Source organism: Lissotriton helveticus, chromosome 2_1 (assembly GCF_964261635.1).
Source record: "Lissotriton helveticus chromosome 2_1, aLisHel1.1, whole genome shotgun sequence".
Classification (NCBI taxonomy): domain Eukaryota; kingdom Metazoa; phylum Chordata; class Amphibia; order Caudata; family Salamandridae; genus Lissotriton; species Lissotriton helveticus.
Genome location: NC_136059.1, coordinates 532,891,913 through 532,964,001, shown reverse-complemented (window position 1 = coordinate 532,964,001; position 72,089 = coordinate 532,891,913).

The following is a 72,089-nucleotide window of genomic DNA, read 5'->3' as shown; positions in this document are numbered from 1 at the left end:
GGATCTAGCCCTGATCTCTTGACTGGGTGAGAGTACTCTGCTTAATTCAGAGACTCTGTCCATCACCACCCCTTGTTGTAAATAGTGTATGCTAAAGGCATATTCGTTCTAAAAGTTTTCGTTATTTTAATTTGCGGCCTAATAGTACATGCAGGATTTTTTTTGCGGACTGATGGTATGCGGGATTTTGTCATATATTCGCTAATCATACTTTCTATGGCAAAATGAACCCCCTCATTTTGTTCCTTATTAAATTAAATGTTTTAAGAGTTTCCACTTTATTCCAATCAAGATGGCTTCAGGTGTGCCATACCTTTGTAATAAGTAGGACTGTTAGCACTCTAGTTGTTCTTTAGAACACTCTGGGACATTCTGTCATTGGGCTATAGTTGGGCTACATCTGGCTGATATTTGGGCTACATTTGTTTTTTTTGTCTCTGGTGGCCATCTTTGGGCTACATTGGGCTACATTGGGCTACATTGGGCTACATTGGGCTACATTTGGGCTACATTTGGGCTCCAACATATATATAGCCCAATGTAGCCCAATATATATTTTTCAAAGTTAATTTTCGTAAAAACCACTGGAGCCTATATCTTGAGACATAGCAAAGGCACATCGGGCTACCAGTCCCTACAATTTTGCCAAGTTTGGTGTAAATCCATTCAGCCGTTCGGGCTAAAAGTGAGGCCAACCGCCCTATGGAAAATTGCATGGGAAAAACACGTTTTGGGACCCCCCTTTTTTCTCGGCCCCCCCTTGACGAAACCCCCCCAAAGTTTCAGGGGCTGCTCAGAAACAAAATGTTCCATTTTCCTGAAAATTTCAGCCAATTCTGTCCTCAAACGCCAAAGTTATTCGACATAGAATTTTCAAAAATCCCATAGGAAAAAAATCCTAACTATATATACCTACTGGCTATCGCCAGTAGGTAATATATATATATATATATATATGGTCTGATAAGGGCGGTAATGTGGTGGTGTGGCCGGTCGAAATGTACCTTAAGGAAGGCATGAGACAGCTTGGGGATGAGGAAAGTTACTCTAAGAGTACCAAAAGCTGCTATGAGAAAAGCAACCACACTTACCAGGTACAAATGTCAAGTTGGAAACAAGAAGGTCTTCTGTCAGAAGAAGAATATACATTTCTAAAATGTGACCACCCCAAACTTGCGGTATTATATTTGCTACCCAAATTACATAAGAACTATGAGAATCCCCCGGGACGCCCTATCGTGTCCTCTATGGGCAGCACATATGAAAATACCTCTAAATATATAGACCACTTCCTGCGCCCATGTGTTCAGAAATTGCCTTCGTATCTGCAGGATACACGAGATTTTTTGCGAGTCATTGAACCCATTCAATGGGAAAATGATATGTGGCTAATGACGCTAGACGTCAATAGTCTTTACACATGTATACCACATGAATTGGGAATAAAGGCCAATCAACACTTCTTGGCACAACGCGAGGTCCAATATCTACTCCATACCCAGATGCTAGTTAGCATGATGTGAACTTGCCTCTCCAATAATTATTTTCTGTTCAATCACGTCGTCTTTTGCCAGGCCCGGGGGACCGCGATGGGAACCTGCTTCGCCCCTAGTTACGTGGGGTTATTCCTGGGCTGGTGGGAGGAGCAGGTGGCCAGTAACATCTTGGCCTTCACCCAAAATGTGGTCCTCTGGGCCAGGTACATAGACGACGTGTTCTGTGTATGGAAAGGAAGTAGAGAGGATGCAATGACATTTGTTACTAACCTGAATGCGAATGACTGCAACTTATAATGCACATGTACCATGGATAAACAATCAGTGGAATTTTTAGATGTACAGGTCAATGTCGAGGAAGGGAGACTTAGGAGCAAGTTGTACCGCAAGCCCACAGCAGGCAACAGCCTGCTGCATGCGGCAAGTTGTCATCCCAAGAATCTAATTTGTAGCATACCTTTCGGTGAACTTCTGCGTGCCAAAAGAAATTGTGGCACAAACACAGATTTTGAAAGAGAAATGGTGAATATGAGAGAGAGATTTGAGGAGAGGGGGTACTCGAGGAAAGTGACAGAACAAGCTTGTGTCAAAGTGAGAAGTATCGCTAGGGAAGATCTCCTAAATCCACAATCCTTAACTAAGAAGGAAGATGAGTCGGTCAGGTTTATCACAGCATATTCAGACCAATCTTGGCAGGTGAGAAGAAGTCTCAAGAAATATTGACATGTGCTAAATCTGGACCCAGTATTAAAAGAAGTGGTAGGCAACCAACCTAAAATCACCTTTAAAAAATGCACGGCTCTGAAAGATCTCTTATGCAAGAACACTTTAAAAGTGAAAAACGATTCCAAAACGATAAAGGGTTTCTTCACTTGCCGGGCATGTAAAGCCTGCAAGAATAGAGTCAATAGGAAGGAACTAACCTTATCCAACACCCAGAAACCATTCATGATACAGAAACACGACGTGTAAATCAGACTATAGTGTATACGCATTACGGTGCCCTTGTCCACTTGTGTATATTGGAAGCACTATTCACCAGGTCAAGAAACGAGTTCTGGAGCACACTAGAGCAATTGTGAATGAGGATAAGAATTATCCAATAGCCAAATATTTTAAAGACTTTCACCAGAAGAATGTGAATCTATTACAATTCTGTGCCCTGGATAGAATCCCGTTATCTGAGAGGGGAGGAAACAGAGTAAGAGACTTACGTCAGCTAGAATCCAGACTTATAATTAAGTATGACACCGTCCAACCTCTGGGATTGAATAAGGATGAGGAGATGTTGTTACATTTAGGCTAATCTGTTGAACGCACTGTACTATAAGATTGTTTAAGAATTCTGTAATTAATTGGAAGCTTCTAACTGGTTTTTAACTTGCACATATATTATAGTGATTTCACTTTTTTATTTTTGTAGGAGGCAAATAGTCTGCATACAACATGGACAAGAAACGACATCTGCCATAAAGAACTATAGAACAGAGTGGTGCAATAGGTTGTGCACTAAGTAATCAAGTATCAGCAATGAATTTTGTATTCCTTGGCATAAATTTACTTTGTTTGAATTATTCGGGCTATGACATAAGCAAACATGTGTTGGAGTTTTTTGCAGAGTACAAGCCCACTAGGGCGGAATTGTTAATAGTCCTGTAGGAGGGCCAAACACATGGTACACTGTGTGTCCAAGAAACAGCAAGCCCACTTGGGCCAAATTATTTAATCACATGAAACATAAATTGATCATATATGTACAGAAAATATGACAATGAATCATGTAAATACTTTGCGAAATGTTAATCTTGAATTATTATGTGATGTAACTTGATCAAATCAAACCTTTAACACGACTCGCCAATGGTTAACATATGTGATACTTATAATTTTGTGACATTCCAAGATGGCAGCCACGTTTACAAATTTTCACGTTGTTTTGGACTAGTAGTCCTACTTCACTTTGTATGGTTTGAACACTTTAAGTATACCGTTAAACAAAACTGCTTTACCCGTGAGCAAGGTGCGGCTGCACCGAAACGCGTCGGGGGTTGTGACAATTTTGTTGCAAATAAAATCATCACGCACTACGAAGTTGGGCTCGAGTTTGCTCCTTTTTGGATTGAAAGGTTTGCGTCTGGACAATATACAGAGGATCGCCTCCTCACTCGAGTCCGTCACCATTAAGTGGCTGGGAGATCGGCAAAACTTATTTTTTAATATATACATATCTATATATATATATACATAACTCTATGCCTGAAAGGGTTTTGTTTTGACTTATACTGGGTGCTCCCTTGTGTCTGGACAAAGCTATACCTCTCTGAAGAGCTCTAATTAGAGCGAAACACTGTGTCAGGGGTTGCTTTTTCTCATTTTAGGTTGGCTTGAGTTGGTATTTTACCAATTCAAAGCTGTAATACTGTGCCTGGAGTGATAAATGGCGTTTGTCATTTTACAGCTCGGCAAGGACAGCACTGTGCTAGTCCCATGCTTAAAGACTTTGCTGTAGAAATGGCAAAAGACTTTGTCCTTTTCTATCTCGGCGTGCATGGCACTGTGCTAATCCTATGCTTAAAGACTTTGATAGAAAACCAGATATTTGAGGTCAGCAGATCTAGAGTGTCGCTGGTGTTGAGAGTACTCTAACAGGAGCTGCTTTCCACCTAAACTTGATAACTACCCAGAGTTTGCTCCTTCTTTTCTGTATATATATATAGATATATATATATATATATATATATATATTCATATATATATATATCAAAGAAAAACAATCCTGTTCCAACGAAGAAGAGGCACGTACTCGAGGTATGCATGGATAAGGCTTCTTTATTGTTGATCAGGTCTCCCCGGACCCCGCATAAAAAGAGAGATGCGTTTCGCCTGCGCAGTAGGCTTTATCAATCTAATAGGCGCCATTAAGTTTCAAGATTATATAGCCCTCCTCCCTCCATCAGGCATGAATGATCATAGAAAGTGGACTGTGTGGTTGGAAATGCAGCTAGTAAAACATTCTTGTCCTAACACTTAAACAAAATGCAAAGTGCAAGAGATTACTTGAAGAATATAAATAACTGCATTCTGCGCGATGATCAAGTAAATGCCAACAATTAAACTTAATCAAATTCATGATATACATACAGAAAATATATAAGTATGCCACGTCTGCCTGAAACATAAACAAGTCATAGTGACATGCCGAGGTGCTTACATAGTAATAAAATAATGACGCCAATGCTCTCAAAACATGCTGCCTTCCAGACAGTGAAAACAACTGCAAAAGTTAAAACTGCTTTAAATGCAGGTATTGCTGCCAGTATTGATGATACTTATTTGCTCACCCATCATTTCCTAGTACCTGGCCAGAACAGAAACTCCCCGGTTAAATTCATGATAATATAACACTTAGCAAAACTTCATTAAGCTGTGTTTTTCAAATGCGTGCAAGATGAAACACAAATATATATATATATATATATATATATATATATATATATATATATATATATATATATATATATATATATATATCCCCCCACTCCATAAATTCCGGTTGCGGGGTATCGGGCAGTCACGGGCGGTCCGAGTTCGAATACTGGCAATTCTATAAATACTTTCTACCAATTCCCCGTCTGAGTCAGGAACCCCTCGGACACTCTGATTGCTGCAAATACTTTTTCTCAAGTGAAAACGACGCGTTTCAGTTATTACACCTTGATCACGATTGTAAATGCATGTAAACACCATGTTTAAATACACCTCAAAGAATGTGATTAAACAATGGACTCACCACCCACGTGAAATACGAGCAACTGTCGCGGCCTTTTGTAAATGTGCAATTAATCACTGTTCATTCTGCACATAAACCAACATACCTATATTTAGTTGATTTAACTACAAATTAAGCATTTAAATACTTAATATATTGCACACTACGATTAGATGCATGATTAATACCAATACAATACCTCAAGTAATACTTTGATTCTGCACATCGTAAATACATAGGCATGTGCGTTGCAAGGATTACAATCAAATCTCTCTTCGATCAACATCGTCATATTTGTTAAATTAACTTTTCACACCCACCCGCGCATAATATATAGCGTGCCGATTGGACGGGAATTCATTACGTGTATTATGTGGTCTTTGAACAATAAAGATAACTCATTCAAAAAGACCAGTGCACTCACAATTAAGCCCAAGTGCACAAAAAATGTTCACGATATCTCCCATATGCCGCTCGTAGCCGTTCTTGGGAATTGCTGAGACCCTTTGATTGTGCGAACATTGCTGTGCCGGGAGCATCGTTTTGGCTGCCTTTTTATCAACCTGCTGTCCTGGGCTTAAGGAGAGAGTGACTACGTCCCCCCACTGCCTGATTTACGGACCAGGGACATAACAGTCTTTATCACCGGGAGGCTGCGGGACTGCGAGGACCAGCAGGCAGTGCGCGACATTGGGCGCAGCTGGTCCTCTTCTCGCCTCTCACCGCCCCCCTGCAGTACTAATACGGCTCGCGGCCCCCGCTCTGTGGGAGACGCTCGTAGCTGTTCTTGGGAATTGCTGAGACCCCTTGATTGTGCGAACATTGCTGTGCCGGGAGCATCGTTTTGGCCGCCTTTTTATCAACCTGCTGTCCTGGGCTTAAGGAGAGAGTGACTACGTCCCCCACTGCCTGATTTACGGACCAGGGACATAACAGTCTTTATCACCGGGAGGCTGCGGGACTGCGAGGACCAGCAGGCAGTGCGTGACATTGGGCACAGCTGGTCCTCTTCCCGCCTATCACCGTCCCCTTGCAGTACTAATACGTCTCGCGGCCCCCGCTCCGCGGAGGCCGCTCATAGCCGTTCTTGGGAATTGCTGAGACCCTTTGATTGTGCGAACATTGCTGTGCCGGGAGCATCGTTTTGGCCGCCTTTTTATCAACCTGCTGTCCTGGGCTTAAGGAGAGAGTGACTAAGCATGGGCGGATTTTGCGGATCCACGATTCGCGGATTTGCGTATTCACGGATCGTGGATCCGCAAAATCTGTGGATTTTGCGGATTTGCGTACCCGCGGATTTGGGGCGGGGCTTCCATGCGAGTGCACATGCCTCTTGTGTGTATAAAAGGTCAGAGACCGATCAGAGCAGCAGATGAAAGATGCAAAGGCCTCTGGGTAGATGTATAGTGCTTTTACTACACTACAGCTGCCTAAAGTGCCAGAGAGTTGTCTACAGCGGCCAGGTGTGTGTTACTATGCAATTGCGCCGAAGGGCGCAGGGGTCCCTTGAGTGAGCTGCCCATCATAGTGGGTAAATGGCAGGAAGACGGTGCACACCGCGAGTGTGTGGGCGGGGCCAAACGGACGGCGCTTCCATGCGAGTGCACATGCCTCTTGTGTGTATAAAAGGTCAGAGACCGATCAGAGCAGCAGATGAAAGATGCAAAGGCCTCTGGGTAGATGTATAGTGCTTTTACTACACTACAGCTGCCTAAAGTGCCAGAGAGTTGTCTACAGCGACCAGGTGTGTGTTACTATGCAATTGCGCCGAAGGGCGCAGGGGTCCCTTGAGTGAGCTGCCCATCATAGTGGGTAAATGGCGGGAAGAAGGTGCACACCGCGAGTGTGTGGGCGGGGCCAAACGGACGGCGCTTCCATGCGAGTGCACATGCCTCTTGTGTGTATAAAAGGTCAGGGACCGATCAGAGCAGCAGATAAAGATACAGAAGCTCCTGGCCACAGGAACAGCACGAGGATTGCGCTCGTGAAAGTCAAGAATGCAAAGGCCTCTGCCCAGCATCACACCTAATTTTCGATGGTATATTTAGGAAGAAGGCACATCTGCCCAGCCTTGACAACGCTCACGATTGGTTTTGGGCAGATGAATGAGTCACTGAATTTAAGCTTCAACTAGGGCACATGCTTAATCGGTATTATTCCATTCCTGGCCTGTTGTAACTAATTTACGATGGCGCCGGCAAGCTGCCAGCGCCATCCTAAAATAGTTACTAAATTAGCTTCAACAGGAAGCTCTAATAGATTAAATAAAGCAGGCGCTCGATGACCTGCTTTATCTTATCTATTAGAGCTTCCTGTTGAAGCTAATTTAGTAACTATCTTAGGATGGCGCTGGCAGCTTGCCGGCGCCATCGTAAATTTGTTACAACAGGCCAGGAATGGTTGAACTTTTGCCCCCGGAATCCGCCGCTCGCGGATTGCGAATTTTCGGTAAATTCGCGAGAGTTTGCGGATCGCGGATTTGCCGAAAATTCGCAAAATCCGCGAGCGTAGCGGATTTTGCGCTCATGCTTAAGAGTGACTACGTCCCCCCCACTACCTAATTTACGGACCAGGGACATAACAGTCTTTATTACGGGAGGCTCCGGGACTGCGAGGACCAGCAGGCAGTGCGCGACATTGGGCGCAGCTGGTCCTCTTCCCGCCTATCACCGTCCCCCTCCCTCTACTTATCCACGCCCTTTCCCGCGTCTCGAGGGACGCGCACGGGCAGCGCCGGGCGAAGCCCTTTGGAAGGGCGGGCCCGTCAACGCCCTTCATAGACTGGACTAGGCTGGGCTGGGCCACCCCCCTTGTATCTTCAAGCAAGGCCATCTAAGACAGTAAGAGGCTAAGTGACTGTAACGTTAGATTTGGAAGATCGTTTTCGTATTGAGGGATGATAGTGTGACAAAAAGGGTGGGATTAATGTCATTTACCTAATAGGGCATTTACCAACTGTTCCACACTCGACTAAACATCATAAAATGACCTCTAAACCTGGTAAAGGGAGGAAAACACAGGTAGGAGGGAGTGTGAGAGGGACCTTGGATGCTTTTTTAACCAAGGCAGTCTCTAACTTAGAGCATGAAATTTCAATAGCTGAGAGTCGCTTGTCATTAGAGTTTCAACAACAAAACAAGCGCTCTTCTCTGGGCCCTATATTACTGACAACCTCTTCCCTGTCACATAGCACACAGCGCATAGGGAATGCTTCCGTAAGTGACATCAGCATTCCCCTTTTACTCCAGGACAATTCTCAACCACCAGCTCTAGTGTTAACTAAGAGCCCAGACCACGCTGTAGTGGACTTGGATACTTTCATTGATTTCTCCTTAGAGGAGCCCTCTCTGTTGAAGCTGCCTAATCCAACCCCTGTGAGCATACCGAGTAAAGACCCACAAAAAGCAACAGGGAAAGGTGTATCCCAGAAAAGGAAGAGAGGGTGTAACTCCCATCGAGGTAGGAAAACTAATGCGCCCAGAACTGGATTAAGTCCCCCCACCGACCCAACTTCGCCAGAATACCAGGAAGTTTCACTCCCATCCGAGCTACCCTCTGAGAGCATTAAGAACAGGCCCAAAATTCATATTACAGAAATGGATCTACAACAGTGCAGAGTTGGGAGTATAGAACTTCTAGTTAGATCTTTACTACTTCCATTACTAGAGAGGGTAAAAAGGTTGGGGGATAAAGTGAACTCCCTAGTGGAAGAAACGACATTGAACACCAAACTTTTAAAAAGTCTAGCAGCCCATAAAGAGATCATTATAGGGGGCGGGCTGACATTTACCAGTAACCCCACTGCGGGGGACTCTCGATCCTGTATGCAAAATCTTAACAAGGTGATCGAGAAAATAGTTCCAAATCCGAAGAAGCAGGGGGATACCTTCCCTTGCCCCAAAAACCCTGGTAAGATGATTGAGAACACAGTCGTAAGGGCTAAGGAGAAGAAGGTTAGCGGGACGGCTAGTTGTACAGCTAAAACATATACCCCTACCACTAAGGCTACAAAACCTGACAAGGCCTGTTCTCCAGACATTGCAATAAAAAGAACAGGAATGCATATTGACCTGCCACCAGAGGCTACTCCATACGTCATAGTGCTCACGGGGGTCCCAGAACTCACAGAAGGGAAATGGGAGGGCTATACAGAGTTAAAAAACAAAGTAATTTTTTGGCTTAGGCAAAACAGGCCACTCCCTCCTAACATTGACGGGGAAATAGCGCATGTTTGACAACTTGCGTGGGTGGGACCGAGACCCAAAGATATCAATGGGGATGTAATCATAATTAATTTTAGAGATCGTAGAGGTATATCCTCCCGAGCGCTGACTTATTTTTATCCTGAGCCGCTGTTGCCCCCCTGTGGCCCCCACGTTTTTCCTACCAAACCTAAACAGTCAACCCATATCCCTTACTTAAAAAATACAAATTTTTATAGACCCGCTTATTCTGTCCTTGGGCACGGAGAAGGGCCCACCACACTTTGGGATGAAGGGACATTGCATGCCCCATACACCCCATATTGGCCAATTCCTCTGGCTAATAGGTATAATGTCTTCTCCGGTCTGGATGATTTAGATTGACATTCGAGAATCATTGAGGCGGAGAACTCACATAAGCCGATCATTTGGCCGTTGAAATGCTCAAATCAGTCGAGGAGGACAGAGATGTTAGGGACAGGGAGGGTCTTAGTGGACTTAAATGCTGTCTCCGCCAGAGAGGTTCCCACGGACAAACAGATACACAGGGTGTCTCCAGTGGTTGATATACTAACAATCTCAGACACTGTTTTGGAACCAAAGGCCCCTATGGCCCCCTCCTCCTTCAATCTTGGGGGTTCAAGAGGACCAGCCCATAAAGGTTAAATGCTTAAAACAGACGTATTATACGGGTACTCTTCTCTCTTGGAATGTTGCTGGGTTGGCAAGCAAATTATCCCAAAAACACTGGCTAAATGTGGTCACTGACCATAGCATTTTCTGCTTACAAGAAACATGGTCCTATGAGGAAAGACATATAATTGGTTTTCAAACCTTTCATACCCCAGCGGTGGTTAGTGCACAGGGCCGAAATAGAGGGGGCCTGTGCACATATGTGTCCACAACTGCAGACATCAAAGTGCACACGTTTTTGTGCACTGAATTTTACCACGTATTGATGTTAAGCTGGGGTCATCTTAAGTAATAACATACCATCCCATATGATAGTGACTATGATCAATAAGCTCTTGTCAAGCCTAATCACCTTAAATGATCAGACAGAAGGAGAAAAGGTTATGATGTGGGTGGGGGATTTTAATTGCACCATCTGTCCTTACCGCTCGTCGGGCATGTGTGGCTTAGCTGAGCATAGGGAGGATTGCCCCACTCACTTTAACCATACGATCCTGGGAAGCTCTCTTAACAACATCCTTTTTCAGTTTGATTTGTCTTTTGTTAATGAGGTATGTAGCCCGAGCGTACTCTTTTACCCAACATTTAACGGAAGAGGGAGCAACTCCACAATTGACTTCACATTAATCTCCGCTGCCCATCCAGGGATGGTAGTAGCCTGGGAAACAGGTCAGTCTTTGCATAGTAACCATTATCCTATATCCTTCACTATAATTATCAAAGGACATACAGGTAGGGCAGGGGTCAATACTTTATATACACCAAAGATTAGATTGGCTTAAAAAAATGGTTACACTATTAAATGGGACAAGGTGGAGCCTTTGGGTTTCATGAAAAAATTAGTTAAGGCTTCTTCTGAGGACATGTCTATTTGTCTCACACATGACGAGGTCCCAGAAATGGTAACGGCCTCCTTCATAAAAATACAAGCTGTCATAAAAACTTTATTGACAAGAGAATATCGGGCGGAGACATCAAAGGTTCATAGGTGGTTTGATAGTAAATGCACCAAGGCACTATTAACCCTCAAAAGGGTCTTACAGGCAACACCGAGAAATTCTGTTTTAATTCGCCAGGCAAGGAAGTTATATAAAGACACAATTAAGGCGAGAAAAGCATCTTTAAAGAAAGAGGCATGGGCGGCCTTAAAAGAAGCATCCCACAAAAGAGATAACACGGCCTTTTGGAAGGTGATAAATGCATCTTATTTACAGAATAAAGAGACGGACCTGAGAGACATTGCAATATCTGGAGAATACTGGGTGACCCACTTTAAATATCTCTATGATAGGGCTTCTCCCTGTGATAGTGGGAATACCCCTAGTGATAGGACTGTCGGCCCTCCTGATAGTAATCAATTTTGTTCCTTCCCACTAGATATAACCTTCAGCTGCCAGGAGGTCATCAAAGCAATAAAAGACAGTTCATCAGGAAAGGCCCCGGGGCCGGATGGTGTCCCGATCGATGTTTATAAGACCGAGTTAGATCTCTGGGCACCTTTGATAACAAATGTTTTAAATAAGGCTAATCTACATGGTTTCATACCTTCCTGGACTGACGCTGTTGTCATACCTATTTTTAAAAAAGGTGATAGGCACGACCCCACCTGCTACCGCCCAATTTCCCTGATGGACGCATCGATGAAGGTGGCAGGCCGCATTATTTTAAATAGGATACAAACTTGGGCGGAGGAGAACCAAATTATCTCAAATCCCCAGTACGGGTTCAGATCAGGTAAAGGGACGGTGGAGCAATGCTTAAATCTGACACTATTTATCTCCAAATACACTCAGGCAAAGAGCGGAAATCTTTTCATCACCTTTATCGATTTAAGCTCCGCTTTTGACTGCGTAAATCATGAGCTACTATGGGAAACAGTGAGTGAAATGGGAGTTGATAGCCAAATTATCTTATTTATCAAAGAATTATATAGGGGCGCAGGGGCAAGGGTGAGGTTTGGCCGGATGGGGGAGTGTACAGAGAAATTCCCTATAAGGAGGGGGGTCAGACAGGGGTGCATTTTAGCACCCCTGTTCTTTACCCTATACATCAACTCAATAGGACATTATCTCAGGGACTCACAGCACGATTACCCAGTAATTGGCGGGACACCCACTCCAATATTATTATACGCAGACGATGCAGCACTAATGTCGCGAACTAGGTTAGGACTACAGAGGACTGTGGATAAATTTAATAGTTTCATGAGCGACAGAGGCTTAAGAGTCAATATATCAAAAACCTACACAATGTCCTGTGGGAAAGGGACAAAGAAGGTGCCCTGTCCAATCTATCTTGATGACAAGAGAATTGCAACCACGGACAGGTTCTCCTACCTAGGCGTGTTTTTTTGATAGGAGGGGTAGATGGCATACAGCAGTAAACGCTAGGCAACTAGCGTTTACGCATACCATAGGAGCATTAAGAAATTTTTCGTCCAAACTAGGGGGTAAACCGGTAAAATAACTAATTTATATTTATAAAGCCAAGTGCATATCAACAGCTATTTATGGTGCAGGAGTGTGGGGGATAGAAAATGCTCAGGTGATACAAAGCTGTGAAAACCAGCTTATTTGCCACCTATTGGGTGTCTCTAAAACTTCTTCTACATACATGACACATATAGAAGCAGGTCTCCCACATATTTCAGATACTATAAGGATGCGCACCATACTTCTTTGGCACAAGGTTTGGGTCACATATGAGACCTCTCTGAATAGAGATCTAATAAAGGATTGCCTTTCTCTTGACGGACTAGCCAATATTAAATGGTTGTCCTATGTCAGATCTATGTTTAATGAGATAGGACATTCAAGAATTTGTTGTTAACCCAACTAGGTTGGAGAGGGTTTCGAGAGGTTCGCTGAAAAAAATGGCCCTTGACCATTTAGTCGGTGTGAGGTGGAATTCTGAGAAAGGGAAACACACTGTTCTTAGATATCAGCAAATTACCTCTCATGAGGGGCTACAAAAGTATCTTATTTCTGTGTCAAACCCCTATGAACGTATGCTGCTGACTCGCTTTAGGCTAGGAACCTTTTTGCGCTTGGTCACCTTTCCCCTTTGTAATAATTGGTCCATGGATAATCTTGTATGCCCCTGTGATGATACTTCGTATCAATCCAACATACATTGTGTTCTTTTTTGTAAATTTTACCAGGCACCACAAAGGGCATTCTTGTTACCCATCCTAAAAGGATGGGGGATTCGAACTTGTTTATTAGCCTTCACTAAGCTGCAACAACTAGAAGAAGAAAATTTTATTTTTGCAGTTACCAGTTTTTTAAAACTTGTGATAAAATTTCGGAACACAATGTGATGGTTGTAACAATTATAAATCTATAGATTGCTTTTAACATTCAAATTGTTTTTAGGAACTCTGTAGATCAAAAGCGATTATTTTATATTACAAATCTAATGAATCTAAATACTTAACTGTGATCTGTTTGATATTAACTATATTTTGAACTGGCTTTTTTTCGATTGTTTAAGCTGTAAAATGTGCTTCTTTTATATCTGTGCTTTTATGATTTTGATACTTGAAATCGAATAAAGCTTGTTTGATTTGATTTGATTTACTAAACCACTTTACATCTACTCCAAAAAAGGACCCTTTCCACACTAAAATCAATTTAGTCAAATGTAATCATAATGTGTTCAGTCATTTTGCCCCTACATCTGTTTGAAAAAGTCTATGGAAAGAGCATTCGTAGAAAATTCTGTTTTTGGACGCCCCCTTTTTTTCTTAGTACCCCCTTAATTAATAACCATGAAACGACATCATTAGCCAATGTAGAAAAAGGAATGTGTTTGTAAAGTTTCGTGGAGATTCATCAAACGGTGGCAAAGGTATTATCAATCAAAAGTCTATGGAAAGAGAATTGGTAGAAAATTTTGTTTTTGGACCCCCCCCCCCTTTTTTTCTTAGTACCCCCTTAATTAATAACCATGAAACGACATCATTAGCCAATGTAGAAAAAGGAATGTGTTTGTAAAGTTTCGTGGAGATTCATCAAACGGTGGCAAAGGTATTATCAATCAAAAATGTAAGGAATTCCTATCTCTGGGAATCCTAACTATAACTATACAGGGGCTACAACCACTCTATTACATATATATCTCAGTGTCGGTGGCCACTGGGTAGCTATAGTTAGGACCATGTTTCCATAGCACATGTATTTTTAGTTTGCTAACAATTTTAGCGCTGTTTAACGAATCTTCAAAGTTTTGAAGTGATCTTTCAAGTGAGGGCTAAGAAAAATGGGAGATAGAGGACCCAAACATATTTTCCTGATACAAATTTCCATAGGAAATCGAATAGCAATACAGCAGTAATGGCTGAACAAAATTACACCTAATTTGGCAGAAAGCTAGATCTTGATCCAGAAATTTTGCCTTTTGTGATTTGTTGGCAATCCATTCAGTAGTTTTTGAGCAATTAAGGTTCAAAATGTTGGTATATTTCATGCTGCAGAGGGTACATGTAAGAGGTAGTGGAGGGATACCCTCAGCCCCTTGACCTGGTGAAGGGGGTCACACAGATACCCCCCTCCTCCTGGGACAAAAACTGTTTTTTAGGGACTTGTGGATCTGCTGATCCACGGATCCATCAGAAAAATAAGGTCAGGCTCCCACCCTTTTCTATTTTTATTGCCCCCAGGTGGGCCAGGGCTGGGGGGCTCATTTTGATTTATCTCAGGAGACGGGCACACAGCCCTCCTCCGAGCCAATACATAGCCCCTGTCACCCCATCCCCTGTGTTATGTGTTATAAGGGGAGAGGGCATGCAGCCCCCTCCCCAAGCCATTACATAGCTCAGGGACCCTCCTCCCGGCCCTAAACAAATAAAAAGTGCCTGGATGTCCAGTCCCACCTGGGACACCCAGAGCTATAAGAGGGCTTGAGGCCAGGAGGAGAAATGCTGGGCCCCTTCTGCCCCTCTGGCTTCCCTGCCTGCACTCAACCTGCCTGGAGGGGACAGCTTTCCTTTTTACTACCTCCGGGTGGAAGCAAGCCTACGTTTCTTACCCAGGTGAGTGCTTACAGAGAGTTGGATTTCTGTTCCTTGCCAGTACTCTCTAGACAGGAAACCACACAGTTTCCCAGAGAATGGAGTCCCCAGGACACTGCTGCCATTGGGTCCAGAGAATGGGGTCCCTGTATGCAATTATATGACTTGGGAAGGGGGCCCCAGAGCCCCCTCCCCAAATGAAAAATACTTCATCTCCATGGTATGGGTTTCCAGGGGCCTTGAAAAGGTTCGGGCTGCATGCTGTGTCCCTATTAAAAATATATTGACCTCGGTGAGGAGGTCTATGGGGCCTTCAAAGGCTCAGGGAGGGGGCTGCGCCCTCCTCCCCTCTAAAAAGATACGGGCCCCGAGTATGGGGTCCTGAAGGCCTTCATAAAACTTAGAAAGGAGAGCCCCAATGCCTATCTCCCCTTTCTAAAAATGCATTGTACCCCTGGAAATGTGATCCACGGGTCATTATATGGCTTGGGAAGTGGGTTGCATGCCCCCACTCCCCAAATAAAAATAAATAAATCAGGAACATGAATTGAGCGTAGTAGCCACTCATTTTATATTCACTGCTCCAGCTGGGAAGTGCCCCATAATGACCTGAAAGAGTTATTTAAAAAAATGTTTGATGCTCGTGTTGCTCCTAGAAGGGACCGGGCCATCACCAACCTTCTTTTTTTTAAATGTAGAGCACTGCAGGGAGCATAGAAATAAATTGCAGTAAGTCTCCTGGGGCATTGAATCCATGATTCTAGGAGGGCTTGCCATTATTATTAAAGCACTCTGAGTTGCAGCTGAATGCTCTTCTGCTACAGTGCAGGGGCCCCTTGTGGTTGGGTCCATGCTTGCACTTTAAGGCCTGGAAAATGTGAAAAAGGAAATAAAAACATGTAATTGTTTTTGTTTTTAATGATTTATTGAAAAAAATGTGTATCAATCACATATATTTATAAAATATACACTTGATTAAAGTTATTGGTGACTTTATGACAATGCCAATAGGTCTGCTTTATATATGTTGATGTGATTATCTCCTGATACATCCAATAGGCCTGCCATTTATAGGTTGTGTTCTCTTTGGCAAAGACAGTAGATTTGCTTTAATTAACATGACACCCCTTTATATTGTTACTTACATTAAAAACAAGCATTTGCAATGCAATAGGTCTCGCATTTTATCTTGTTGAGTTAGAGCTATTGGCGAGGTGGGCGAGGCTAAAGCCCTTTTAGCCCAATGGTTATTGTGCACCTAGATATAGCACTTAATACTGCACTCCTGACACATCTAAGGAATGTAAGTAATACCTGTTACTATTACTAACTTTAATACTGCTCAATTTAACTAACTCGAAGGACTGAAGGCATAGATGGCTTGTCTAATTCTAACGCATGACTTAGTAACCACTGAAGATGGCAGTGGCAAGCAAAAATATCTATATATATTTCAGGATGGTGAAGCAGGTTATGACTAATATGATTAACTGAGCTACAGGAACATATCCATCATCCTCTAAGTGTGTGTTGTCTGGCAAAGTCTCAAGCCTGAATAGAATATTAGGATGCTTCATTACAAATAATTGTTGGAAAAACATACTTTGTCAGAGGCCCATCCATAAGAGGCAGGTAGATTCTTGACAAAAACTGGCACGGCCAAGCCACAAATGAAGTTGTATCAATTAAGCTAAGATGAACTGTTTGAACATTACGATAAGGCATGATAAGCTGAGGGCAGCAGTTCTGAATGCAGCCATAGCCCTATATGCTCCCCATACGGTAACCAGTGGTTAAGATAGGACTTTCATTTTTCAAAGGATCTGCTACACACCCGGTTTCTTCTCATTAATTGAAATGCTTCATATTTTTCACTTTCAGCATGCATACACTCCTGGTGCACTCCGATCCTTTTAGTGCACGGTTAAGACAATGTCAAAAAGGGGATTGTGACTCGTGGCTTACATGTCACAAAAGGAGTTGCACAGATTTATGTAAATTTGCGTTGAATTTTTATCACATACTCACGAGTAAACCCATTTCATTTCAATAATTTATTCATTTTCGTCTGTCACGTCACAGAAAACAAAATTCCATATTGTCACGCTTGGAAATTGCTCTCGGATTACCCATCCGGGCCTATTCATAGGCACATAAAGAAAACTTCATCAGTCCATTACATATCTTCACCCAATGCATTTCGGTCTAGTGTGCGACCTTCATCAGGGGTATCTACATTTATTAAGAATGCATATGTCAGCCCCACATTTTTTACAAATAACTGTGAATAAACACAAAAATATTTTTGCTCAAACCCCAAAAACATAATACATCCTTCTTAAACAAATGTTTACTCCCCACTGTGCAACTGTTAACCTTCTGTGCACTTTCCCCAAACGTTACCCCTACATTCATAACACCATCCTCATGGTTTAAACAGAATCAGTTCCAATAACACTATCGATGTAATAGCCCATCCTCCTCGCATTCCGCCAATCGGTTATACCGTGTATCTTACTCTTCCCAACTCCCCAAGTTATACCTGTAGTCCATTTGTCATGATTCCAAGCGATAACCTGTCCATACAGTACGCCATGTTGAAACCCGCCTTTTTTTCGAAACTCCCTGTTTATCACCTGTGTGTACTACCCCCACGTGACTCTCTCGCTCCACCCTCAAAGGAACTAACCAATGACCTTAAAAAAATCCCCAAAATGTTCCTCATCAACCCTCTTTGCCATAAAGCAATATTGTGTGCTCCAAAAGAAACTCCCCACAATAATAAACATCCATTACAAACGTCAGTGAGAATGTGGTTAGACATGCTATATTAATAGCATTCCTTAATGATGACTTTTTTTTTCGGACAATCCATGACGTGACAAAGTTGCTCTTCTTTTTTTATCTTCCTAGAGGGTACTAAAAGTGCAGGAACGGCAGTAATACAATTCATTTTTTAAAGGTTATGCTGCACATCCGGTTTCTTCTCATTTATTGAAACGCTTAATATTTTTCACTTTCAGCGTGCATACACTCCTGGTGCACGCCGCTCCTTTTAGTGCACTGTGAAGACAATGCCTAAAAGGGGATTGTGACTCGTGGTTTACGGGTCAAAAAAGGAGTTGCACAGCTTTATGCACATTTGTGTTGAATTTTTATCACATACTCACTAGTAAACCCATTTCATCCATTTTATTTAAATAATTTATTCATTTTCGTCCGTCACGTCACAGAAAACAAAGTTTCATATTTTCACGCTTGTTGCCTGTTAAAGATAGGACTTTGCCTTCCCTGCCAACCAGCATAGAAGATTATGTGTGGGCGGCTCCTCCCACCCATGTGCAGTAAAGTTGTTCAGCTACGCGCTTGACAATGTCACAGATTATTACTGGGCATTGCTTGGAGGTAAAGGAATCCTAATAGTCTACAAAAGATAGTCATTAATACTCTAATGAATGTGTCAGCTTAGAGAATACCCAAAATACCTGCAGACCGGCACCTCCTAAAAAAACACTCCTGCACTTGCCACAACGTGCTCCACCAGGGTCTCCGCCATCCTGCCCTTCGCCTCTCAGCCAATGTAAAACCGCCGTACTGCTAAGAGCAGCTGATTCCCAATTGGTTATAAAGGAAAATACGCACGCATGTCGGTGCTAAAGTGAATGAACACACACTTTAAAGGAGGACTGATAATAAATGTCCTTTACTGAGTGTGTGAAAGCACTAGGTGCTACTGGATAAACAACCTTTAAAATCTATTTGTGATATTTGCATTGTAATCAGTGGTCAAAGTGCATTAAAAACAAGTGCGCAGAGTGGTCGCAGCTCAACCCCGTCCTCCCTTCTCCAATGAGGGGCCCGCAGAGCCTGAGGCAGTAAATAAAGACAATAAGGCTTGCACATAGAACAAATTATATTCCTAAACAAAGTACGCATGCCGGTGTTAAAGTCAAACAGGTGGTCGAGATTGTCCTGGCAGCATCGAAAGCAGGCCCGGCTCCAGGAATTTTTATTTGGGTGGGCCAATGGTGTATTTGGGTGGGCCACTGAGTTAGTTGCGTCCGGCATGACTCGCGGGGGGAGGGAGAGGGGTCACGCGGGGGGGGTAATTTAATAATATCTTTTTTTTTAATGTAGCTTACCAGGTGCCACGGCTTCTCAGCTCCTGCCCAGGATGCAAGCAGCCATGCTCCCTCCCCAATGGTGCATAATTCCAGTGGCCCTGGTTATATCAATACACCCCAGCAGGCAGCAGTTAATGACTGTGCTGTCTGAACAAATAACTATGGCGTAAACATGTTCAGTTTCGCTGGTTTTGATTGAAAGGGCTTTATTTTTTTTTCCAAGGAAGGAGTACATGATCAAACATTTGGTCTCTCAGAAAAACCATAACACTTTCTGTGGTGACCCTCCTTTGACTGAGGTAACTTAAAGTTACACTGTGGTGGCCCTAGGGCCCAGGAAACTCGCTGCCAAGGGCATCTGCTGACAAAGCCTATACATTAAATGCCACATCTCAAAGAGATAGGTATGGTGGGGGTTGGTTTCTGGTTAAATCCTGAGTTTGAGATGGGAGGTTGGTAGAGCAGTGAGGATGCCTTGCCTGGCCAGAATGAGTTGGAGTCGGGCCAGCCATCCACTGCGAGGAGGGAGGGAGCAAAACCCTGTTTATTGCCCTCATCACTTCCTGTTCCAAGGGGAGTGAAAACTCTGGCCCGTCGTAGCAGCATCTCCCGTGGTGAGGCCTCACTGTCATACCCTAAGGCAGTGGTCTTCAAACTTTTTTGCATGGGGCCCCCCAAAGCAAAATGTTTTGAAGTTGGGGACCCCTGAAAAACTTTATTTCAAGGATCGTAAAACAGGAGAGGCAGGGCTGAGAGCAAAGGCAGAGCTTTTGAGATCATATCATGGACACTTTTTTGTAGCTTATAATCCACAGTAAATGTGAAACATATGATAGGGAAAATCATCAAGCAATAACAGAAATTGACAAAAAACCTGTTCTCTCAATAAATTGGTTCTTGTGAGCCCCTCGCACTCATGGGCCCCAATGGAATTTTATTTTCTGCACTAATTATAGCTGAGACCCTAATTAGCCCCCTACCTCCTCTGCCTCTTTCACAACTTACCGACCATGGCTATCACTCCAATCTTGAAACAGGTTATCCATCACTTTTTTGGTTTTACGTAAGGAAGACCCGGCCCAAGGGCATTGGGAAACTTTAAATAAGCACCATTTACATTACACAAATACAAGTTCATAAAATTTATTATATATATTTTTTTATTTTAGGCACTGGACTATTAAGTGATTTGAGTTGAGCTGACAGGAGGACCTGAACTAGGTTCCAAAGTAGGAAGCTCTTGCCATTAGGACACAACTCCTCCCTTTTAGAAATAATGAGCTCCAATGTGCTGTCCCCATCTTTTCGCAGTGAAGGTGCTCTCATCTCTCTGTGAAACGCCCTACGCAAAGCTTGACTGGTCACCTTTCTTTTGCTTTTTGCTATATTTGGGTATTAAACCAGCATTAATGAGGTAAAATCAATGCCCAAATAGTTTTTACCAAATGTAAAAAGGACAAAGTAGATGCATGACAAAATGTTCTGCATAACCCCACATAATTTTCCTTTTCTTGCCACATAATTTAGTCAACCCTGCCAAATGATTTGGTCCTCCCTGCCGCATGATTCCAGTGACCCTGGCTTTAATCGGCCTCTCATGACACTGGACCCTATGCAACTGATTAAGCAACACACATAAAAGCAGCCGAGGAGCTAATATATTCTTTATGTGATACCATAGTGCTTTTTACCACAGGCATGGAACGTGTAGCTCTATAAATACACTAGTTACTATTTCCCACTGTGAAAACCAGGATTCAAATCGGCGACTCTCTGGTCAGACACAGAAATCTGCAGTGATTGCTTTAGATAACTGAGGTTTATAACGTAAGAGTATATTTTTGCAAAATTCGTTCCATTTGCTTTGTTTTTTCATTTACTGTGTGTGCGCTTTTTTTTAAATATGCAATTATATGAAGATGAAAAAATTACATAGTTATTAGCATGTTGTGTTTACCCTCGAGCCCCGTCTCCCTACTCACTGACAGCGCCCCAGGAAACACTCAGGATTACAGGTGCAAACTTTTTATGCTGTTTAACTTCTGCAAATAAAAGAAGACAGCCTGTGAACTCAACAGATACACGTCGACGCTTGCAGGCGATCTTCATTCACAATTCCTTCCTTGCAGACGCAGTTGTGCCCCCCTGGGAATGCAATCACGGACCCCCAGGGGGGTGTGCACCACCGTTTGAAGACCTGTGCCCTAAGGCCAGGGCCGGAGCTCCCACCACATGCTGTGCCTGCTGGCTTTGGCCCATTGTCATTCTATATGTGACAATGGGCCGCGATAATCTGTGCTGGGCTGCGCAGAGGCTGCAGCAGCCTCTTGACTTTGAATCAGGAGAGCCAGCCCGAACACTTGATGGGGGAGGAACGGCTCACATCAGGCCTCAGGCCAAGGCTCCTGTTTGGGTGGGCCAGGCTCATGTTTGGGTGGGCCCGGCCCACCCGGCCCACCCTCTAGAACCGGGCCTGATCGAAAGTGAAAGTGGGCACAGCGCGCTGAATGTAAATAATGCACAACGTCCTGCCCGAAGTAGGACAAACTCAATAAAGAAAATAGTACTTACAACTCTAAAAATGACACATACCGTGTAAGAACCGAAGTAAAGGGGGAAGTAACCATGGTCGGTTACACAGGACGACAGTGGTACAAAGGAGGGACTAACAAGCCTTTTTACCAATCAGAAGCCAGCATTCAGGAAGGACAAACACACAAGCCAATGAAAATATGGTCGGGGGAGTGGACGGGGCTTCTCTCTGTACTGCACTACAACAGATCATCATAGAGCAGTGCTTGTGCGCTAAATCTAGGCTCAACCTAACAACGCAAAATTCACCGAAAAGAACTATAGTTAAAGTGATGTTGTAGTTACGCTACGCTGATAACTGCTTATCCAGCTGTGGGGTCCATGAACCCGGTTGCAAAATTAGCTTTTATAAATCTTCACAGCAGGAGGAAGTGGCCCCTGTGGGGCCTCGCACCTGAGCCAGAGGTACAAAAACTCTCCCCACATCCCTTTATGCCTGCTTTACATTTTATTTTAGGACATGAGAACTGAGTCCCTGTGTTTTGGGATAGCAACTATAACATTTTTCTTCAAGTTGTGGCCAGTCAATCTGAGAGCTTTAGGTTTGGACTTTGAATGAAGACAGGAAAAAGCTCGCTCATCCAATCTGATCTGTTTATTCTTTGCACATTTGCATCCAGACCGCAAACCCGTGTTCATAGAACATTTGTGGACTAATGGTTCATATACCTACACCTTCCAAAGTCTGACAATTTGTCTCAATTTGAGATCAACAAAAAACATTTTCCAAATTTTAATTTCTCAAAAAAAACTGTAAAGATTTACACCAAAAGAGACAAAGTCACCTCCTTAAGTACATTTTTGCTGTCAGAGCAAGTTTGGTATAATTCGGGTCTTCCATATTTTTCTATGGGCCTGTCAAAGGTATCCTAATAGGATTAAAATGGGAAATGTCGGGGTGTGGCCAACCGCCGAGGAACATACCCATTTCTTGAAGTGGCTCTGACCGAGCGCACCTGCTCTGCCATAATTCCGCTCTCTAATACGATATAATTCTGGACAGCGATTCCTGATTCGTGTTCCTGATCATTGAGTGTCTCGATCGAGCTGCGACACCGCCGATTCCAGCTGGCGAAGTCGCACTTAGCCCGTCGTTGCGGTGCTTGAGGCAGAGAAGAGGCGAGCAGGCCCGACACTGGCAGCACCACAGCATCTGATCGTCCACCCCTGTGTGTGCCGCTGTGCCTGTGCCCACCCGCCGCATTAAGATATTGGAGGGGGCCATCCGGGGGCTACTGGGCACACTCAGAAGAGCTGTCTGACTGCCTGGGTGGGCGAAAATACCATGAGGCCCGGCGGCCAATCGTGCCTAAGCCTCCAGGGTCAGCGGCTTTGGCAGTGGCTTGCACCCTGGCGGTAAGGGCAATGCGATTTTTGCACTCGGCGCTGGGCCTGATTGAACCCCTCCGGCACTGCTGAAGCCACGGCTGCTTGCCACAGGGACCTGCTGCGTGACCTGGTGAGTGAAGAGCCCGGGCAGAGGAACCCTCACCGTTACTGTGAGAGCGGGTGTCCTGGGGGCTTGCGAATCAGCCCGCAGCATGCACAACATCTCTAGGCAGAGTCTAGCGACTGAAACAGCCTATTTCCACCCCGGCTTCTGACAGTGGGGGGCCCCCCAGAATCTTGGACTCCACCATGGCTCTGGATCTTATCTTTGGGTATCGCAGCCTCCTTGCCAGCTACCGGCAGTACTAAGTCGTCGCTCCTCCCCCCTTTAGTGCCCAGTAAACTCTGCCCCAATCCTGGTGGTCAGCTACTTCCTTTGGATCTGCGCACATTTTTTCATTTGTGCTACTGAGCTTGGGACTTGTGCATCAAGGGGCATTTCAAACTCCGTCACCCCCTGGACTTTGGTCATTCTCCCCCTGGACGCCGCCAGTGTAGCCCCCATTGGGCAGTGTTGTCTGGTTGGGACATTGAGAGTGTGCCAGTTCTCAGTCTTCTCACATCGTAGTGTGGGGAAGCAATCGTAGAGGTGCCATCTTGGCTGGCGCACACTGGGGGCCCTGCTGCAAGACCACACACTTGAATTTCACAGGCGGTTTGCCCCACATCCTGCAGTATACCGGCCACTTGACTGAGCACCGTCTGGTCTACCAGTATCATTAATAGCCCTGTGGTGGGGGCCCCACTGAGTTGCCCTGAGCAACAGGATAATTACGGATTGCCTGTGTATTCCTAGTCTCCCTACTAGCTCCCTTCCCGGAGCGCTCTGGTCATGGCGGGAGGACGTAGTTCCAAGGCCTCGACGCAGGCCAAGCTGGAGAAATTTGCCTGGGAAGAGGGCCCTGGCACAGCCCAGAAGGGGGAGATGCCCAATCAAAGAAGCAACAATTGGAGGAGAGGGTAAAGGAACCGACGTTACAAGATATCCTTACTGCTATCACCACAGTTCGAACGTCGTTGGAGTCATGGATTGACTCCGTATCCTCAGAGGTGTCCCTCATCAGAGCTGACATTCACTCCATTAATACTAGATTGACAGATGTGGAAATTAAACAAGCTCATTGGTCACTGACCTGCAGAGACGAGTAGACGATCTTCAAACTCTAACTACAAAACTGGAGGCGCAGCTTGATGAATATGAAGGGCGCTCCAGACGCAACAACGTCCGAATACTGGGAGTCCCTGAAAAAGCAGAGAAGCGGGCAGCAGACCTATTTGTCAAGAAGCTTGTCACTACTTACCTGAAGCCAAATAGGTTGTCAAATCTTTTCTCTGTCGAGAGGGCCACCTGCGTGCCGGGGGTAGACCGAAGCCCGGAGCCCCCCGCGGCCTCTAATTGATAGGATTTTCAACTATCGGGACAGAGACATTATCAGAGACATTATCCTGCAAGCTGCTCGAGCTGCGCCCCAACTCGAATTCCAGAATAGCACTGTAACTTTCTTCCTAGACTTTACCCTCAAGGTAAAACAACAGTGGCGCAGCTTTTTGGATGTCAAACGTGCACTTCAAGACAAAAACATTTAATATGCTTTGCTATTCCCAGCCAAGTTGAGGGTGGAGTCGCAGGAGAAGGCCTGGTTCTTTACTACCCCTGAGGAGGCATGGGACTGGCTGGATGGCTGGCGCTGGACAGGACGGAAGAATTAATCATACTCAAAAGCCTGGTGAAGCGTGGACCCAGGACAAAACAGCAGAGGCGCCTCATTGGGTGGACATGTAGCAGCAACAAGTGCGTTGGATCTTAATCCTCCTGTGTGTCGGACCCTTCTCATCGGCCAGTTGGTCTGGGCAACTGTAGAGTCCTTTCTGTAGCAGATCCTGCTGTAAGACTGTGTGTGAAGGACCATCTTGTAAATGATGTGACCATCAATCAATGTTTTGCATGATGCAATCAGGACTGCAACTCTTTTGTCTTATTGCTTACTCGTTTGCCCGGATGGGCGCACGTACCCTTTTGTTTAAGGGGTGGGCGAAAAGCACTCGGCAATTTTGGGGTGGCGGGAGGTTCTGATTCCGCCATGCAGGGAGGCAGGGAGGGGGGCGGAATTTGAAATATTGGGTTGGGTGTGTACCTGTGCACTATGTCTCTCCATTCAGAACCATAATCAGTGTGATCTTTTCAGTGCAGGGTGGGGTGGGAGGGGATGTTTTAAGTTGTTTACTTTTATGTTACACAGGTATGACACTCTTGACATTCTTTGAGAGCTGGCAACTACCACATTACGCTTTTTGTATTACTGCTTTAGTGGATACAGGGCTCACCGGCACATTTTATCATAATGACACTCATGGGAGGGCCCCTACGGCTGTATAGCCACACCCTGACTTATGACGGGAGTAGCATCTAGATAAGGGCTCAAATTGCTGTCTTGGAATGTAAATGGGCTGGGGATAAGATCAAATGGAGTACAGTGCTCCAGTTCTTGAGGCGTCACTCCCCCGACGTGGTCCTTCTCCAGGAAACGCACCTGCTGGGAAATGCCTGGGAGGGGGGTAAGTTAAATCTCCTTTCTGTTTACGTGCCGCTGGGCCTACCCACTCAGGCCTTTGCGGATCTCGGAAACCTCCTCTTGGGGTTGCCAGAGGGTAGAGTCCTAATTGGAGGTGACTCAGATTCCATTCTCTCTGACTCCCTAGAACGTTGGCCCCAGAGGGTCCTGATCCCCTCCAGAATGCAGATTCCCGGTTTCTTGAGGCACTTGGTCTGGTAAAAAAATTCAGAATTTAGCTCGAGGTATTTCCGACCACTCGCCGATCCTATGTCTCTTGGAGGTGGGGGAGCCCATTACAGTCCACACTGCACCGATTAACCCCTGGTCCCTTAAAATTCCCCAGATCAGTGACAGAATCCTGGCCGACTCTGATTTTTACTTTTGAGAGAACGAGGGGTCAGTCGACTCATCAGCAACGCTGTGAGAGGCCTATAAAAACGTCATTTGGGGGTGGCCCTGGCCCAAATCGCGGGCCTGAAGAAGGATACACAGGCGGATATGATCCGCTTGGAGAGGGACATTATACGGCTAGAAGGGGCACTTCGAGTGCAGCACATGGAGGAGAACAGACAGGTACTGCAAATCAAAACCAGGGAATATAGGGACTTACCTGCTCAGGCCGCCAAATCACACTACAGAGCAACCCTCAGTAGGATCTGTGACGTAGGTGACAAAGCTGGTAAACTACTGGCGTGGCTGGACCATAGAGATCAAGCCCACCTACTGGTAGTTGAAATAGAGTCGGACACCGGTACCCATCTTACCGCTTGCAGGATATAGCCGATGCCTTTGGGCGATACTATCAGACCCTCTACACATCCCAATCCCTGCACACGGAGGAGGAGGCATCCTCCTTTCTACAAGATGTCTCGTTACCATCCCTTACAGAAAATGAGCGACTCGCCCTTGACCTCAACATCACTGAGATGGTGGTTGAGAAAGCTATCCATGATTTACAGGGGGGAAATGCATCGGGACCCAAAGGCCTACCTATTGAATTGTTCAAACTCACCTCGGGCAAGATTGCTCCTTATCTTACCAAAATGTTCCTTGAGAGTAAAGTGACGGGGCTCCTGCCTGCTGACCAGAGACTAGCGACTATTGTAGTTATATAGAAGGAGGGCAAGCCGAGTGACAGGGGCTCCTTCTACAGACCGATCTCCCTGCTTAATGGCGGCACTAAAGTCCGGGCGAAGGTCCTTGTCTCTCGTTTGCTGAGGGTCATAGCCCGCCTGGTTCATGCGGATCAGTCAGGCTTTATGCCCACTAGGAACACCCCCCTTAATCTGCGTAAACTCCATGGTGTGCTGTGCCGTGCTGCTACCATTCGCGAAGACGCAGTAGTGGTCTCTCTTGACATGGCGGCGGCATTTGACACCATCGAGTGGTCTTACATATTTGCAGTGCTCCACAAATTAGGTTTGGGCCCTGAACACATTAAAATGGGTTTGTTTACTTTACCAGCAGCCATTAACCCAAATACTGGCCAATAATAGAAAATCTTCCACCTTTGTACTGGGCAGAGGCCCCAGGTAGGGTTGCCCCTTGTCCCCGCTTCTTTTCGCCCTTACCCTCAAGCCCCTGGCGATGTGGGTCCGCAGGGACCCGTTGTCAGGAGGCTCAAGTGGACCCATGGATGAGAGAACTGCATTTCGCTATATGTAAACGACATCTTGCTTCTCAGGCTGCATTCCTAAACAGAGTCCTGGATATTTTCTGGGTTTTTGGCAGTTTTGCAGGTTATAAAACTAACTAGACCAACTCGGTGCTCTATATCCTTAGCGGGACGATGCCTCAGCTTCCCAGCGAATTCCGACTCGTGGAAGCCACGGCTGGCTTCAAATACCTTTGGATTTTGGTCTCTAGGGACCCATCCAGGTTTTATGAGTGCAATCTCCTACCACCTCTGCAGCACCTCAGATCTGACGTCCGACATTGGCAGGCACTCCCTATTTCTCTCTTGGGGCGTGCATCTCTTTTTAAGATTATGTCCCTCCCTAGAACTCTCCTCACTATGTTGACCCTCATATTTTAAGAAAATAGATGGTCTTCTGCGTGGTGTACTCTGGGGGGGTAGTCCCCTCAGGATTGCCGCACACAAGCTCACGTTGGGGTGGTTCAACTGGGGAATTGGACTACCGGACATAAGGAGACACTACTGGGCATCACATCTTGCAGCAATTAACCAGTGCACAAACAGACCGCAGGGTGATCCCCCTTTCCAGATTGATAGGTGGCTTTTGCCGCGTGGGAGTTTTGAAGGGGCACTGTATGTGCGCTCGTTGAAGCCTGCTTTGACCGGCCCCACTCTGGAATAATGAGCAATTGGGTAGGCTGATCCACTCAAAGGGATTTGATTGCTGGGATATAATTGGTATATCCAAGGTGGGAGACATGTGGAAGTCAGTCGATATCATTCCCTTTTCACAGCTGCAACAGGAATTCGAGCTGGCGGGCTATGAGTATTTTCGGTACCTGCAAATTAGGCACACTTTGCTTGCCATGCTCCCCAGAGGAGAGTTTCTCCCCGAGTCCTCAACACTCGAGGATAAAGTGCTAGATGGGAATTTGCCGGAGAAGGCCATATCATTTATTTATAAGGAACTGATCAATAACATGTCAGATCCCCTGTTTCAGTTAAGGGCAAAATGGGATCATGACGTAGCAGGCTTGGACGACGAGGAGTGGCTGACAGCTGTGGCTTCTCCTCGTGAGGTAGCTATTTCCGTAATACTCTGACTAATCCAACTAAGGATCCTGCAGGACCTACCTGTCTGGGCCACTACTTGTCTGAATGGGGTACAGCGAAGAGGACGGCTTCTCCAGACAATGCGGGCAGGAAGGTACCTTTAGGGAGAGGTGTGGCGCCGCGGCCAGGGCGACTGACGCTGGAATCTGGGGACCACGGTTCGATCCCCGGCTCCGGCGGCAGGTTAGCCCAGCACCATGTGACTCTGGGCAATAGCTCGCTTAATCTTCCCGACGGCCCCCAGCGCCTAGAGACCCTTACGGGTGATTGTGCGCTTTACAAATGTGGACTTTACTGTTCACACACTCTGGGAATGCACTACTATTCAGAGATACTGGGCGGCAGGGGTGGGACTCATTGAGGAGGCATTGCGGCAGAAGATCGACTGTAACATTCAGCTTGCTATCCTGAACGTCTGGAGCCCAACCGACCTGAACTCCAAAGAGCATATAGGGGTAACCCTGGGATTGATGGTGGCAAAGCGTAACATTGCAAGATTTTGGAGGGCCCAGATCCCGCCAACTTTATGGGACTGGAGTAAAGATATGGACTGGTGTATGGTCACAGAAAAAAACATATATGAAGCTAGGGGGTGCCCTGCCAAGTGGGCTCAGGTATGGGATGAGTGGAACGCTCATCCCTTACATATATGTGAGCCCCCGAGGTTGAGGGAACAATGTGTCACCAGAGATCTTAATACGTCATAACTGTGAATGTTTGTGTTGTTGACTTGTTCTTATTTTACCATGTGATACCTCTGTACCGCACCTTACTGTCACTATATGTATAATGTGTCTTTCCTGTAGGTCATGCCTTGAATTCAATAAAAAGGATTATAAAAAAAAGAAAACTTTTTGTCCATTCCTATTTTGACCGCTGGTGTACGAATGTGCAGAAACCTTTGCATGTGCTGAACCCAAATAGGATATAGGGTTCGTTCTTTAAAGTATCCTATAGATTTGAGAAACGGCTGAATAGTAATTATCAAAACAAAAGAGGATTGTTTCTATGGAAAATGTAACCTAACCTAACTACAGAGGTTCTGTTGCTGCAGTGTGTGTGTCTAGTGAAGATAAGAAAACGTTCACGTTTGTAAACTCGCAAAGTTGAATAACCTTGTCCAAATGACACCTGCAGAATTATGATTATGCACACCTCTAGTCATGACTCTGGACTGAGCTGGGCTTGAATGAGAACAACCCTCTTTATGACAGAGGTTTGGCAAACAACTGTAAATGCTGCAATCACACCAAATTCTTTATAGAGGAACATGTTTTCATTAAAAACGTTCTCTAGCATCTGCTGAAGTTCCTATCAGCAGTCACTCTCTGTTGAACTGTTCCATTCTCCTGTTTGCTGTCATTAAGTTAATATTGTCGACTCTAATTATGTTTATGTCAATTACATTTTCCAAGGGCCTTTGCACGCTGCCTATAATGGTAGGAGGTAATTCCACACCTAGTAAATCCAATACTTCTGGGAGCGGTGTTTACTTGGTACGGTATTAGCTCCCCATTCCTAGTTTTGTAGAATGGAGGATAATGCCAATTTAGACATCACTAGTTTTCCAGCTATATTTCTAAAAGGAGATGGAGACAGGGAAATATCCAAACTACTGCTGCTGACAGTCAAACATGTATGAGATCTCAGAGGCAATTAGCAAGTTAGACCTAGTGCAGATAGTGCAGGCTTTGTGCAGTTCCAATGAAGGGTAGTTAAAAGAAGGTAGGGTCAAAACATTTTTGATTAACTAATAACTTTGGCACCCTTTATGGATTTGCATGATATTTGGCAGAAATGTATCACGCTTGTTTTTCTCATTTTTAAACAGATCCATCGAGGAAGTAGATCTGAAGAGGGTGGGTCAAAGAAGTGCTCATTTGCTAATTAAATTGGCACCATATGACGATACTGCCCAAAATATGGCAGAAAGGTTTTTCTTTCTGATGGTTATGCCAAGCACACAGTGCAGAATAGGTACATGTTGGGCGAATGCAGTACCACGTAGAACAATCCGTGACCGTGACATTTATTGAAAGATTCAGTTAGAGATCAGTTAGGGTCAGCAACCATAGTTTCCCAGTGATTCTGGATTTCTTCTCACCATGGACTTTCAGATTCCCATCTATCTGTGTTTAGCAACCCAGCCATGTATGATGTCACCAGGCATCGTTTCATAGAAGCACACAGCTGCTAAAAGGCAAAAGATGATTGCATGTTGGTATAACGCAAACATAACTAAGAAACAACAGAGAGCTGTATATTAAATGGTATATAGGGTGTTGGAATACCACGTACAAAAATGTGAACATCAAATGGAGATTAAACAAATACATTTGACACTCTCAGGGGCAGGAAGATTAATTGATTTACCCTGAACCACACAATGTTGAGTTAACTGCCGAGGCTAGAATTTGAACCTGGATCCTCAGGTTATAAAGACAACAGCTCTAAGTATTGGGCCATACGTCTTTCCTTGATAGCTAGTGGAAGGTTACCTGTTGTAGCTCGAAACTGCTAGTGGTTAGAAAGATCTGCGGTGGGAGTGGCATATGTGACAGTGGTACATACAATCCTCTTACCCCTTATCTTCATACTCTATCTCCACTCCAAATGCCTGCCAGTGAATTTAGACACACTCCAGCATACTTGGGTTCGATGTGAATACAGGTTTATTTGGAAATAAAACAATATCCATACTAATATAATAAAGAGAGAGCCCAAACCTTTGAGGTGGGTAATCTCAGGAACCACAGCACCAATCACAACACCCAATACAGCGTTGGAAAGGGCAGTTGCAGCAGAAGGACATAGGCTATGCAGACGCCCACCATATACATTTAAAAGGTAAAAGAACCGTGCCAGCAAAGTAGTCCCTTGTGGGCGTGTCTGAGTTGTGCTGTGGGCCTGTGCTGGGGGCGTGACAAATGCTGGGGGCGTGTGGTACGTTCCGCCCTTCATGCCATGTCTCATATCGTGTGCTAATCCAACCCTGCTATCCAACCCTGCTCCCTTTAAATATCCCTGCACCCCATAATCATAACCCACCCTTACTCCTCAAAATACCCCAACACCCTTAAACACTAATCCATCTTAACCCTATAAATATACCCTGTACCCCAAAACGCAAACCTATCCCTAAACCTTAAAAATACCCCTGTACCCCAAATCCCAAACCTAGCCCTGAACCCTATAAATACCCCTGTACCTCAAAACCCAAACCTACCCCTGAACCTAAAAATACCCCGGTAGCCCAAAACCCAAACCTAGCCCTAAACCCTTAAAATACCACTGTACCCCAAAACCCAAACCTACCCCTGAACCCTAAAATACCCCTGTACCCCAAAACCCAAACCTAGCCCTGAACCCTTAAATACCCCTGTACCCCAAAACCCAAACCTACCCCTGAACCCTAAAAATACCCCTGTATCCCAAAACCCAAACCTAGCCCTGAACCCTAAAAATAACCCTGTACCCCAAAACCCAAACCTACCCCTGAACCCTAAAATACCCCTGTACCCCAAAACCCAAACCTAGCCCTGAACCCTTAAAATACCCCTGTACCCCAAAACCCAAACCTACCCCTGAACCCTAAAAATACCCCTATACCCCAAAACCCTAACCTAGCCCTGAACCCTAAAATACCCCTGTACCCCAAAACCCATACCTATCCCTAAACCCTAAAACTACCCCTGTACCCCATAACCCGAAACTATATCTGAACCCTTAAAATACCCAAACACCTCAAAACATATACCTCAGTACCCCAAAACATATACCCCTATACCCATACTTACCTTATCCAAACATTAAAAAAAAACATGCTTTTACCATTTATGCACTTACAACAAATTTTGTTTTAAATGTATGCGTGGTAAAAGCATATAAAATGTAATGGCATGCGTTATAATAGCATTGCGGAGTCATGGTACTTTCGTAATGAAAGTATGCGGAGTGATGGTATGCGGAAAGAAAGTTGCGGAATAATGGATGTTTACCCTCCCCCGGTAAGTACATTGTTGGCACGGCGGCCCACATCTTCAGCAACACACTCATATTTTTTCACCACCCATTTAAAAAATGCACAGGTCTCTCTCCTTGATGGCCAGCACCGACATACACTTTTAGGCACACCTCCCGCCACAAGTTCTAGAATTGCGAACTTTAGAGCTAGGGAGCTACGTTCGAATCTCGGCATCAGCTCAACATCCTGTGATTCCAGGCAAATCGTTTTGTCTCCCCGTGCCTACCAAAAATGAATGTGTTCTTCTATAATGTAAATTGTGCTCATGCCATGTTGTCGAGTTCGCGCTATATAATATTGCAAGGAAAAATAAAGTAGGGAAACTCGAGTTCACACACTACTGAACGCGCACTCTTAAGTGCATCAGCAGTGCACTGTGAATCGGAGCGTTTCACAGGCCTGTCACAGATAAGAAATGCTATCAAAACAAAATCCTACAAAACAATATACTACTGGCCGGCAGCAATTCATACCCGTACAACGTCCGGACGGCTGCTAGTATATATTACCTACTGGCGGTCGCCAGTAGGTATATATAGTTAGGATTTTTTCTCTATGGGTTTTTTGAAAATTCTATGTCTAATAACTTTGCCGTTTGTGGACGGAATTGGCTGAAATTTTCAGGAAAATGGCACATTCTGTTTCTGAGCAGCCTTTGAAAATTTGGGGGGGGTTCGTCAAGGGGGGGCCGAGAAAAAAGGGGGGTCCCAAAACGCGTTTTTCCCATGTTAATTTCCATAGGGCGGTTGGCCTCACTTTTAGCCCGAACGGCTGAATGGATTTGCACGAAACTTGGCAAAATTGTAGGGACTGGTAGCCCGATGTGCCTTTTGTAGGTCTCAATATATGTGCTCCAGTGGATTTTGAGAAATTAACGTTTAAAAAAAGATATATATCTGTAAGCGCGGACCAGGCAGCGGTCTGGTTCGCGGACTTTTCGCGCAACGGAGCTTTGTGAAGCGAAGCTGATTGGTTCTCCGGCGTCTGTCAACATTCCAAACAGTCCGTAGCGGCCGCCATCTTGTCTCTCGGTAGGATCGAGAGACAAGAGGAGGCGAAAGCGAAGGGGCAAATGACCATAAGGGGGAATAGTAGATCCTCGCTGACCCCCTAGGTTTGATGTGGAGGTTTTAAAAGGGCCCCGCGGGGCAAAAAAAAAAATAATAATAATAATCGAACGGCTGAATGGATTTGCACGAAACTTGGCAAAATTGTAGGGACTGGTAGCCCGATGTGCCTTTGCTAGGTCTCAATATATGTGCTCCAGTGGATTTTGAGAAATTAACGTTCAAAAAAAGATATATATCTGTAACAGCGCTCCGCTTCGCGTACTTTTCGCGTTACGGAGGTTTGCGAAGCTGATTGGTTTTTCGGCGTCTGTAAACATTCCAAACAGTCCGTAGCGGCCGCCATCTTGTCTCTCGGTAGGATCGAGAGACAAGAGGAGGCCAAAGCGAAGGGGCAAATGACCATAAGGGGGCATAGTAGATCGTCCCTGACCCCCTAGGTTTGATGTGGAGGCTTTGAAAGGTTCTCGCAGGGCAAAAAAATATATACCGTTTTTTTAGTTTTTTTGCGTGGAGTGCGCTCGGTTCGCGAACCGGGAAGCGTTCTGGGGAGCGTACTTTCTTGAAAATTAGTGAAAAAAGTTAGAGTACAATAATAATTGTGAGTGATCAGATGTAGGGTAGCTCTGAGAAGAGCTTTTGGGTTTATGGTACATTTAGGTACTTATAAGTAGGTACCAATGCACATTCTTAAATTCAGAGTGAAAACTCTGTTGCCCTCATCTGAGAAGTGAACTCCATCTCCTCTGTAGATATCTTGCATGTAGTAACGCAAGTTATTGTTGTACAGGGAGCCCATTCCATGGTCTCTCATGTAAGCTGAAACAGATTTGTTTACATGCTTCCTCGATTTCTCAATTTGTGGACAAAATTGGTTCGACCACCTCCATTTCTGTCTTTGGCATATATTTGAATATACCAAGGCAGTCTGAGGAAAAAGTGCCATCAATTGCTCAAAGGTGTCCTTTAAAAGCATTTCCAGACCTACCCCAGTCAAAGTGCCCAAATCATTACCTCCACAGTGCACAATTAACAGGTCAGGTTTTGGCAAATGCATAAAGGTTTTCACCAATGGTATCAATTGGTGACATTTTAATCCTCTGTGGCCAAACCACTTAATTTCCACATCTTGTAAATTGAGGTTAGGTAAATTCCTGTTTTCAGCGTACCTTTGAGCCCAATAGATGTAGCTATGTCCAACAATCCAGACAGAAAACATGGCGAGAGAAGGTTCTCCTGCAGTCAGATGAAGTGTGGCAATGAAATGGCAGTTGAAAAAATGAGAGTGTAAAATGAAAAAAACTGAGGAGTTTCTGTGTTAATGAAGCAGTAAGAGTGATTGGTGGATTTTGATTGCTGAAAACAGAAAGTTAGTGTGCATGGATGAGTTCGTTGAAAGATGTATTTTGAGTGGCGAAGAAAAAATCATTAAATGAAAGAATGCTTTGGATATGCAGGTGCACTGAGAGTTCAGAGTTCAATTGCAACATTGTTGTGTGAGAGGTCTTGCAAGAGGTGGTTGCTATGCAGAAAAAGCAGAGAGGGGGCAGAGGGGGGAAGGGTTTTGCTTTGAAAAAAAGTGAGGGAAGAGTTTTGATTGGGTGACATGAGAGATCTGTGTGAGGAATTACAGCATTTCTGTGCTTTTGATAGCTGCAGACTCTGGAGTGCATACCTTTTGCTCTGCTGAAGACAAATTGGTGTGTTTCTGAGACTGTTTTGAAACTCAAAGTACTTGCTAAGGTGAGAAAAAATTTCTTTAATTTAGATAGAAAATAGTGTGCTTTAAGGAGAAAATTATGAAGAAAGTTGTGTTTTTCAAATGTTGCTTTGTCTCAAGTGTTTCACAAATAGATTTTGTTTGTTTGAGAAATTGTAATTGGAGAAAATGTGAAGTATTAGTACTGACAGGGCTTTTATGTGCATAGGAGCTGTGGAGTGTTTTCAAATTATGACTTGTAAATCGTTTTTGAGAAAAAGCAATGGTTTTAATATTGATGAGAAGGACATAATGGTGTCTGCTTCTTTATAAGGTAATTGAGAGTCTTTCCCATTTCAATGTAAGAAGTTTGTCTGTGGAGCAAATTGCTTGTAAATATGCTCCCACCTGTGCATGGCAAATTTAGATTTTGAATGTTTCCGTTACATAGGCATGTTAAAGGTGACTGAAACATGCTGCAAAGGCAATCAAAAAATGCTTTTATGTGTCTTAAGGACATTTTAAGTCATTTCCCCATGTGCAGTGTTTTCAAATTATGAGTTGAAAATCGTTTTTGAGGTAAAGGAATGTTTTCAAAATTTATGTGCGCCATATGACCCCAAATTTTTTTTTCAGGGGTGCAGCAGGGTGTTCTTGAGATACCCCTGCACCGTCGGAAAAATTCGTAATTTGCGATGAGGTAATTGCTAATCGCAAATTGCACCTTCATTCCTATGGGCCTCCTGCTGCATGGAAATGAATGGGTAATCTTGCTGAAATGCAAAGTCGAATCTGTATTTAAAAGGGTCTGCACCTCTGTACGGGTGTTCGCTATGTGAAGCACGAAATTTCACGGGCCGAACTCAAGGCCACCTCTCTCTGAGACAAAAGAGCTCTTATTCTTGCCATGCTGTTGAAATGTGCTCCCAAGGTTGGTATTTGTGGCCAGATTGAAAACTCCCTATGTTCATGTGTGGGAGGAAATAGAACATTTCTGCAGCAAATAACCCGTTCATTTACTGTTACGATAAAATGAATACTTTTAATTAACCCAGAACAATCTTCATTATTGAGCATCAAATAACTACCATTTTCCAAGAACTTGAACGTGGGGATGATAGCAGGAACTGGCGTGCCTTGCAACACGCAAGCCATATTTGGTCGGTGTTTGTTGCATGAACCGTGTAACTGTCTGTGCCTACACATTAGTGAATGATCTGGCGTCTCAGTGCATTCCTCTCCATTCAGATAAAGTTCTTGATCATCTTTGAAAATCTGTATGTGTATGGAAGCGACCAGACTTGATGAAGAAAACCACTACCTAAAGGTTAATAACGACCTATTGGTATATATTTCATACAATTTGAAAACTTATATAAAGCAAAAGGCAGCGTTATTAAACCGTGGATAAGGCACGTTGCCAAAGCAGTCAACCTTTTGGATTTATACTGGAAATGTTAAAGGAAGAATTACGGAGTAGGGCCTGTAAATCTTTAATAGACAACGAGTAAAATTACTCCAACCATCGTATTCCTCTAACTCCGGGATAGTAGGGGTGTTTAATTTTTTAGAAGTAGCCAATCCAAAGCATTTGGTCTGGGAAATTGTTTCATTCACAAACAACATATGTTTTGGGATGAGACATGCACGGTGGAAAGCCTCAGTGCCTTGTACCTGCCAGGTTCGTGAACCCCAAACTGATGTAGATCCTGGATATTTTTACTCTGTATTACGTTAGCATGGTCTCATTACTGGTTTAAACGCCATTTTTCCTTTTTTGTAACTTCTGCACACGACACTTAGTTGTTGCTTTAGCTTTCAGCCTACCTGCGTCAAGATCTATGCCTGCTTCAAGCAGGCGCAGGGTTTTGATGTAGCTTTGTCCTATCTGATTGTAAATGCGGCACACCGTGGGTGGCAGAGCAGCGGTGCACGTTAACTGGTGCATCCCTGGGGATGTGCTAGTTAATATAAATCTGCCCCTTTACATTTAATTATGTGCAGGGGACACAGAGTAGGTGAGGTTTATCCAAGGTTAAGAAGAGATGAGTCCTGTTCAGTGAAAAATTGGAGATAGGCTTCAGTATATTATATACTTAAGTAGTGTGTTAAGTTTTTGATGACTGTTATTAATTTACTGTTGGGTAATAGTGGTTAATAACATTTTTTATTATATTTTACCACAGATTCAACTGCACATTATTTCAAGATTTTAGGATGCCTAGCAAAGAAAGAGTAAGAAAGGCTGGAAAACGTCAAAGACAGCAGGAGCATGGAATATTGCAGCAGTCCTCTAACAAAAAGATTTGTCAAGTCACCAAGAAAGCACCGGGTAAGAGTCGAAAAACAGTCATAAGAAATATGTGTAGTAAAAAAAATATTACTACAGAAAATGTTTCACTCCAGAAAAGGAGACCGAATTCAAATGGTAAGGAAAGGCCAATGAGAAATGTTACTGCTAGAGTAAGAGATAACTCTATGCATGAAAGTAGAAGGAAACAACAGTTTAGGGATATTCGTAAACGAATGTTCCGCAACAGGATAATTGGGAATTTGTTAAAAAATATTAAGAAAGGTCAGCAGAAAGTGGTTTTTTATAAGAGAAAAAAAATAGTTGAGAAAGTTATTGATCAGGCATTTGAAATTAAACGTAAGTTATTTATTTTGACAATCAATAGAATTAGGAAGCTAAACAAGGTAATTTATGATTTCAAAAGAAATAGTAGATGGAAGAGAATAGTTAATCGTAGTAATTTTTGTGAAGTTTTTTCTGGAGAATGGATGCATAGTTCAAGCTCTGAGGCATTTTTTAATGAGGAGAGTTATTTCCAGGATAATGATTTGGTGCATGCAGTTGACACCAGTGGTCGAGCTTATGAAGTGAAAGATGGTTGTCCAGTTGAAAAAGAAAAACTTGTGAGAACAGAGATAGAAGAGGTGTTAGGTAATGAGGTTTTAGGGAGACGTCCTAAGGGTCCTGTGTACACCTGGAAGTGTAGTAGTATTTGCAGTGTACGACAGGATTCCATCAATTTGCTTTGTGATTTTATACGGTCATTTAGTAAGAAAAGTTTGAAGCAGAAAATGAAGTTGTTGCAAGAATTAGATCCTTGCAGAGTGAGAGAAGTGATAGGTTTGCATGGTCATTCACTGGCTTGTCTTTCCAGGAGAGTATGCCAGAGTGTTTTTCATCATTTCAGGATGCTAGCAGTGCATCATAATAAAGTGAGGAAATTAGTTAGAATGTTGTATTATGCTAAGAGTCCAGCAATTATGCTAAAACAATTATGCGCTGCTCTTTTGCATGGTTCTGAAATAGATGTGAAGAATATATGTGAAGAAATTGAGTTTTGTTACTTTGGAAGTAAAGAGGAGAATGTTGAAATTGACCAAGAAGAAGAGAGTAATGTGGAAGATAGTGTACAGGTTTCCAGTACAGATAATTTCCAGAGGGAAATTGCGACGTTTGAGGTGAAATCAAGTGAGAGGCCAAATTTCACTTGTGTGTGTTGTCGACGCACTTATTATAAGAATCAGACTAAGTTAGTGGATTTATATGGAAAAAGTGAAAGGGAAAATAATAGTGAATGGAAGGATTTTACAACATACTTGATGGTAGAAAATTGTTTTGATTTGGGATTGGATCAACGTGTGTGTACTTATTGTTGTAACAAATTAAATCAAAACCAGATGCCTGCTAGAGCAGTTCATAATAATCTGGAATTGGTTGAAATTCCTTCTGAATTGAAGGATTTAAATACTTATGAATCTATTTTGATTCAAAGTATCCATCCCTTTCAGGCTATTGTAAGAATGGAGCCAAAGACAGGGAAATTGCCTCCATCAGATTTACAGAGAGGATTAAAGGGAAGAGTTGTTTATTTGCCTCTAGATTTGAAGAAAAACATTAACACAATTGGAGTAGAAAAAGTGGAAGAGGAACCTCTGGTTATCTTAGTTAATGGGGTTCCGACAAAGAATAAGAAAATATGGCAAGATTTAGTAGATGTTAGGAAAGTCAAAAGGGCAACATTGTATTTGAAAAAATATAATAAATACTATAAAAATGTATATGTTGCAGAAGAGGAAGTAAGTGAGGAAGAGGATAGCGATTTGTGTGCTGGTCAAATTGAGAAAGTAGAACCCTGTACTAGTGAAGAAATATATGAACATTATAGTGTTCATCCTTTGCATTCCAAGGAAGTCATGGGGAATGCTATTGAGTTGTTTCAAATGAAACAAGCGAAAGGGAGTCCCATTAGTGTTTGGGAGGAAAGTTTGGAAGCTCGGTGTTTCCCACAGCTTTTTCCAACAGGTCAGGGAGGAAGATATGATGAGCGACCTCATCAAATTCCTGCTTCTGAATACCGGACTTTGCGATTGTATGCAGGAGATCCTAGGTTTCGACAATGCATTCCTTATTTGTTTCATCTCCTGTTTGAAAGCGATCTGTCTGGACTGTCATATGCAGTGAACCACATCTTGAAAAGTGGTATACACATGCAAAACATCTCGGCAAGTGACTTTATGGATAAAGTCAATGTCCAAGACAGTATTTTGGATTCTCACCTGATTAATCTCATGGCGTGTCAGCGTGGTACTAATGAGTACTGGTACCGTCGTCATGGTGATTTAAAATGTATGCTGAGGAACTTAGGAACTCCCACATGGTTCCTCACTTTGAGCTGTGCTGAGTATGGCTGGGAAGACTTACTTGAATTTCTACGAGAGGCAAATGCTAACGTAGAAAACATCGAATTCAAGACACCCGGAGAACTGTGCTCTTTGGATCCAGTCAATGTATGTAGGTACTTCAATCATAGATTTGAAGGTATGATGTCTTTCATCATGAATAAGAAGAATCCACCTCTTGGAGAGGTGTTGGATTTCTTCTGGAGGAAGGAGTACCAAGCAAGAGGTGCTCCTCATATACATATGTTGCTGTGGATCAAGGATGCACCTAAATTTGGAACGGATGCAGACGACTCAGTGATGAGTTTCATAGAACAGTATTCTACGTGTGCTGTTCCAAACGCAAAGGAGAAAAAAAGCCTAAGAGAAAAAGTTCTACGTTTCCAAAGCCATCGATGTGGAAAGTACTGTCGTCGTAAATTCCGGAACAAAGACAAGTTCTACACCAAATGTCGTTTCGGCTTTCCACGATCGGTGATTTCTAAAGGAAGAGTGAACAGTTTGATGTCTTCGCTGCGACATAATGTGATGAAGAAATCACCTAAAAACACATACAATTTGAAGAGGAACGAAGAGTCTAAGTACATCAACGACTACAACCCGGTGATTTTGTCCATGTGGAATGCTAACATGGATATACAGTTTGTGGCTGATAACTGTATGGCTGTGGCTAGGTATGTGACATCTTACATCACCAAAAAAGAGAAGACAGAATTGAAGGATATGTGGGAGGACATTTCCCATGAAAAGAGCCTCAGCAAGAAGTTGTACAGTTTCAGTCTGAAGATGTTGTCGCATCGAGAAATCGGAGCTTACGAATGTTCTGACCGGTTGTCTTCAGCAAGTCTCTATGCCAAGTCCAGGAGTATCGTTTGGGCGAGTGTTGGTCTTGCTGCAACGCGTAATCGAGTTCTGAAACCTGTGCGGGAAATTGAGTATTTGGCGGAAAAGGAGCCAAACAGTACCGACATTTTGAAGAGCAACATGTTGGATACATATTATCCAAATCGAAGCAGTCACCTCGAGAATGTTTGTCTGTATGAGGTTCTGCAAAATTACATATTCAAGAGGAACATCAAAGAAGATACTGAGAAAGGAGTGTATGCTGTAATAGGAAGTGAGGGATGTCTGGTCAAGCAAAGAAAATGCCACTTGATAAACCATCGAAAATTGAGTGGCGAATCTCCTGAAAAAAAGGAGTTTTTCTATTTAGCACTTTTGCAACTTTTTAAGCCTTGGCGTGCAGAAGAGGAACTGCTTGGAGATTTCCTCTGTTACGAAGACTCTTTCAATGCTGCCAAGGAGACCATAGAATGTCCTGCTTTTCCCAAATATGTAGAAATGTTGAATGTGGAAATTGAGCAGGAAGCAACGATTGCAGCCGAGATTGCCAGAGACAGTTCTCAGGACAGTCAGTTCTGCTTCATTGAGTCAGGATCCACTAGGAGGACCTCTTATCGAAAATGAAGCTGCCACTGCTATGAATGAAGTGGAAAGAGCCATGGCACATGCTCAGGAGGATGCGGTTAACTTAGAAGAGTTGGAAAGACAACTCAACGTTGAGCAGAGGAAAATATATGACGAACTTACCATGCAAATTGATCATGGATTAAGTCATGATAAGAAAGAGTGCTCATGTACGTCGTTGAAGCCTGTCCGACTGTACGTGAGTGGAGAAGCGGGAACTGGAAAAAGTTTCCTTATTAAAGCAATTTCATGTTATTTGCAGGAAAGGACAGAGTCATCGCTGTCTTGTGTTGTCACCGCTCCAACTGGACTGGCAGCACATAACATTAAAGGGATTACTTTACATCGTTTACTGATGCTGCCAGTGGAGCATGACAACAAATTAGAATATCACAAGCTATCTGGAGATGCTTGTTTTGAAGTTTCAAGAGTCTTGAGGAAAATGAAACTTCTTATCATTGACGAAGTAAGCATGGTTTCCAATGTTATGCTTGCCTTTGTGCATTTGAGAATGCAAGAAGTTCTCAAAACAGAGTATGATGTGTTATTTGGTGGCAAACACATCATTGTTTTTGGAGATCTTCTGCAGCTGACACCAGTGAAAGGGCAACCTGTGTTCAAAATGCTCACGCATGAAGATACCAGGAAGTGCTTAGGGAGTATTGGCAACGTCAATATATGGTTAAACTTCAATTATGCTGAACTGCATGAAAATATGCGTCAGGCAAAGGATGAAGTTTACAAGACTATTCTACAAGATGTTAGAATTGGAAAAGTGACCGAGCATGGGAAAGAAGCTTTACATGCACGATTACTGACAAATTTATATCCAGACGAAGATGTTGTGCCTGAGAATATTTTTCAGAAAGTTACTGAGAAAAAATCTGGAATATGTTTGATGCCAACTCTTGCAGAATGTGCCAAATTCAACAACAAAATGTTGCATTTAGAAAAGCAAGAGATTGTGAAATTGGAAGCTATTGACAGAGTAGAGCATATGGGATCAACAATTATTTTGTCTGAGAATCTGAAAACAAAATTGGATTCATTAGAGAAGAGTATATCTAAAACTGCGGGTTTTGAAAAGACTCTGAATGTGTGCTTGAACTGCCGTATAATTTTAAGAAGGAATTTACATGTTGAAAGAGGTCTGGTAAATGGATCAATGGGTAATGTTGTTGATTTTGTGAAATACAGAAATAGAGATGGAATTGAATTTTTAAAAATTAAATTTGATGGCATTGAGGAAGTACAGCTAATTGCTCGTTGTTCTGCTAGATTTTTGCTTGTAAAAGACTTATATGTTCGTCGTAAGCAGTTTCCTGTTTGCTTGGCATATGCGGTGACAATCCATAAATCGCAAGGTTTAAGTGTAGACTGTGCATTGGTGAATATTGGCAGTTCTGTGTTCAAGGAGGGTATGGCATATGTGGCATTGTCACGAGTTAGGACTTTATCGGGATTGTACTTGATTGAGTGTGATGTCACAAACATTTGTGCGGATCTAGATTGTGTTAAGGAATACAATAGGTTGAGAAGAGAGTATGCGCCACATTTGCCTCAGTATCCTTTGTTTGAGAAACGTGTGGTAGGCCGGAAACGAAGAAATGTGACCAATACTGGGGAGGTTGTAGCAAAAAGACGAAAAGTTGATGAACCTGAAATTATAAGCAGAAACAAAAAGGATTCTGTTGAAGATGTTGTTGGTTTTCAATTTGAAAACAGTTCTGGTGTCAACTGCTATGCTAATGTAGTGGTTAATGTTGTCTTTTCTCTAGAAACTTTAAAAGAACAGATTGTGGTCAATTCGGATCAAAGATTTTGCAGTTTGTTAAATTCTGTGTTAGAGAAATGTAGCACTGATAGAACAAACATAGAAAGTGTGTCTGAAATTCGAAATCTGTTAGACAGATGTTCAGGCCAAACACAATTCTCTCAAAATAGTCAGCAAGATTGTCAGGAGTTTTTAATGTATATGCTTGATGTATTGCATGATGAAGGTGTAGATGTAGATCACCTGTTTGGGCTTTCTTATCAATGGCAGCATGACTGCGAGAACTGTAGGGTATCAGCTACTACTAGTGTAGACTCAGAAAGATTTATATATTTAACTTTGCCAGACAGTAAATCAGTCTCTTTTAATAAGCTAGTAAAAGCAGCTGATCACAACATGGAGTGTAGCCAATGTAAATCTGAAATGATGTCCACTTTATTTATACGAACATATGGCCAGTATGTCATTTTAATGTTCCAACGATGTAGGCCTGATGGAACAAAATTGACAACTTTAATTAAAAATTTTGTGGCTTCACAGTTGTCAATATCAGGAAGGACTTTTGTAACTGTAGCAATTATATATCATGATGGTCCTTCAATAACATCAGGACATTATACAGCTTATTTAAAGTGTAGAAATGGCTGGTCATTCTGCAATGATTCTGTTTTAATTTTCAAAAAAAAATTGCCATATGACCTTAAAAACTCTTACCTGGTGTTTTTAAAACCAAAATTTTAGGGAAAGAATCTCGGGATGTGCTCTGAGGAATTTCAAGAAGTTCTCATGGCTCCTACACTATTTGGCCTTGAGGATAAGTGTAGTACAGAGACATAACTTTTTACCATAACACTGGACGTTATTGAGAAATACGTGCACTTTGAATGAGTTCAGAAAAACTATTTCTTTTTATAAGCTAATTGAAGCAGCGAATCAAAACATGGAGTAGAGGGAATGTAAGTCTGCAATGCTGTCTACTGTTTTACATTGCTTTGTGATTAAAAGTGATGTAGAGAATTAAATAATTGTACTAGTCATAAAGGTAGTGTAAGTCTGCTTCATAGTAAGCAGTATCAGTGTGATAGGAAATGTAGAACATGATTGAGCAAGAAGGGGAAGATATTACTAGTCCAGGATTGTGTAAATGATCTTCAACATTTTAATTCTGAAAGTTGCGGAAATGCGAAAAGACGGGATTGGCTTACAAGAAATCCAAGAGTTATACATGGCTCTGACACGATTTGGCCTTGTGGAATCGTGTGGTAGAGAGCGAGAAGTCATTTATTGTATGTAACATGTTTTTGAAAACGATGGAGGTTTTCTTTCAGAAAGTGGCGGGTTGAAAGTAATAACAGCACAACAGAGTGTAAGCTGTTCATAGGACATCCTTGGCCGTCATGGAAAGTAAGTTAACTTTAAGGAGTTCTGAATTCTGATTTGTAATGTATGGGTTTTTTAAACACAATCATTTTGATTGTGTTTTTTTTTCCCCGCTGTTATATGATGAATACCTTCAAGTCACTGTTTTAGTGAAATTTGATACATTCTGAGAACAGCAAAAATAAACCATTTAACATGTATAATTAATTCTGTTCTGTTTGCATTTATGATGTACATGTAGAACTGTGTAGGAGGCATGGAGAAGGTGAGGCTTCTGTCAGTGTCAAAGTTGTTGCATACAGTGCTCATATTCTACGTAGTCTTTTATATTTCATTACTTTCACTGTTTCTGACAGATCTAAAAATTTTTTTTTTAAAAGAACAGTAAGTATAAGGGAAGGAAACAGACAGTTATGTTAAAAGAAACACAGCTATAGGGAATAAACTAGGGATACTGTTACCCGCAATCCTCTGCTGATGATGTCACTGAGCATGTCATGAATGATGTAATATGTGACATCATCAGCAGTGGATTACGGGTAATAGTATCTCTAGTTTACTCCCCTATAGCTGTCTTTCTTTTAACATAACTGTCTGTTTCCTTCCCTTATACTTACTGTTCTTTTTTATAAAAAAAATTTTTTGGTTCGCTTCCGGTTCGCGTACCGGGGAGCGAACTGGGAAGCGAACTAAGAGAAATAGAGGTTGGCACAGTTGCAAATATTGTACCAATTTTTTTATAACGGGGAGGTAGTTCTGAAAATAACTTTTTTTTAAATTGTTTTTGTTGTTTTATATTTTTTTTATTATTTTTCTGAACATTTTTTTACTTTTTTTGAATTTTTCTGAACAGTTTTATATTTTTTTTGTTTTTTTTTCGGAGGGGGCAACGAAAACGATTCATTGTAAAGGGCTCAACAGGAGGAAGAAAACAAAAAAAAGAATTTATTGTTTGGGGAGTTTCGGACAAACATGAGCATGATTGTTAATAGCTCTGTTGATCAGAGTGATGCTACTTTCTGCGTAGCAAATGATTCCACTGCAATGTACGCAGACTTGTTTTACTTCACGAAATCTCGTTTGTATATTTGGCACCATCTCCCTGCCCTCTGGTCCCGTTACTTCCGGTACAACAGATCTTCTGGCCATAATAGGGAGATTATCTAGGTCGTCCTGTTCCTCTTCTTCCTCTTCTTGCTGAATTATAACTTTAGCAGGTGGTCCACTCTTCCTTGGATGTGGTGGAGGTGGTGGGGAAGCACCAGCTGAAGCTAGTAAAGAAGCCATTGCTCACTGGTAACAAAGGGTCTTTCTCTCACAATGATGAAAGTCAGAGTGAGGAAAGAAGGAGGGATTTTCACCATTTGGGAAAAAAAATAGTTCTCAACCAATGAAAAGTGTTCATTTTAGATCATATGACCTAGTCTTACATCATTAGGAAACCGAAAGTGAAATGAACCAATGAAAAGTGTTATTACCAAGTCACATGACCTGCTGTGTTTACGTTACGCGCTTTGCAGGGCCTCCCGGTTTGCTTCCAGAAACCTGTGCTTTGCGACTCGGTAAGCGTACGAGTTCGCTAACGTAGCACGTCATATGACGTATCACGCGACAACGCGAAACGTCATGCGGACGGGAGGCGTCACGATGTTGTTTTCTAACGCGGCAGTTGCGGTAAAGAAACGTTTACCGGCTCGCGGTCTATTTCGCGGCATCAAGGTCAGCTAACGGGAAGCTTCCCGATTCGCGAAGCGGGAACGAAGAAAAAAAAATATTTAAAAAAAAAATTATTCATAAACATATAAAATATATTTTTGGATTTAAAGAAGAATACATTTTACAGCTACAGATATTAGCTGTTAAAAAACCAATGAAATTCACTGAAAAAACCATAGGTTATAGACCATATATAGTTAGGAATTAGCATTTACAAAACCTTGAAAATTCACTGAAAAAACCATAGGTTATAGACCATATATAGTTAGGAATTAGCATTTAAAAAACCTTATTTTACTCACACAAAACCATTGAAATTCCATATATAGTTAGTTGCACTAACTATATATCGCGCACCCGCAATCCACTGCTGATGATGTCACATATTACATCATTCATGACATGGTCAGTGACATCACTGATGACATGATGACATCTCAAATGACATCACTGATGACATCATCCAGTGACTGTGTGTTTCTGAAAAGTTTAAATATGTTTTACATATTGAAGAATGAGTAGATGTAGAAGTGTCTGGATGAAGGATTTAGTAGGTGCGTGACTGACTGTATGAGTGAGTGATTAAATGTGTCTCACTGAGTGCATGGGTTAGTGACTAAACTGTCTTAATTTATGCATCATTATGTCTGATGTTCTGTAAACTGCTGCATGTGTTGGTCAGTAGCTATATGAGTAACTATATGGGTTATTGATTGATTGCCCAAGTATTTGTATGGGAGACTGAGTGTGTGTGTGGCTGGCTGGGAGGTGTGTGACTCTGTGCAGATCAATGTGTACTTGTATCAATGATTGTATAAGAGAGTAAGTATGTGTTAGTATATGTTTCAAAATGTAAGGTGCTCTATGTTTAACTGTATAGATTAGAAAATGGAAGTGTGATTGATTATTTACAGGACTGACTAGGTGTGTGAGTAACTCCATGGATGAGTGACAGAGTGTGAGAGTCTGTATAGGTGTATGAGTGCATATAATAGTGTTGTAAAGATGAGTGATTGTATGTATGAATGATTGTAAGGGTAAATGAGTGAATGTGTGTGTAAACATAGGAATCACTGAGTGCGTATGTAGTAACTAGTATTGGTGTGTCAATGGTTTCAAAAATTATACTCTGTATTTAACACTGGGTGTAACAGAGGTTATATTAAAGTGTGAGGAGATGCATTGTATTGTCACATGAATGATATCATCAGTGATGTGGTCATTGATGTCAAATGAGATGTCATCAGTGATGTCATCAGTGATGTCATTTGAGATGTCATCAGTGATGTCATTTGAGATGTTATCAGTGATGTCATTTGAGATGTCATCAGTGATGTCATCAGTGATGTCATTTGAGATGTCATCAGTGATGTCATCAGTGATGTCACTGACCATGTCATGAATGATGTAATATGTGACATCATCAGCAGTGGATTGCGGGTGCGCGATATATAGTTAGTGCAACTAACTATATATGGAATTTCAATGGTTTTGTGTGAGTAAAATAAGGTTTTTTAAATGCTAATTCCTAACTATATATGGTCTATAACCTATGGTTTTTTCAGTGAATTTTCAAGGTTTTGTAAATGCTAATTCCTAACTATATATGGTCTATAACCTATGGTTTTTTCAGTGAATATATATATATATATATACATATATGTGACCATGTGTAAGGCTACGAACAAAATACATCAGTCTTTTTTTCCTGTTTGTTTATCCTAAATGAATAATGTAAAGTAACACTACCTGAACAGAGCCATGCCACTTGTATCCATGGGTTCCAGTCTTGGAGTGAGGTGCGGATTGTGCTATATATATATATATTCACTGAAAAAACCATAGGTTATAGACCATATATAGTTAGGAATTAGCATTTACAAAACCTTGAAAATTCACTGAAAAAACCATAGGTTATAGACCATATATAGTTAGGAATTAGCATTTAGAAAACCTTATTTTACTCACACAAAACCATTGAAATTCCATATATAGTTAGTTGCACTAACTATATATCGCGCACCCGCAATCCACTGCTGATGATGTCACATATTACATCATTCATGACATGGTCAGTGACATCACTGATGTCATCACTGATGACATCATCTAGTGTCTGTGTGTTTTTGTAAAGTTTAAATACGTTTTACATATTGAAGAATGACTGGATGGATGGAAGACTGAGTGTGTGTGTGGCTGGCTGGGAGGCGTGTGACGCTGTGCATATCAATGTGTACTTGTATCAGTGATTGTATAAGAGAGTAAGTATGTGTTAGTATATGTGTGAAAAGTATGGTGTTCTGTGTTTAACTATAGATGAGGAAATCGAAGTGTGATTGATTCTTCACAGGACTGACTAGGTGTATGAGTGCATATGATAGTGTTCTAATAATAACTGACTGTATGTATGAGTAATTGTATGGGTGAATGAGTGAATGTGTGTGTAGACGTACGAATCAGTGAGTGCGTATGTAGTAACTGGTATTGGTGTGTCATGATGTCATCAGTGATGTCATTTGAGATGTCATCAGTGATGTCATTTCAGATGTCATTAGTGATGTCATCAGTGATGTCACTGAAGTATGGTGTTCTGTGTTTAACTGTATAGATGAAGAAATGGAAGTGTGATTGATTCTTTACAGGACTGACTTGGTGTGTGAGTAACTCCATGGATGAGTGGCAGTGTGTGACTGTCTGCATAGGTGTATGAGTGCATATGATAGTGTTGTAATAATGAGTGACTGTATGTATGAGTGATTGTATGGGTGAATGAGTGAATGTGTGTGTAGACGTAGGAATCAGTGAGTGCGTATGTAGTAACTGGTATTGGTGTGTCATGATGTCATCAGTGATGTCATTTGAGATGTCATCAGTGATGTCATCAGTGATGTCATTTGAGATGTCATCAGTGATGTCATCAGTGATGTCACTGACCATGTCATGAATGATGTAATATGTGACATCATCAGCAGTGGATTGCGGGTGCGCGATATATAGTTAGTGCAACTAACTATATATGGAATTTCAATGGTTTTGTGTGAGTAAAATAAGGTTTTCTAAATGCTAATTCCTAACTATATATGGTCTATAACCTATGGTTTTTTCAGTGAATTTTCAAGGTTTTGTAAATGCTAATTCCTAACTATATATGGTCTATAACCTATGGTTTTTTCAGTGAATTTCATTGGTTTTTTAACAGCTAATATCTGTAGCTGTAAAATGTATTCTTCTTTAAATCCAAAAATATATTTTATATGTTTATTAATAATTTTTTTTTTTAAATATTTTTTTTTCTTCGTTCCCGCTTCGCGAATCGGGAAGCTTCCCGTTAGCTGACCTTGATGCCGCGAAATAGACCACGAGCCGGTAAACGTTTCTTTACCGCAACTGCCGCGTTAGAAAACAACATCGTGACGCCTCCCGTCCGCATGACGTTTCGCGTTGTCGCGTGATACGTCATATGACGTGCTACGTTAGCGAACTGGTACGCTTACCGAGTCGCAAAGCACAGGTTTCTGGAAGCAAACCTGGAGGCCCTGCAAAGCGCTTAACGTAAACACAGCAGGTCATGTGACTTGGTAATAACACTTTTCATTGGTTCATTTCGCTTTTGGTTTCCTAATGATGTAAGACTAGGTCATATAATCTAAAATGAACACTTTTCATTGGTTGAGAACTATTGTTTTTCCCAAATGATGAAAACCCCTCCTTCTTTCCTCACTCTGACTTTCATCTTTGTGAGAGAAAGACCCTTTGTTACCAGTGAGCAATGGCTTCTTTAGTAGCTTCAGCTGGTGCTTCCCCACCACCTCCACCACATCCAAGGAAGAGTGGACCACCTGCTCAAGTTATAATTCAGCAAGAAGAGGAAGAAGAAGAACAGGACGACGAGCACGAAGAGAGGCACTTTTTGCCTGAGGAGCCCAGGACGTCTCACCGGAAAGAAAACTTCATTTGGCAATTTTTTAAAATTCCCAAAGGTCAGAAAAAAGTAAATGCAAGATACGTAACTTGCCTTATATGTCAAGATAGACTGTCCAGAGGGACCGACAAAAAATACAGTTTCGGAAACTACACAATGCATCGCCATATGACTAGGTGGCATCCTAACAACTACAGTGCTGCACAGTTTCGTAACGACCTAGATAATCTCCCTATTATGGCCAGAAGATCTGTTGTACCGGAAGTAACGGGACCAGAGGGCAGGGAGATGGTGCCAAATATTCAAACGAGATTTCATGAAGTAAAACACGTCTGCGTACATTGCAATGGATTCATTTGCTACGGAGAAAGAAGCATCACTCTGATCAACAGAGCTATTGACTATCATATGCAAGTTTGTACGAAACGCCCCAAATAATAAATACTTTTTTTTTGTTTTGTTGCTCCTGTTGAGCCCTTTACAATGAATCGTTTTCATTGCCCCCTGCAAGAAAAACCCAAAAAAATATAAAACTGTTCAGAAAAATTCAAAAAAAGTAAAAAAATGTTCAGAAAAATAATAAAAAAAATATAAAACAACAAAAACAATTAAAAAAAAAGTTCTTTTCAGAACTACCTCCCCGTTATTAAAAAATTGGTACAATATTTGGAACTGTGCCAACCTCTATTTCTCGTAGTTCGCTTCCCAGTTCGCTCGCCGGTACGCGAACCGGAAGTGAACCAAAAAATTAATAAAAAAAAAAAAAACAGTAAGTATAAGGGAAGGAAACAGACACTTATGTTAAAAGAAAGACAGCTATAGGGGAGTAAACTAGAGATACTATTACCCGTAATCCACTGCTGATGATGTCACATATTACATCATTCATGACATGCTCAGTGACATCATCAGCAGAGGATTGCGGGTTTTTTGGCAACGTGCCTTATCCACGGTTTAATAACGCTGCCTTTTGCTTTATATAAGTTTTCAAATTGTATGAAATATATACCAATAGGTCGTTATGAACCTTTAGGTAGTGCTTTTCTTCATGAGGTCTGGTCGCTTCCATACACATACAGATGTTTCAAAGATGATCAAGAAGTTTATCTGAATGGAGAGGAATGCACTGAGACGCCAGATCATTCACTAATGTGTAGGCACATACAGTTACACGGTTCATGCAACAAACACCGACCAAATATGGCTTGCGTGTTGCAAGGCACGCCAGTTCCTGCTATCATCCCCACGTTCAAGTTGTTGGAAAATGGTAGTTATTTGATGCTCAATAATGAAGATTGTTCTGGGTTAATTAAAAGTATTCCTTTTATCGTAACAGTAAGTGAACGGGTTATTTGCTGCAGAAATGTTCTATTTCCTCCCACACATGAACATAGGGAGTTTTCAATCTGGCCACAAATACCAACCTTGGGAGCACATTTCAACGGCATGGCAAGAATAAGAGCTCTTTTGTCTCAGAGAGAGGTGGCCTTGAGTTCGGCCCGTGAAACTTTCGTGCTTCACATAGCGAACACCCGTACAGAGGTGCAGACCCTTTTAAATACTGATTCGCCTTTGCATTTCAGCGACATGGTTCGGACTATCTTTGACGCGTCCTCCACAAAGGCCCTGGCGCACTTTTTTAAAGTTGTTACCAGTGGTCTCGTGACTTCATTTGAGAAAATCTTTGGAGTCATCCCGGCTTTCTTTCATTCTATTTTTTCCACTCTGATTCGTGGATTCCCATTTTTACTTACATTACCAGCGGACGCTCTTGTGCTTTTTTACATTTTTAAATATGGATGTCCCTCCTGTGCAAGCTCCCGCCCTGCAGCTGCTGACACTGTTCCGCAATCGCATGCTAGAATATTATGGCACAATGCCGTTGGCGATATTAAGCACGGCATATGGATTATCTTTTCGATTCTCCTACTTCACCTGTGTCCAGCCTGTATTTCACTGCCTGACCTGTGATTTCGATTGGGCCATTGATTTGTGTCTCTGCGGACCGGTTTCTCCTGACGTCGACTTTAATCAGCTGATGACTCCTATCATTACTCACGAGTTGGTTTGTCCTGGCGAAAGGATTATGGCTGTGGCATTGATGCATGGACTAATTGGTCCCTGGAATTTACTGGCGGCAACACAGTCATTTTTGGAACAGAGCTTTCTTGAAAACCCACCGAGCTGTCCTCTGATGGTGATAGAGGATCCGGTGCTGGGAGAGCACGTATGTTCTTTTCCGCTTTTAAATTGGATGGCTGAACTCTTTTCGGATGAAGACGGTGACTTCCTATTGGAGGCTGTTGCAGCTTATTTTGCATACACAGTTATGTCATAGAATTTTTTCATGTTTGATATGCTGAGTACTAGCATTTCATTGACAATTCATTGACTTATTTGTCAAGTTTTTATTATTTAGCTTGCCTATTGGCTTAAGACTCGATAAAGTACTTGGCTGTTTTATTTTTCTTTAGCATTAAATTTTCCTAGTTTTTAATGTTTTACCTTGCGGACCGTCCACATATAAAGTTGCAATCTGCTCTCATGAGATGGCACTTCTATTATCTTATTCAGTTCGTTTCCGGATCATGGGGAGGTGTCATCTAGGTCCTGGATATCTTTACACCGTGTTAAGTTAGCATGGGCTCATTACCGGTTTAAACGCCATTTTTCCTTTTTTGCAACTTCTGCACACAACACTTAGTAGTTGCTTTAGCTTTCAACCTAGTAGTTCATCGTGGTTTACATGAGAATAATATGTTATTGCTCTACTATCTGCTTTGCTTGTTAAACTATATCTGTACAGCGAGTGCTGAAGTTTCAAGAACAACACGATACAGAATTGTTATGAGGTCTGATCTCCACGACTTCATACTCATAACATAAGTGCAGCTTCTGCCAATTCTGGGCATGAGGCGGGTTTTATATTGCTTTGCCGAACACACATACACAACAGTTGATGCGGTTCACATGAAGAGAGAGCTGGTGTATGCTGATGTGATTCCTTCAAATCTAAGACACTAAAGTATGGGCACGCCCTAAACCAACACAAACAGACCTTCTTAGCAAATAATATAATATGTGTATTAGGGAGGGTGAGATATAAGCAGCCGCGGGCCGTGGAGGGAGTTATGGTGGGGCAGGGAGGCGGGGAGGGGGAGGGGCAGGGTGGAGCCCTCTCCACCCTGCCCCTCCCCCTCCCCGCCTCCCTGCCCCACCGTAACTCCCTCCACGGCCCGTGGCTGCTTATAAGTGTTGCTAACTCTTATTCATTTACAGCATGTTAACATACTGTCACCATTCGCTTTTTATGTACTAGTAACTATGCTGGTAATTTTGCTACTGATAATATGTGTACTTGTATTATCTAAGATACTACGCCTGAGAAGACGGCATTAGTAAATAAACATTTCAAATACACATGTGTTCTTCTTAACTCCATGTTCTGGTTTCTAAGAAATATATAACGACCGACTGTTCATGAGTTCCACGTATCCTGAGGTACTATAAGTTCATATTCTGGATTGTGTAAATATTGAGAGTTTGTTATATCCAATGTGACACTGTACCTAGCTTGCTAAGGGGTTTTTGATTACTAAGGTGAGTTTTGGGACACCCTAATTCGCCGAGGTTCCAATCCTCTGTCCACAGTTCTGTGTGAGAACAGAAACCCTGCGACAGGGGCACCCCCGACCCTTGCTGGAGCTTCATCACACTTGCGATACAACTCCAGCAATGCGCCACCTTTACGGCACAGATACATCACGCATCTGTGCTGTTTTTGCCCCATGATGCGCCGCATTGTAAATGCAGCACACCATAGGTGACGGAACAGCGGCACAGAATGACTAACACATCCCTGGTGATGCGCCAGTCATCATAAATCTATCCCTATGCTTCTTATCTTGTTAGAGATGAACCGCCATATGTATCATCAAAGTTTTTTGCATTTCCTAAATAGCGAACTTTAAGGAATAAATAGCGATTCTTTACCATTCCTAGTTTGCGATGAGCTATTTGCTAATTACAAATTACCCATTCATTTCCTTCATTTCCATAGGGCGGTTGGACTCACTTTTAGCTCGAACGGCTGAATGGATTTCCACGAAACTTGGCAAAATTGTAGGGACTGGTAGCCCGATGTGCCTTTGCTATGTCTCAAGATATATGCTCCAGTGGTTTTTACGAAAATTAACTTTGAAAAATATATATTGGGCTACATTGGCCTATATATATGTTGGAGCCCAAATGTAGCCCAATGTAGCCCAATGAAGCCCAATGAAGCCCAATGTAGCCCAATGTAGCCCAAAGATGGCCGCCAGAGACAAAAAAAACAAATGTAGCCCAAATATCAGCCAGATGTAGCCCAACTATAGCCCAGTGACAGAATGACCAATCAGCTTCGCAAACCTCCGTTACGCGAAGCGGAGCGCTGTTACAGATATATATCTTTTTTTGAACGTTAATTTCTCAAAATCCACTGGAGCACATATATTGAGACCTAGCAAAGGCACATCGGGCTACCAGTCCCTAATATTTTACCAAGTTTCGTGCAAATCCATTCAGCCGTTCGATTATTATTATTATTTTTTTTTTTTGCCCCGCTGGGCCCTTTTAAAACCTCCACATCAAACCTAGGGGGTCAGCGAGGATCTACTATGCCCCCTTATGGTCATTTGCCCCTTCGCTTTGGCCTCCTCTTGTCTCTCGATCCTACCGAGAGACAAGATGGCGGCCGCTACGGACTGTTTGGAATGTTTACAGACGCCGGAGAACCAATCAGCTTCGCTTCACAAAGCTCCGTTGCGCGAAAAGTACGCGTACTGGAGCGCTGCCCGGTCCGCTGTTACAGATATATATCTTTTTTTAAACGTTAATTTCTCAAAATCCACTGTAGCACATATATTGAGACCTACAAAAGGCACATCGGGCTACCAGTCCCTACAATTTTGCCAAGTTTCGTGCAAATCCATTCAGCCGTTCGGGCTAAAAGTGAGGCCAACCGCCCTATGGAAAACTCAATGTTAAAAACACGTTTTGGGACCCCCCTTTTTTCTCGACCCCCCCTGGACGAACCCCCCCCCCAATTTTCAGGGGCTGCTCAGAAACAAAATGTGCCATTTTCCTGAAAATTTCAGCCAATTCCGTCCACAAACGCCAAAGTTATTAGACATAGAATTTTCAAAAATCCCATAGAGAAAAAATCCTAACTATATATACCTACTGGCGACCGCCAGTAGGTAATATATATATATATGGGCACTGTTTCACAGTTTTATTCTTAGAGGCATGCTTTTATTGTGGCAAAAGGAACGGAAACGAAAATGCTTGTGACAACACTATCAAGGCATTATGGACAATGAAGTCCGGGTAACATGTGGTTACTATGATCAGAGCGATAAGAAATCAAACATTATTCAAAAGAAAATGCAATGGCAGGAAATGAGTCAGAGTATTTAATAAGCACTTGCTGATCATAAAACAACAAGGAACAGTGAAATTGTTTAAGTGATCGACATTTGTCTAACACTGTCTGCCTTTTTGAGTCCTTCCTCACTGTCTGAGACTGCAGTATATTTAAATCTCAGAGCAGCTGACCCTCGAACTAGGTATATGATTAAGACCCAGGGAGGGTCGAAACGTGTTATGCTTCATCATGTGGATTACCTGATGTGAATAAAACTGTCTTTTACTTACTGTAGGAAAGTAGGATCTGCTTCTTATGGTTACCCCACGTTGTGATGAATGTAACACTGTTTTTTACTAGTCTGACTAGGATCCTGCTAATCAGGACCCTAGTATATCTGCTCTCTCCCTAAAACGGTTATGCTATGTACTTAGGTACACTCCAGACTGGATACTGGGTTACCCTTGTTAGTCCCAAGTATATGGTACACATGTACCCAGGGCATAGGTACCCCAGAGGCCTCCCAAGGGCTGAAGCATGTATTATGCCATCCATGAGAGGCCATGCAAAATGGAACTACATGCCTGCCATTGCAGCCTGTGTAAGTGGGTGCATGCACCACTTACTTATAGGTTTACTATATATAAGGGTGACTGCACTTAAAACCTATGTCACTCCTATAGTAGGCCTTAACAATCCTGAAGGCAGGGTTCTTGGTTATAAGTGAGAGGGTGCCACTGCATGAGTAGGACACCCCTGCAGCCTATGGAGTCCCTTCTACCGGGTTGTCAGTGAAGCAGCAATTTACAACATATAGAGGGGCATTACGCTACCACGTGATGACCAACTCTAAAACAACTGAAACAAACCCTATTGTGTTTGGTGTCAAACATGTTGAAATCATACCCCCAAACTGGTAACCGGTGTGGGAGGTATGATTCTAAACCTCAGAAGCGAGCTTCGTTGGGTCCCTGGTGTTTCCGGTACCAGCCTTCTAGTCCTAGACAGCACAAAATGGTTGCTGCCTACCAGAGACACATTTCTGCCCTCCTGCTGCTGAGCCAACTTCGAGCAGGGGAAGGCAGAACAATGGGCATCCTGTCACAGGGAGGTGTGACCACCTCCCAGACAGGATTTAGTGTATTAGGGCTGGGTGGGTGCACTTGCCAGTGACTAAAAGTGTGCATGAGGGGCACATTTGGTGTCCCTGTGCATATGTTATGTTATTTATTGATTTCTATAGCGCACGGCTACTCAAAAAGAGTGTCCCGGCGCTTTAATGGAGAAAGAAACAATGCTGCCACATATGAAACATAACACCAAGATAAAAACTAACAGAAGAGTAGGTCGGAAGTTAGCGGGAGACCGGCTACTGAGTAAACAGCCACGTTTTGAGGCCCTTCCTAAAAGCCAGTAGGCTGGTCGCTCCCCGTAGGGCCAATGGTAAAGAGTTCCAGAGCTGAGATGCCAGCAGTCCGAAAGAGCGGCCTCCAAGGCGCGCTTTCTTTACCCGGGGAACAACTGCAAGGTGCAAGGCTTCCGACCTTAGAGACCTGGTCGGATGATAAAAGACCAGTCTCTTTTGGAGGTACTTGGCTCCCTCCTTGTGAAGGGCTTTATAGGCCAAGGTCAGCGCCTTAAAGGCAATCCTCTTGCGGATAGGAAGCCAGTGTAACGTTGCCAACAAACCCGAGGCCCTGGAACGCCTGCTAAGGCCAAAGACTGCCCTGGCAGCGGCATTCTGTGCCACTTGTAGCCGCTGCACCAAGTACTCTGGGAGGCCCAGGTAAAGAACGTTGGAATAATCCAACCTGGACCCGATCAGAGCCTGGACAGTCAGCGTCCTATGTTCCACGGATAACAGAGGAAGAAACCTCCGCAACATCCTGAGGATGCCAAAGCACATGCCCGACACCCCCAGGATCTGGGATTTTAAGGAAAGCCTGTTATCCATCTTCACCCCCAGATTCTTAGCGACCTGAGAGGAGCAGGACGGAGGGAACATATCCCGTGGCCACCAGGTCTGCCAGTCTGGTTCTGTATCGCACCCAAAGAAAAGAACTTCGGACTTGTCGGAATTGCACTTAAGGCTGTTTAGATGGAACCAGTGAAAAACAGCCCCAAGGCAATCCCGAATGCTCTCCCCATCAAAGTCGCCTCCTCTCTTACAAGAGAAGAGGAGCTGGGTGTCATCCGCATAGGATACGATCTGGGCACCATGCGACTCCACCAGCGCCGCCAATGGGGTCATAATGATGTTAAAGAGGGTCGGGCTCAAAATAGAACCCTGAGGGACCCCGACTCCCAGAGGCGGCATCACGGCGGAATCCGGCGGGGCCCAGATCGACTGCCGGCGGCCGGCTAGAAAAGAAGAAAACCAGTCGAGCACCGTCCCCCGTAGGCCAATCTCGAAAAGTCTGGCGAGAAGACCATCATGGGGAACGGTGTCGAACGCCGCCGACAGATCTAACATCACCAGCATGACTTTGCCCCCCGAGTCCAGAACCCCTTTAATGGTTTCCGAGACCTCCAGGAGCGCTGTCTCAGTACTGAGATGGGGACGAAAGCCCGATTGGGTGGCGTGCAGAATCTCATGTGATTCAAGAAAGTTGGAGAGCACGCCTTGGACGTGCTTTTCCAGAATCTTCGTGAGGGCCGGCAGCAAAGAAATGGGCCTATAATTAACCGGGGCCTTCGGATCTAGGCCAGATTTTTTAAGCAATGGAATCACCATCGCCTGCTTCCAGGCCTGCGGGACCACGCCGAGCCTCAGCGAAAGATTTAAAAGCGGATTAGCCAACGGGTTGATCACCTCCGCGACTTTCGCCAGAAATTTGGCAGGGCATGGGTCAAGAGGAGAGCCCGATTTTAAATTGCCCATAAGAGCCAGAGAGTCCGGAGCAGAGATAGAAGGAAACATACTCAACGTCGCCCCTGGCCCAGCCTGTGGCAGTGTGGTAATGTCGGGTTCAGTCTGGCCCGCAGACACTGGTGCCAGGAATGACTCCTGAATGCGTTGGATCTTGCTTGTAAAAAAAACAGCAAGGTCCGTGGCCCAGGAGCTAGATGGTTTTTGGTTTGAGGTGTTGGACCAAGGTGTGGTGAATTCTCTTACAATGGAGAAAATCTCCTTGCAAGAGTTGGACGCAGCATCAATCCTCCTTGCTAGATAGGCTCTTTTTTCCAAACGGATATCCCGGTGATAAGCCTTAACCACCGTTTTGTATGTCAACTTGGCGCCAGTGTCATATTGCGCCCGCCAGGCTCTTTCGGCTACCTTGCACTGCTGCCGCGTAGCCGACAGTGCAGCGGTAAACCAAGGTGCAGAGACCCGTTTCGGTGTCGGGCGAGATGTTACTTCCGGGGCAAGATCGTTTAGCCTATCCAATAGCCAGTCTTGCATGGTCTGTAGATCCCTGTCTAGATCACCCACAAGAAGGCAGGGATGGGCCTCAGCTGCCTGGGCCAACATCTCCGGGGTAACACGATGGAAAGCCCTGTGGACACGACCCTGTTGGTGTACCGGGAAAGGCACAGATTTAACTATGCCCTTGATGACAAATTTTGCAAGAAAGTGGTCCGACCACAAGACAGGAGTGATCTCTATATCCTCAAGGGGCACAGACGAGAAGACCTGGTCAAGGGTATGCCCCTTCTCATGCGTAGGCTCCTGAAAATAGGGGGTGAGCCCCAGCGGGGTCAGCGCCTCCGAAAGTTTAGCGGCTGCCGGATCGGATGAATCATCCATCCGGAAGTTAAAATCACCAGCTACGATGAAATGTTCGGCTTTCAGGGCCAGCTCCACCAGTACCATATCCAGGTCTTCAAAGAAGGTGCCGGGAGAACCAGGTGGCCTGTATACAAGCAATCCCTTAAAGGATTGATGGGGGGACAGAGTGATGGAAAAGGCTAGGGTTTCTGAGCCTCGGATGTCAAAGGCTGGAAGGATCTCACAAGGGGTTCCCTTCCGTACCACTAGCGCTACTCCACCTCCCCTTCCGTTGGTTCTGTCCTTTCTAAAGATGTTGTAATCGGGCGGGATTGCCAGGGCGACGTCAGTATTAGAGAAGTCACCCCACCAAGTCTCGGTGAGCATAAGGCATAGTGGTTTATCTACATCTAGAAGCTCATAGATGTCCTGCGCATGTTTGCAGGCAGACCTAGTGTTCAAAAGCATGCACCCAAAGCCCATTCTAGAGACGTTGTTGCTGGGCCGTGAGAAGAGCGAGCGGGTCGGGCGCCAGCCACAACCCGGGCAACGGGATTTCCCATGGTAGCGACCAGGGAATACCGTGCGACACCCATCACCATGAGGTAGAAATGAGCGAAGTTCGCTAGGGGAATAGCGCAGAAGAGAGGTCCCTGGGGGACACATCCCTGGTGGTAGAGTCCCCCCCGCCGCTCCGCCCGCCTCCGGGACGCTGACGGGCGCAGACGGGCAGGACTCTGGCTTGACTCCGGCGAGAGTCCGGCGCTCCCGCTGCGCGTCACCGCTGCGCGCAGGAGGCGAGCTTTAAGTAGGGCTCACCTGTGTTGTAAATGAGCGCTAGAGCGCTCCCACAAGTGGCACACTCGCTCCACACCACCCCCAAGATGGCGCCCAGCGCCAAACACGAAGGCTGAGAAGAAAATGAGATAGCTCCGCGAAAAGCGCGGTGGGGGGCCCAATTTAGGGTGCAAGTGAGAGGGCACACAAAGATCGTGCTAAAAACAAGGTAAAAACAATTTAGAAATTAAATTGCAAAAAGCGATTTTTTAAAAGTTATGGCAGCGCTTAGAATGGTAATTTCAGCAGAGTAGCGCGCGTGCGTGCTGCTCCCTTTCTCCAGGTCGAGCTACTACCTAGCTCGCCTTAAGTAGGGCTCACCTGTGTTGTAAATGAGCGCTAGAGCGCTCCCACAAGTGGCAAACTCGCTCCACACCACCCCCAAGATGGCGCCCAGCGCCAAACACGAAGGCTGAGAAGAAAATGAGATAGCTCCGCGAAAAGCGCGGTGGGGGGCCCAATTTAGGGTGCAAGTGAGAGGGCACACAAAGATCGTGCTAAAAACAAGGTAAAAACAATTTAGAAATTAAATTGCAAAAAGCGATTTTTTAAAAGTTATGGCAGCGCTTAGAATGGTAATTTCAGCAGAGTAGCGCGCGTGCGTGCTGCTCCCTTTCTCCAGGTCGAGCTACTACCTAGCTCGCCTTAAGTAGGGCTCACCTGTGTTGTAAATGAGCGCTAGAGCGCTCCCACAAGTGGCACACTCGCTCCACACCACCCCCAAGATGGCGCCCAGCGCCAAACACGAAGGCTGAGAAGAAAATGAGATAGCTCCGCGAAAAGCGCGGTGGGGGGCCCAATTTAGGGTGCAAGTGAGAGGGCACACAAAGATCGTGCTAAAAACAAGGTAAAAACAATTTAGAAATTAAATTGCAAAAAGCGATTTTTTAAAAGTTATGGCAGCGCTTAGAATGGTAATTTCAGCAGAGTAGCGCGCGTGCGTGCTGCTCCCTTTCTCCAGCATAGTGCAGTTCAAACCAGTCCTGGGAGCCGTTAGCTCTGAAACTGGACAAAGGGCATGGGAGTAACCTCCCCAGAGTTCCCTGGGAAGGTGCCCTGAATCTTACTTACCCTCTACCTTGGGTACTTAAAGGCTTACCTGGCTGTAGGACATTAGATTCAATGTGGACAAGTTTCTGTACAAGAAACCACTGAACTTTGACCATCTGGACACTCTGGACTTCGCTGGACTTTGTTTGGGCCCAACTTCGTCTCCCACTCAGTCTGCTGCATGGTCTGTGCCCGTGCATCATACAGGATCTGTGCAGGACAAGTGAAGCATCAAGGACAACCAAAGATATCTCCCTTGGAGTGAAGGAGTCACTCCCTTGCATCTGCAGGCACCACAACACTGGTGTCCAGTCTGCTGACCCTGAGCTCCTACAGATTCCGAAGGCTTCAGCAACACAGGAGGTGGGTTTCTACGTCCCTTGACACCCGAGCTGCCCTCTCAAAAGGTTGGAGATCAGAATACCTTGATGGGACTGCAATACCTGAACCCCTTTGCACTGTGTGCATTTGCAAGTGCCTATGAGTCTTGGCATTTCCCAAACAAGTGAATTGGGCTCCAAGTAGCCCCAACCTCTGGCACCATTTTCGACCAAGAACTTTGGCCTCCTCGCACCGAGTGACCCGTGGGCTGTTTGGTGAAATTGCTCGAGGTCCTCTTGCGACTCCTGTGCCTCTTGCTTGTGAGTGCATTTGAGGGTCAACTTTGCTTTTCTTGGACTCCCCTGGTTGCTCCAGGCTCGCCCTAATTCCCCTGTACTTAGTGAGTCCCCAGGACCTTACTGGTTCGAACCGTCACATCTTTGATCTTCTGCATGGGTTGCCATTGCAAAGGCTTGTTGGTGCTCCCGCTGGACACTGACCCCTCAGCACTCGACATCCTCTGTGGGACAGCTCGTATACGGCCCCTGCTCATCCTTGACATCTCCTGGTCCCTGTAGCTGCAGAGTCAAGGACTCTATCAGCGCACCTAAAGCACCCAATATCTGTGGGCATTTGTCTACCGAGCCCCTGGTCACTACTGAGTGACCCAGACTCTGTCCCCTCTGCTTTCTGGTACTCTTCGACAAGAATCCACCTTTGGATTCCAACTGACACTTTTCTTCCTTCCAGCAGAGGCTCTTCATTAAAGACCTATGCACCTGGCTTCCCTGGGAGAGATAACTTGGGTACCTCAGTATCCACGGGTGGAGTGGCTATCCAACCTTCTGTCTTCCACGGGGTTTCTTTAAAGTCCACTGCGAAAGGGTCCTTAAACTCTAAAACTTTAACAGCGACTTTCCCATAGAATTGTACAGAGCACGCTGTCGTGTTCCCACACTGCACCCGTCCTCCTTGGGGTCCCTACTTACTCACCTTGGGTGGTTCCTTGGGGTCCCAGCAATTCTGCATCCTCTTGAGACTGTCTTGACTCGAGTTGTGGTTCTTATACCACTTACTGAGTTTATGGTTTGGTCATCCCCTGGGAAGGAGAAGACACAGGAGAAAAATGTAAAGCAGGCCTTCTGCATGCTCTGCCCATTTTGTCGTCATGAACTTTCCATTTATTATTCTTTTCCATGTATCCATTTGTGCCCCACACTCCCTGTCCCATGACTCAAGCTCTAGCCCTGCACAATGAGTAGGTCATCTTCCTAGAAGGAAGATTTGTGGGGAGGAAATTTGTCTACTGCTTTGTGGGATTAGCGACAGATGTCAGCGTGCACTATACCATATACCATACTCAATCTGCTTGCACCACATATATCTGTGCCTCTTGGGTCCATGACCCTAATCCTTGCGACATGTTACTTGGGCTGACTCTACAGAGTGTGCAGTCCAAATAAAGTCAAACAAGATCAAGGGCGTAATCTAATCTACTGCCATTTACAACTTAGACTTGGGCGAGAGAAGACAGCTACAGGACTGTTTTTCACATGCCGTGTCTAAATTGTGTATCTGATTACAATGCTTATTTTCATCTATACATCATACCTATTCTTCACACACGTGATATAATTTTACCAAAATAACGTTTGTCACTTGCTCATTTGTGTTGTATACCTTTCCCTGAGGATGCACCTTCTCATGTTATGTAATTATAGTTCTAGAAAAATCACAAATTGTTCTCAGGTACAAGCATAGCTCTTGAATCTTCTACTTAATTATTCCACCAAACCTCACTCCAGCCCTACAAGTTCCTGATCCATAATGCTACTGGGATTTGTAACTGCAGTGTATCTGTTGAGGCCAAAAGCATGTCTCAAAATCACTGAGACCCCACAAATTGTGTTTACATTATGCCGGCGTTTACAGGTGGGGAGGACCCGAATTCATTATAGGGACCCAGCACTCCTTTTAGTGGATCATGAAATATTTTTCGCACGCAGACTTTGACTCAGAAGACGAATGAAAGAGGCAAAAAGTGAGCAAGTTGGAGAAGAAATATAGGAAAATAACGACAAAGGAAGAAAGCAGGGATGAAAAGTGACCTAAGAGTGAGATAAAAAGACGTGAATTGTGTAGAGTGGCGAAAGTAACAGGAAAGACGTAGAATCAAGACTGGCAGCCTTGGCATTAAGAAACACCTTCATTTATTTGGCTTCCTAAATTTTTGCCATGAAGTGGCGAACTTTTTTCTGTAGTTTGCCCTACCTTTAATAGGAGCGTTATTCATCACAGTCCTTTGCCTCGAGGTGTAATTTTTCCCTTTTTTAATGTCTCCAACATTCACAGTTTTGACGGGTCAACTTATTTAGTTACGTCTTTAATTAGGCATCTATATGCATGTAACTTAGAGGCGTTCAGGCTGTGCTGTTTTATAGGGTCTGGGGACGTGGACAGTAAATCATCCATGCAGCCTGTAAAAGTAATGAGAGCTGGGCCCATTATTTCAGCCTTGCTGCGTCACTGTTCAACTGGTTGAGGTCGGCAGGGGGACAGTTTTGCCAAGTTCCTTTGCTATAAAGAGAGCATTAAAATACCATGACTGGCATAAATAGAAGGTGGCGATGATGTTTTAGTTGTTGCCAAGAGCGAAGCGTGCCGCCGTGCCAATAAGAATAAAAGCAAAACAAAGTTAGTCAACTGTAAACGCATAACTTCAATCCTAGCTGGAAGGAAATGGCCAGAACTGGCGTGCGGTAGCTTATGTGACTTATAAAACCTTTTATTACTTGCCACTTAGCATATAAATTCTGAGAGGTTTATGCCCGTGAAAGGCTGTTTCGATTCAGCTGTGCTTCAACAGTGTAGGGCCTGACATATTGAATTTCACGAGCAGCATATCACAAGCAGGAAGGATCAAGGGGGGACTCGGGCCAATAAAGCAACTGTCAGTGAAACCCCTTTCCTCAGGGCAATCAAAGTTGTGCAGTAAACCATTTCTTCCATCAAAAAAAGTCAATCTCAAGCTAAGGTGCAAGCTGCGTGCAGACCCTGAATTCAGCAGATGCCGAATTGTCCATTGTGCCTCTGGGGAAAACGTGGGATGTGTGCCTGCTTGGTGCGCCCCTGGTATGACAGATTGGGCTGCAGACACTTGTGGATCCTCTTCTGTAATACAGATAGCGTTGGCGCACATGTTATGCTAGCATTATCATAAGAGGGCTCCAGTTGCCTTGTGCCATATTATGGACACAGGCGTGACACTGAAAGTGGGCCACAAAAAGGTAGTGCCCTTTTAGTGCGCCTCCTAAAAGCAGCCTTCTGGAGGGGAGAAAGGGGTCTCATGGACCCCCCAGGCATCCCCTTGCATGCATGCCAGTCACTCTCCACACCCGCCTGCAAGGGGATCTTTCCCCCTTTTTTGAAGTGCAGGTCTGTAGCCACCTGCACTGTGAAACACAGAGGGGCATATTATCAAGGGCAGTATCGCCACTTTAGCTGCACTTTTTGCCACGAAAGCGGCGATATTTTTATCGCCCTATTTGCAAGGCATCGCTTACATGCATTAGCGCATGTTAGCAGCCGATTTTGTAATGCATCTCATGCCAGCGATAAACATCGCTAATGAGATGCAAAGTAGGCGTTCCCTCAAAAATACAAGATGAAAGAGGGCACTAACACAACAGCGCTGTTTTTACAAGGCGGCCCTGGTCTTGCGAAGCAATATTTAAAGTCCCGCTAACCGTGGTTATAGCCATATCCTAACGTCTGGTCAAAACCTGACTTAAGCATGTTTAATATGGGAGGTGGACTTACAGGTTAAGTCCACACTCCCATATTAACAAGCTTTTCATTAGCGCTGTGAAATCATCGCTTGATTATAGTGATGATTATCGCCGTCTATCGCTGGTTTGTACATCGCTTGTGAGCTAAGCGTTGCTAATATGCCACTAACACAGTGATGTAATCCAGCGATAGATGGCGATAATCAAATTCGCGCTTAGCACGATTTGCGATATTCAACGCATGCCATTGATAATATGCCCCAGAGTATCTTTTAAACAGCTCATCTGTATTTCACTTCAAAGCACTGCCCCAAGGGCAGCACAATTTCACGGCAGCCTGGGGGTAGCGCATTCTGTCACTCTTTCTAATAGAGCGCACTGTCCCTGTTTGAACCTGTGCATCTTTTGAATGGTGCACCATAGCGCAAACAGAGAAAGTGCACCTTATTCCTAATATGGCCCCAGGTGTGAAATTAAGAAACCTAAAAAGTCACTTGAAATGTTGGCGACTTTTATATCTATCTTTAAACGTAAGTGTCTAAATTGCATTTATAGAGTGCTTACTACTCCTGACTAGGCATTGTAGCGCCTTATGGCATGTAACATTCTACCTGGGAGTCCAAAGTTAATAGTCAGTCCATTAGCTATTGGGGTTAATGTTTCATACTCATTCCATGCATTCACTCTTGTTTATTTGTGGTACTTTATTGACACAGATCTGATCATTAGAACGCTTATATGAGAAGCAATTGCTTGCTGGAATTAATGGATATTATTATGGTTTCTGAAAGAGCTAAAGACAAATATGCATGAGATTCAGAGAAATTTACATACAGAAGAGGCAGACAGAAGGTAGAAGGGAAGCAGGAGTGCATTTAAAAAAAGGATGGAAGTAGATAAAGGTTTAATTGAAAATCAATTTTTCATGTAGGATTTTAAGGAATGTAGCAAATTTGGGATTTTTGCATGCAATGGTGGATGTAAACCTGTCAAAAGAAACAAATTCAAATTCTGCTCATAAGAAGTTTAGGTTATACAGTCTTTCTAGAGGCACTTAAGAGGTGACACCAATACTCCCCACGGTAAAAAAAGAAGTACAATGCTTGTTGAGACCCTTTTACAAGTAGCTGTCAAGCAGTGCCACAAATAAGCATGTCCTTTATATACCTACGACAGAAGTATATTCAATACTATAAAGTATTGTTACAGTTTATGCAAATCATATGCACCATACATAAATTATACATCATAAACATGTTATGTAAACACCCACCAACTGAACAATATACCAATGCAATTGATAAATACTTTGCAGCAATCATTAGTATAGTCAATGCATGTTTGTGACCTACTAAATAACTGGTCTAGAAGGTGCTGTTCCCTGTGTTCACCTGAACAGCATCCCACAGAACAGATCACCTTCACCTTCCAGGATCTGCCTTGTGTCGCAGTATATAAATGAATATAGTAGGTAATATATATATTACCTGCTAGCATTTGCCAGTAGGCAGTTATAGTAGGGCCATGTTTCCATAGAAAAAGTGTTTTTGACTTGCCTATATCTTTGGCGCTTTTTGGTGAATCTTCAAAAACTTTTACCAAAAGAGTTGAGCATGTGATTTTTGTGCATGGAAAATTTTCAGGTTGATCTGTAAAGCGGAGGCTGAGAAAAAGTGGTGGTGGTGAGGGGGCTGGAGGGGTAGGTGGGGTAAAAGAAATCCCATGTTAATTTCCGTAGAGATTTTAGACACAACTACAGCACAAATCACTGGAAAGAATTAAACCGAATTCGGTAGAAACTTAGCTATTGTTATTTGGTGCAAATCCATTCAGTTGTTGTCAAGAAATCAAAGGAAATAAAACATGTGGATATTTAGAGACACCGGTCCTCCAACAGTCCCCATGCTGAAATTTGATTGGCTGCCAACACTTCAACCAGCAAGTGTTGGCAGCCATCTTGGAACTCGACCTTGAGTCCCACAAAAACATTAAAAAAAATAAAAAGAGCAGAGTAGGAATACCCTGACCCCTTAGCTCTGGTCTTGGGGTCACAGAGAGAGACTCCTCCAGGGCAAAAAAAAGCATTTTTTAAACATTTTGGGGTGGAAACACGACCAAGCTGTGAATCTGCAGCAAAGGTTTCTTTTTGCAAAACAAGCACAGACTCTCGCGCTTGTTTTAGAAAAAGCCCCAGAGATGGGCCAGGTGCTGGGGGCCTTGTTTAAATAAAGGAGGGGCTCATGAACCACCTGCAAGAGGCTCTTGAAGCCATGGGGACCACCACCTCCCCAGGGCTTTATTTATACAAAAGGAGCGGGCGCACAGGCTTCCCACCCTTGTACTAAAGAAACATTGATGGGGGGCCACACAGGCCTCGAGCTCTGGGGGCCACAGTTTTCCTGGGCTAAATAATACCTAATGGTGTGGCACCGCAGACTACCTGGGCAGCAAGAAACCACCAGCCAATGGCCAAAATATTTTTGGGAAGAATGGGAGAGAGGCTGCACGGCCCCACTCCCGGGCCACCTAGGGCTCCCAAGACCACAACATCCCCAGAGCAGCCCAACTAAACAAAAAGAAGGGGCAATGCGGCCCCCTCCTGGAGCTGTATATGGCCCTGGGAACTGCCACCCTCCTGGGGCGGCTTCTGCTATGTCCCATAATGCCAACCTGTAGGACATAGCTAATTGTTTTTGCATGGTAGGAGCAAAAGCAAACACTCCAGTTCCAGTGGGCGAGAGCTGTCAAAGTGCTGCAGCCTGCTGGAAGCGGAGGTTTCATCTCTTTCCCTGCCCACAGACATGTGGGTGCCCTGGAGCTACCCAGGAGACAAGGCCAGGCCTCGGGGATGGGGTCCCAGGGGTTGAAATCCGCCCGATAAGGGGGGCCATGCTGCCCCCTTTCCCATCCCATTTTTGCTGGTCCCTGGGTTCCCCGGGCCGAAACCAGCCAAGGGAGGGGGCCTTGTGGCTCCTTTCCCCTTTAGATTATAAATAGATAGATAAATAGATTAAGGCCGGGCCCTGGTAATAGTACCCAAGGCCTTGGGCCATGCAGCACCCCTCTCCGATTCAATGAAGACTAGGCCAGGGGGGATGGGGTCCCCATTGTAAAATCGGCCCAGGGAGAGAGTCCGCATGGCTCCCTCCCCTGTGGTAAACAGAAGGCAAAAATACAAGAAGAAAAAGTAAAACTGAGTGTAAAAAGGCAAAACAGAGGGCAAAAATACAAGGAGAAAAGACAAAACAGAGGGCGGAAAATGAGCAAAAAAGGCAGAACTGAAGACAGAAAAACTAGCACACTCATACATCCACTCACTGGCCCACACAAACACTCATGCACCCACTTACAGACCCACTCAGACACCCAGGCACCAACTCACAGACCCACTCAGAAAAACTCATGCACTCACTCACAGGCTCACTCAGAAACTTGCACACTCACTCACAAATGATTTAGAGATTAATGCACCCACTCACAGACCCACTAGAGACTCATGCACTCACTCATAGACCCACTCAGAGACTCATGTACACACTTACAGACCCAATCAGATACTTGTGCCCTTACTCACAGACCCACTCACACACTCATGCACCCACTCACAAACCTACTTAGACACTCATGCACCCACTTACAGACCCACTCAGAGACACACACACACTCGCAGACCTACTCAGACACTCATTATCCACTGACAGACCCACTCAAACACTCTCACACTCACTCACAGACCTACTGAGATGCTCATGCATTCACTTGCAGACTCACTGTCTAGGGTTAGTTGTTAAAGTTAGGAACTGAAACAAAAAAACTTAAAAATTCACTTAAAAACAAAGGTTACAGGGACATTATAGTTAGGAAATAGAATAATACAAAATCTTAGAAATTCACTGAAAAAACCAAAGGTTAGAGGGGCGTTATAATTAGGCTGACATTTTACTTGCACAAATAAAAGAAATTCAGCAGTTATAGTTAGGTAAGCTAACTATAACTTGCACCACCACAATGTGCTGCTTATCACCTCACATATTACATCCCTCCTGATATGGTCAGTGACATTACTCATGACATCTCAATGACATCACTGATGATATCATCCAGTGGCTGTGAGTGTTTTAAAAATGTTTATGATTGTTAAATATAAACCAAGGCGCATTGATGAATCAGTGAGAGTATGAGTGCCTGTATCAATTACTCAGTAGGTGCATGCCTGACTATATAAGTGAGTGATTTGGTATCTCAGTGAATGTATGGGTCACTGGCTAGGTTGTCTGAATGTCTGTATCAGTCTGTCAGATGGTGCCTAAGTGGCTGCATGGGTTGGTGAGTGGGTACATGAGTGGGTGTATGTGTGATTGATTGGTTGCCTGAATATCTGTATGTGTGTATGAGTGTCTGTGTGGGTGGATGAGAACTTGTGTGAGTGCCTGCATGGATGAGTGAGGGGGTGAGTCAGTGTGTGGTTGGGTTAGTGAGTATGTAAGAGATGGGGTGTATGAGTGTGTGTATGGCTGTGCCAGTGAGTGAATTAATGTGTCAGTGGTATATGGGTGAATGAGTAGCTATGTGACAGGCAGGATAGGTGAGTGTTGGAGTTTATGAGTGACTTCATGTGTGAGTGAGAGATATGGATAGTGGGTGTATGAGTTAGTGAGTACGTGTTAACAAGTTCCCCTTGACACACAAATACATTCAATACAAAACATATACCGTCAGTATAGACCAATCAATCAATCAGGGAATTGTAAGTGCACTACTCACCCATGAGGGTCTCAAGGCACTGGGGGGGTAGGTAGCTACGCTCATTCGAAGAGCCAGATTTTGAGTGTCTTCTTGAAGATGTTCAGGGAGGGAGCGCACCTGATGTCGATTTGGAGTTCGTCCATGTTTTCGCTGTGATGTAGGAGAAGGTTCTTCCACCTGTTCTGGCTCTTCGGATGCTTGGGGTTTCGGCTAGGGTGAGGTCGGTGGATCAGAGATTTCTCTTGGGTGCTTGGAAGGAGAGTCTCTCGTTGAGGTATTGGGGTCCGGTGTTGTGGAGGCATCTGTTAGCGTGGGTGAGTATCTTGGAAGGGACTCTCTTCTTGATGGGGAGCCAGTGGAGGTTGTGCAGGTGTTGGGTGATGTGTTTGTGTTGAGGGATGCCAAGGACGAGTCTGGCTTCGGTGTTCTGTATGGTCTTGAGTTTGAGGAGCAGGGATTTTCTGATTCCTGCATTGAGGATGTTCCCGTAGTCCAGTCAGTTGGTTGTGAGTGCATGGGTAACGGTCTTCCTTGATTCGGGGGGATCCATTTGAAGGTCTTTCAGAGGATGCAGAGGGTGTTGAAGCAGCTGGAGGTGATGGCGTTGACCTGTCGGGTCATGGCGAGTGAGGAGTCGAGGATGATGCCAAGGCTTCAGGCGTGGCGGGCCACAAGGTATTGTCCCATGTAGAGGGGGAGGGACCGAGGATGAGGACCTCTGTCTTCTCCAAGTTGAGCTTCAGGCAGCTGTTGCTCATCCAGGATGCAATGTCCTTAATTTCTTCCTAGAAGTTGAGTCTGATTGTGACGGGGTCCTTAGTGAGAGAGAGGATGAGCTGGGTGTCATCGGTGTAGTATACTTTGCTGAGGCCGTGCTGGCTGCCGATGGTGGCGAAGGGGGCCATGTAGATGTTGAAGAGTGTGGAGCTGAGCAATGATCCCTGGGGTACTACGCAGTTGATTTCCGTGGGTTCGGAGAGGAAAGGTGGCATTCTGATTCTTTGTGCTCTGCATGTGAGGAAGGAGCGGATCCAGTCGAGGGCAGTTCCTTGTATGTTGGCGTCATGGAGTCTGGTGGTGAGTGTGCGGTGGGAGATGGTGTCAAACGCTGCAGAGAGGTCGAGTAGGATCAGGGCTGCGGTGTGTCCTTGGTCGAGGAGGGTGCGGATGTCATCTGTGGCAGCGAGTAGAGTGGTATCGGCGCTGTGGTTGCTGCAGAATCCAGATTGTTAGCTGGGCATTGACAATCATCTCAGTGACTTTGGCTGAGAAGGGGAGGAGGGAGATGGGTCAGAAGTTCCTGAGGTCCATGGGGTCTGCTGAGGGCTTCTTGAGTCGGGGTCTGACTTCTGCGCATTTCCAGTCATTGGGGAAGGTGGCGGCCTAGAAGGTGCTGTTGATGGTGCGTCATAGTTCTGGAGCGATGGCGGAGGTGGCTCTGTGGTAGATGTGCGGCAGGCAGGGGTCCGTGGGGGTCCCTGCGAGGATACCTTTCATGGTTGAGATGGTGTCTTCGGTGGTGACTGGGGTCCAGGAGGAGGCAGTAGACTTGCTGGCGTTGCTGGCGAGGGGTTGGTATTGGAGTTGTGTGTCTGGTTATTGAAGTGGTCGTAGAGGCCCTTGATTTTCATGTGGAAGTTGGATCCAAGGTTGTCGCAGAGGTCCTGGGAGGGGGTGATGTCCATGGTTTCACTGGGGGGTTTGGTGAATACCTGGATGATGCTGAAAAGTTCCTTGGAGTTGCTGGAGAGGATCTTGTTTTGGATAAAGGTCCTTTGGGTAGATCTGGTGCATAGGTGTTATTTAATTATGGCTTTTTTGTAGGTGGTGTGACCTTTGGGCATTTTACTGCTTCTCCAGTTCTTCTCAAGTCGTCTGCCGGTGCGTATGGACACTTGGAGTTTGGTGGT